General features: G+C 32.3%; 1 protein-coding gene across 1 annotated transcript; it reads right to left on the bottom strand.

The window, feature by feature from the left end:
- Positions 1–24,960: 24,960 nt before the first annotated feature.
- On the bottom strand, positions 24,961–55,615 carry LOC129004809 (band 7 protein AGAP004871-like). The gene is made up of 9 exons (XM_054433452.1): positions 55,525–55,615; positions 49,668–49,777; positions 45,088–45,160; positions 41,251–41,333; positions 39,445–39,648; positions 36,844–36,899; positions 36,031–36,109; positions 34,076–34,177; positions 24,961–29,831 (listed from the first exon to the last, which is right to left on the bottom strand). Exons 1-9 carry the CDS (start codon positions 55,550–55,552, stop codon positions 29,715–29,717), a joined length of 852 nt encoding a protein of 283 aa, XP_054289427.1. The 5' UTR covers positions 55,553–55,615; the 3' UTR covers positions 24,961–29,714.
- Positions 55,616–72,089: the final 16,474 nt, after the last annotated feature.

Below are 72,089 nucleotides of genomic sequence, written 5' to 3'. Positions count from 1 at the left end.
GTACTACCTCAACTTTTAATTTCTGGGTACACTTAGAGAAATAACTATGTAATAAGACAATAGTTAAATTACCTATGTCTAATGGTTGAGTAATCTTTTATAGGAATTTGATGAATTATATCTTCAGTACTTGAACTTATGAGCTGGTAAACATTATATTAACAAAACAAATAACTGTGTGGTACCTAGGTATAATTTAATAGAACACGTGTGTCGTGTATATTATGGGTTGGAATGTTCTGATGTAGCTGAAAATCTTGTTTATTGCACCATTATAACAAGCTTAGTATACTTTTGTGAAGTGTTTAACATAATAATATATATTTCTATAATGAGGGTGAGCATTGCATCTGTCTATGTTGTCACATCTCGACTCCTTGTGTAGAAGAAATTTTAGTCACTTTTCCAAAAATAATTATCCACCAGAAACAAATCTGTAAAACAATTCAGTTCTGATGGGGGCTGTGGAAAAATTAATGTCCACTTAAATGTAACTAAATGTAGCATTTGTATGTGGAGAAGTATATTGTCATCCTTGTGGTAATAAATAGCAACAACTATACATGTACTCAAAGTTACTGATGAAAATTTATGCAGGGATAAAATAGCTGTTAATTTACGTTAGGTTTTTATTCTCTATAAGAGACTATGTTAGACCTGAAGTGTTGACCCCAACTACTCATATCCTCTGCCAAGGTATGTATGTAATACCGTTAATATCTAGTTATTTATGATTATTCAGCTTTGTAGCGAGCGGGGACCAAGCACGCATGATAACACGATGTCTGCACCGGAAGCTTGATAACTGTTAAGATGCAAATATCCCCACTTCGTATTATTAAGCAACATGTTGAAAGATATGTTAGACATACTGCTATACAATAATATATCCAAACTATAGCACCTAAACAAGCAATGTTCTTATTGCTTTTTGTTATTGCTTAGTTTAAATTATTGTTGTAATAAATATAAAAAATAGTTATTTGTGAAGGTAAACCTTTTTAAACAACTGAACCTATAGAACCAACTTGTGTGGTTGAACTAGCTGGAAAAACTCTTTAATCTATAAAATATGAACTATGTTATTGACTCCAAAACAGAATGTATGAATCATTCAGGCATTATTTAAGGACGATTTGTGTAGATTTGTTAAGAGGGCTCTAATGTCGGATTTTAGTAACTACAAGGTTTATAAATAATTTAAAGCAGATGTTTACTTTCACTAGATGTTTTGTAGGTTTGAATAACTGCATCATTCTGTTATGATTTGAAATAGTGTTACAACGTTCCCACAGTATAAAACTACATATTTTACTTCTGGTTAAGTACAACCGCAGCACACTTGTGCACTCAACAAAGCTTAAATCCCCCACTATTAAAGTAAAAAAAGATGTAAAAACCTTTATCAAAGTGATAGAATTGCTTTAATATTTGTTCTATACCCACACAACTTAACGTAAATTATTAAGTGAATAATAATTGTGTTTGTGCTACCTCAGGTATTCAAATGCCTCTCAATTTGTCATTAACCCACCACATTACTACCATTAAAAGAAGGAACTTCAATAATGTGAAACTTAACCCCGCCGAAGCTGTGCAACGCTACCAGACTGACAATTTAAAAAATTTCACCAAAATTGATTGAAGCTAAAACTATCAGTGGTAAGTTTAAAGGAGAAAAAATCTTCAGTAAATAATATATTTTATTTTTTGAATCGTAGTTCCAAGTGACTGATACGTAAAAGGTGCTAGTCTGAAATAAGCTTGAAAAATCTGTTAATTCCATAGACAATCAAGTAAAATAAATATTCTATTTCTGTTTTTTGTATACATTTCTATTATTTAATGTAATTAACAAATTACCGATTAAAATAATAATTGTTGAGCGCAGCAACAGGGTAACTGCTAGTTTCTTTTAAACATGAATATTGATAGCCTAAGTCCAACATGGAGGCTATAGAACCGTTTGGGAAAGGATTTCTGTGGTAAGAATATTTTGATCAGGAATATGAGCTATTATCATACAAAAATTTAACCCAATTTAACCAGGGCGTGATTGAACTTCAAACATACAAACTTTTACATTTATTAATACAATGTCTAGAGTTTACCATGATTATGATATATTTAAACTAGTAGACACTTTAAAAGTGGTTTAAACAAGCGTCAGATATTAGTAAAATAAATCACATTACTCTTTTTGTGATTTTAAAATGTTAAAATGCCTGCTAGACAGGACCTGATTGAATATCGGATTATGTTTATCACCAAACCAACATATAACCCACCATACCAATAAACACAAATATGAATAGTTGTAAAAGCTCACACAGCAAACCAAAGGTAAACTGTTTGTCATACAAGTATTCTAGGAATTAAGGTTTCTATTACATCTGTAGGTTTGGAAAGTAGCCCTAACTCCCTACAACAATTGCTTTGAACAGGGCAGTTTGATAGTTTGTTGTAGATGATAATGAATAAACATATAAGCTCCTCCGATGTGAATAATATTATATGACACGAGCCCACAGTTAAAACTTTAGTGTGTATACCAACACACACCTTCACCTTCAATAACACCTTTTAATAGTGTGAAAGGTTTAAACAACTAAAAAATATTAACATAACTATACCATAGGTCCTTATAAGGAAAAAAACTAGACTCAATTCTACTTATATTCTAGAAGTTGACTAGGTTTATTTTATGACTTCAATGACATACAACTATGATGTAAGGTCAAAATTATCTTAGTAAATCTATTTTTTCTAACAACTCTGATTAAATAAATTACAGCAATTTTTAAATAGTTCTCATCTACGATAATGTAAAAAACAAAATTATTCTTTTTATATTAACACCTTAACCTCCTGTAGAGTAGGACCCATTGTTAATTGTGTAAAATTGATTCTTGATGCTATGAGAGGAATATGTATGCAAATTCTCTACTTCTAGGTACTATGGTTTTACATGTTTGTTGATTGGAATTTAGCATTTATATACCTAGTACTATGATATCGTAAATTATGTAGATCCCAAATATGTTTTTAGTTTCTTAATTAAAAAAGCCGTATAAAAGTTAGAAAATTCATGTTTTAATTGCTCAGGAATATTGTTTTACAGTGTTGTGAAAACTATGGAGATAACAACGCGCCCCACCCTTCTTATCAGGCGTGAGAAGCCTGTTGCGGTTGAGTTAGTTCAGTTTAGACGTTTTGGTATGCTCAGGCTGCATTCAGTGTAGGTTCTGTCTTCTTTCTTGGATATAGGTCTTGTTGCTTAAATTATATCTTGTCTTGGACAAATATTTTAACTTTGTTGTGGTTATCTGATATTTTTGTCATTTAACATTACTAGTGAGGATACATTGATAAATAGCTATTCTTGGTCAACGTTTAAGTTCAGCTTTCTCTTTGGTCCGGTTATTTGAAACACCGGCGAGGGAAATACATCTGGGATCAAATAGGTAAGTCATTAATTAAACCTACAAATTAGATTACACATTTACAAAGTTGGGCTATAGTAAAAAGTAAAAAAAAAACAATAATGTGAATAATAAATTAATAAGTTTAACTTCTTGGGTTTGATCTATTAGGCATACAGCTGATTGCTGTAAATATTCTAAGATTGTAGCATATGGTAGGCCTATTACAGATACTAACTGTTGTTAACATTGGGCTTTAAGTATACAGTAAAACAATCAAGTAATGACACCTGAGTTTATTAAGTTGAGTACAACTGAGGTATTTTTAACCTGTTCTACCTCCAAAGAAAGCCTGCCTCGGATCAAGTGGGAGATTATTCAAGATAGGCAGACTGTCCAGATATTTAAGCTGCAAATCTTTTTTTTGTTTACGAAATTCGCATTCCCACATCTCTACTAGTGCGTGTTCTGTAAACTTTGCATTTTTAGCCTTGGTTCGCTCATAGCGAAGATGTAGGCTATCAGAAGGGTCCTCTTTCAAAGGAGCGTGACGGTTGTAAGGAAAGCATTTAAAACACCCATGGAAATAACAGCCATGAAATTCGTAGATGTTTCTGCCATCAAACCCGTCTACTTTCATTCCATTGACTTTAACTTCTTTGCCTCGTCCGGCATGATCGATCCTAACCCCGTTGGTTTCCTCGACCCAAGAAAGCCACTGGAGCGCTATATTTGATTGATTGTCTACCAAGCGGTAGCCGTTCTTAGGGATAAGTCCGATAGTATTAGGTTTCAGGAAATTACGGCGAAAAGCTAGATTACAAGCACTCGCAATGGTAACAGCCTCGAGAAACGGATCAACATTACACTCTTTTAGGAAAATTGAGCGAAACTTTAGACAGGCTTGAGCCAAGATATCAACATCTGAAATACAGTAGGCTAGGATCTCGTTTTTGAAGTTGAACACATAGTTGTTTGCCACCTGATCACTGTACCATTTTTCAAAGTCATTATGGGATTTCTCAAACATAGATTCGGGGCAGTAGTACTTTTTGTCTGGCATAGGGCCTACATAGTTTTGATTTGCCAGAGTGTTGAACAGGTGGGGAAAATAGCCTTTCTTTTTCTCTGGAGGTAGGTCAAAAGCTTTAGGTAGAGCAGACAAAGCCATAGGGAAGTAGCTAAGTGAGTCAACAAACCTCACATTATCAATTTCCATTAAGATAATTTTAGTTCCCCGCATTACAAGTTCTGGTGTGAATTTTGTTTCTTCCAACAAGTACTTTAGCAGAAATTGAAAGTCAAATCCCTGCCCATTGTGTGCAATTACACAGATTTTTTTAAACTGTTTCCTCACTGACATGACATAGTTCATAAACTGATTGATAGGGTCAGAGTCAAACACTCGTGTACGGTTTTTGCATGCTATACAATATTTTGCCTCAATACACTGATAACAAAATTGCTGGGCCACACACAAGTTTACTTTATGCACTTTACTTTCAGGGTCAGAGGGCAAAGGCTCATCCTGACGGGTTTCCAAATCAAAGAAAATTAAAGCATAGTCTTTAGATTTAGGTTTACCCTCGTTGGGTTTCATGTAACATTTATGGTTGGGATCTTTATATTCTCCACAAGGTTTACAGAATACTTCCCCACACTTGTGAGGCTTGGACCTCTCTTTAAGCAAAACTAGTTTCCCGCAGTCAAGGCATTTTTTTACATGTTTACACCTATCAACTTGATGCGCGATAAAACAGCGTTGATTTTTATAAGTTAGATTGCATTTAGGACACAAGATTCCCCCATGCTCCTCTACACAAGGAGGTGAGATGGTTTGACACTGTGGGCAAATGTTTGAGCAGCGATGCTCACGTTTGTGATCATATGGGATATGACAGGCATCACAAAAAAACACACAAGCAAAGGCTGCTGTCAGGCTAGTAATTACATTATAATGTCTATTATAAAACAACAGGTTAATTTTAAACTTGGGGTTCTCTACACTACCCTCAAAATACACATCACGGCCTTTAGCGTTATAGTTGTACACAGTGATTTTATAGTCTTTAAGTAGATGTTGGAATTTTTCAAGTTCGGGAATGCCTGCACCACCCTCAGGCATCACAACTCTAGCTCTACGTACAAGTTCTCGAGCCCTAACAGTCTGTCTTTTCCCTTTATCCATTCTAACTAATTTATATTCAGGATCTTTAGTTACATTAGCTATAGCCACTACAATAGCGCGGGGAAGACACAAGTTATCTTTATTATTAACTAGCAGAGTACCCGTCCTTCGTACGGGGTTGGCATGTAAGTATAAAGTGACATTAGCGTATGGTTTGACAGTTCCATTTAAGTAATGTTAAATAATGTTTACATTCAGGATAGTGACATCATTATTTTAAATATGATCCTTACCCTCTCTGTTCTAATATTCATGCAGTATTTAAATGAATGTTTGAACCAGCTGTATGGAATTGTGAAATCAAAATTAATTTGACAGTTAGTACTGCTTGTTTACATTTTTAAACTTTGTAGGTTTGTTCTTTGTTGTCATGGATACCATCAATCAAAATTTACTTTGAAATCTCTCACCTCCGATTTTTGAAAGCCCACGGGGCAGAGCCCTAGGACAATATTGAAACGGGAATAGTTCTATATGTATCCTCGGAACTGTAGCTTCATGTGTGTGCAATTTGAGCCCAATAGGTTCAGTAGTTTTTGAGATTAGCTCATACAAACACACACACACACAGACACCACCTCTTCTTTATAATAGTATAGATTACAACAATCCCTTTCCTTGCTTTACATTCTTCATCAAAAGTATTATACAATCCAGGTCTTTTGCGTCCGCCTGAACCTACAGGGAGATTAACTCGGGTACATTCGACTTGGAACGTGTCCGTGGACTTGATTGATTCAGCGTTACTTTGGACAATTCCCCCAAATATTTGCCACAAGACATCCTCATTAACTTCATTTGCAGGGCGAAAAGCAACAAACCCCGGCTCCTTACTTTTTAGGTTAAGTGAACGCAGAGTGAATCCCAATTGATCGCCCTCCTGACAAACTTCTTTCATTTCATTTACAATTTGACCAAACCCTTGTCTTAGCCAATCAATCTCACTAGTTTCTGGTGGGGGGTTAGAAAACTTAAAAACTGTATTAATTCCATGAATGCGAAATCTCTTTACATAATTTTCATGTTTATCTAGAATATTTACAGGGACAATTACTTCAACAGAATCTTCTACAACATTTACAGGTTCATTACTATCAACAGATTCATTGGAATCTACTGGAGCAGAGTTACTTACATCCGTCATCTTGAAGCACTGGGAGCAAAGTGATGCAATAATGGCAGGGTTGCGATAAGGGTTTATATAGGAACAAGAATGACCACAAACGTTGTTATCAAAGGTGACGTGGTACACAAGAGGAAGTGATAGCTGTTATTTTAGATGATGCAATACCGCAAAAGTGGTTATCAAAGGTGGTTATCCGGTTGTGATATGGTACACAGGAAGTAAAAGTTGCTGTTTTGGATGATGCAATACCACACAAAATATAAACGTTGTATTTAATATTATATACTATATAATTATTATATACTAATTATGTTTATTGTTTGTTTCAGATGGCTACCCCTCTCCTCCTCTACTAGCTTTAAGTATCAGAAATCGGAAATCAGAAAATCTTTAAGTATTTAGTAATAAGTTTGTATGTAAATAGTATAAGTAGAAATATAATATAAGTTAGTTAAATTATAAATTCATTTTTAGCTTTCACAGCTGTTTTTATTATTTTCCTCAACTTAGATTACATCATAAAAACATTCCATTGACAGAGACAGCTGGCAAAAACAATTGATGGAAAAACGATTAGTAGAAACAATTGATAAAAAACAGATAACACAAAACAGAGGTTATATCATATACAATGTAATCAGTAGTTGGTAAAACACAGCTACTGCTACCTAATACCACAGTACATTAGTATAATTTATTATAGTAAATCAAACATATATTATACATTTATAATTATAAACTTGATAGAAAAACAGAGGTTATGTTACAAGAGCACCTAACCTATAGTTGACTAGCCACTAGTGCTGCAACCTAGTAGAGAATTTATAAACTATAACAAATCACAATAAAACATAAAATGAAGTTATTTTACTAAGCAGAAAAGCATATAACACAAAAGTGAGGTTATGTTACAAAATCATATAATCAGCTATCAGTAGTTAGCAGTACTAGTGCTACTACCTGGTGGATAATTTATAAACTAATACCTCAACTCAGAGTAATCTGTTATGATTAATCTTATATCAAGTTAATCATTATTATAATTATACCATCAACACTGGCGCTCCAGTGGTGAATTAACAAAGTGGTTTGAGTAAAAAGTGAGGTTATGTTACATATACAAGAGATCAAACCTTCAGAACTCATATACAAACAGTTAACTATACCAACAAAAAAACACCCCAACCGGAAATGATTGGTGATTGGTAAGGATTAAACCCGTGAACCTCCAGGACTCCCACTACAATACAACCTAACCCAAAGAACTCATTTAACATAGATTAGATGTAAATTTAACCTAATATATTTGGTGGCCTTTACAAAGACCATTTTTATACTCAATGGTAAAGTTAAGCCCTCTTTCAGCTGTTTTAACACCTGTTTGTTTCACATTTATTATACACTACAACATATATAATATAAAAAATAAAATAAAATGTTTTTTTTTTATACAAAGGCTTGAACCTCTAGCATAGGGTTAGGATTGAACCCATAAACCTCAAATACAAAAAACAACCCTAAGTAACTCAAACATATGATATTTAGTGGCCTTTAATGATAAAATTAAGCCTTCTTTTAGCTGTTTTATATTTAATATAGCATATATAATATAACATCCAACATTTACCAATTATGCTCAACAGTAAGGTTTAAACATTATACACTATATAAAATGTTTTTTTTACAAATCCTACTAGGATAGGATTGAACCCATAAACCTCTAAACCAGGTGACGTAATCAGCTAAAATAAACAGCTGTAATTAGATTACATCCAAGATTAAACCTATGAACCAGAAATGATATATTTTATGTTAGGTTAGATTCAAACCCATGAACCTCCAACCAAGACAGAATTAACCATGTTAAAATCAAACCTCCAATACACACCCTGTATATATACATACATATAGGTACAAGGTGTCATTTACCAATATAAAACCTATTCCCATAACACTGCTGTTGTAGCTCAACCAGCTAACGCGTACAACTACCAATACAAAGACCCGAGTTCCATCCTCGGTCAAACCAACACTTTTTATCCATAATAATTTATTTAATACAAACCCCTACTGACATCAGCTGAGATAAACAGTTGTGGTTAGATTACGGCCGCCATCTTGGTTCTACCTCCACGGTACGCCTACTAGTAACGAATGACGTTCACTCGGTGAAGATTCGAGATCTGAATCACCTCCGACAGAGAACAGTTCCATGTGTTGGTGTAATATCCCCAAAGTGGACAAAAACCTGGGAAGAGGTCGAATTTCGCTTAGATATATGCCGGGTCACTAATGGTGCTCATATCAAGTTATACTTAGTTTCTAATAGCACTTTTGAGAATTTTAGCTTTGATTACATATATAAAACATATCCGTAAATTATGTGTAGTCTATTTCTTTGGTGTAATCTATATATATAAAATCCAATGTATATTTGTATATTTGTATGTTTGTATATTTGTATGTTTGTATATTTGTATGTTTGTCCTTTATGGACTCCAAAACCGTTCGACAGATTGTAATGAAACTTTTAGGCATTATTAAGCATTATTTAAGGATGGTTTGTGTGAAGTTTGGTGAAGATCCGTCAATAGGGCTCCGCCCCAGTGGCTCTGGAGTTTCCCATGTTAACCTTATGAGTACTCATATTTAAATGGAATTAAAGAATCTTAACAGCTGGTGCAGCTAAACAATTTGATTCTGTGATGTTCAATAGCATTAAAAAGTTAATAGGTTTACCAACAGGGTGCAGCACTATATTTTTTTAATTTATGAGAATGCTAATTTGCAACCAAAAGGTGAGTGAGCGTACCGAACGAACTTCAACCTGGTGGCGAGTTAGCGTAGCGAACGAGCTAACCTGAAGGCAAGTGAGCGCAGCGAACGAACTCCAACCTAAAGGTGAGTGAGCGTAGCAAACGAACTTCAACCAGGACGTGATTGAGCAAGACCCCACTACACTACTTAGTAGTCCTAGTAGTGTAGTGGGGTCTTGGATTGAGCCATGCGAACGAGCTCATCTTGAAAATGAACGAGTATGTGACATAAAACCACAATAGGACAGGACGACGTCTGTCGGGCCAGCTAGTCTATTATAAAATGGTCTAAGATATGTATACTCTGATTTTTTATGGGCATATTTTCAATTTTTGTGTGTGAAATCTCGTTCAAAATTATCCTTTAGCTCGAAACTAGGGATCGTTGACATAGTGTCCTAAGCAAAGAGAGATAATAATCTAGCATCGTTGTTTTAGGCCCTACTGATTACATTGCTACAGACTGACTTATTTTAAATTAGCAATTAATCCTTCTTCTCATTTTTGGATAGTGAAATGTATCGTACCAAAAATACTAAACTTATCTTACACAAATTAATCCATCTTATAAAAAAATAATGGAACAAAATATTCATCAACATAAACTTCCGTGAAAATGAGGTAAATATTTTAAGGGCTAGTCTTTCAAGGCTTCACTATTTACTTTAATTGTATTTAACACTCTACAGTAGTTTTATAAGACTTATATAATGCCCAGATGTATGAAACATTTTTACTTTTAATATTGTAACTGGTGTTGTATAGAGGTGCTTTTATTAGATTTTTGTATACACTCTAGTTACGTACTTTATGTCTCTAAATCTTTGCTAAAATATATCACTAATAACGGATTCCAAAAAATGTGCTCCTAATTGTTAGGTACTTTTGAGTATATAAGTCAACCCTTTTTGTAGAGTAGTACCTTTGAGTCTAGCAAAAGGCATGAAATAGCAGCACAAAGGACAAAAAGAATACATATTGTGACGTCATGCTTCATCTGCTTGTGTAGCTGGCTCTCTTCGTAAAATTCGTCTTTGTTGAAATACTCATGTTCTGTGTGTATGTTACCAGCAAAACATTTTCTTTTTGGTGTTTTGTCAGTATTATGTGTTATCAATAACTAGAAGAACTGTTTCCTAATGTTAGCAATGAAATTGTACAATGCTCTGCGAGCTGCTATTACTAATATGAATCCCCGCAAGGTCAAACAAAGAATGGAGAAAAGGCAAAATAAAGCCCTTCTACTGCTTAAAGATTTTTTCTAACAACTAAAACCTCTATAGGTCATGTTACCAATATGTTGCTAATTAGTTTTTTCTTATGACCAGGGTTCTCCTAGTTCTACTTGTTATTTTAATTTTATTACAATCCATCCAACAATTGCTTGTCACAGATGAGGATAAGAAATAGGAAGTAAGTAGGATTGGTTGATCTCATGTTAGCCACCAATATATCAGTAGAGAGAGAATAGATTTACAATGACAACGTTTACTTTCTTTTGATTAGACGAAATGTGTACATTAAAGAACCACTTCATAGATTCTTGGCCGTTGTTTATTTTAAAGGTAAAAACCACACGTATTGGTTCTTAATTGGCGCTTCTGCTTAATTGAATACAATACTCCACATCATAGTGTTGGTCTTCAACCATGCTTACTATCATCTAAATCCAGATCCATTCAAAGAAATGCGTGTAAATCCATAAAAATAGATATTTTCTAAAGATAAGTCATTCCGGTTATTTTTTAAACTCTTCCACAGAAGAATAGACGCCACATCAAATAATGGTAAAAATCTTTATCCATGTAAGGTTCATTACAAGAAGTTATTCAGTTACACAATTTTACACAGTACAAGATTTAATTCCGTTACTTTCAGTGTAGACATATTACAATTTAAAAGACACATTCCTGTGAGCAAATGTTTTCTTTTTTATGCTACTCTTCAATTTTAATAAAATATTCAACTCGCATGTCGAAATTTTCGCCCTATATAGATGGGTTGTATGTGGTGAATCAATGTACAATAAGAATTAAATTCATACATAATATACGTGAGTATTTTACAAATTAACAAAAATAACAGGAAGATTAAACAAAGATTACTGTAGTATTTCTATTTTTTTAAATTACTTTACCTGTAATCTTAAACACTGAATATTATTCCTGAACTTGTTCGTTGAGAGTTGGATAAAAATAGTTTACTCAAATGTCATGTACATATTTTAAGCTATGGCACCGTAGATATGGCGAGAAACAGCTTGTTGTATAAGATATTCAAAAGTTTCGCCAACATTAAAGTCTCTTTACAGGTTGAAACTTTTCACTTTTCCTGACAAAATATAAAGCATGTAAAACATATACAGTAAAGTTTCATATACCTTTACTACAAATATATAAGTTATTACATTCCTATTTGTTGATTTTCTCTTAAACGCTTGAAAATATTGATACAAAGACTTCTCGTTTAGTGGTGTTGTGTTTTTATTCAAATTATAAGCGTGGGCATTTTGGCGATGAAATCAACCCGAATACCGAAGATTTTTTTTCGTTTGTGTTCGATCAAAGACTATCTTCAGACAATAGGATAATTTAGATTTCTATCATAATTAAAATACCCGTTTTCATCTTAATATTTTTCATACATTGTTCTTCTTCAGGATACCATTTTCTATCTTAAGTTTGAAAGTCAAGAACATTTGCACGTTAAATTAAGCCAACTTACTCGGAGAAAGTGAAATCGTTAAAGAAACTTTTAATGATCGAAACATTCCTGAATTCTCGAAACTTGCCAGGCGCCTTCACCGAAGACAAGTACAATATTCACGAAAAAGCTTAAATACTTTATACGATTACATTTTAGGCAAACGAATGTGTTAAGTTTATTTTGAAGTTTTATATCGTACAATTGTATGATCTATCAATTATCCAAACCCGCCATTTATTCCGACTTTTGTATTTATTATACAAAATGGCTTATGAATGGTGCTAATTCAAAGAAAACTTGTTATACTGGGTGGGGCAACGAAAGCACCCCAATTTATAAGCTGTACAAACTCAATAATATTCACCCTATAGATATAAATAGCACATCAAAACACAGCTTATCTTTTGCCATTTAAACTTAACAAAGTCATTTTTCCATTTCTTGAGAACAAAATCCTGCAAGTGACGTCCTTGTCCTACTTGACATTCCTTTTAAGGCACAACTCCATCAAATACTCCTCCAGCATTTCTTCAGGTTCACTTTAATTTTTGGACGATTCTTAGCTTCAGTTCAAGCAAATCTGCGGGGCAACTTTGAGAAACCTCGAACTTCAAGTAGCTTATTAGGACAACCCCCCCCCACCCAAAAAAAGGAGCCAACGTAAAGCTTTCAACAACAAAAGCTTCTTGGAAAATCCCTTTGGAGTTTGAGTTACTACGACTCGCACTCTTTCAACATTTGCTCGTATACAAAGACTTTTTGGCCCCCACCGACGATTTTTTAGGTTTAAGCGCTTATCCTAATTAATTTTACCCAGTTCAACATTGTTTTCCAATCGGAACAGCGCCATGTTGACCAAGGATGGAATGTGGTCCAAACAATCTCTGGGTTTTTGCACAAGAATCACTATTTTTAAAATACGTTTCCACATCAAAATCTCAGTATTAATAGCCTCATGCATTGTATTTACTAAAATGGCATAAATTAATGGATGTTATAAGCACAGCTGATCATTCGTTGTTTCAAAAATTAACATGTGACATCTAAAACAAATTGTGGCGTTCTCATTGCCTCACCCTTACGATTATAAAAAATACATGCAAAGTAGCTATTTCATGAACTCTTTTACGTTCCTGCTTCTTTCACACCCTAGTTTTAATTGCTTAGAAGCAAAAGATAATCGTTGTAAAATTTACTTAACCAAAACGGATGATAAAAACTGCATTTATGAATACAACTTATTATATATCTTAGGTTAGTCTAACGTATTATCAGCGAAAAATTATTTAATTTTACTCAAATACTGATACAACATCTGTGGTGATAAGAAAAAAATTGAAGAGGTTAATTATAATTTAACCCTGCCTGCAGGTATAAGTGTAATATTTTAGTTTTGTGCTTTTCCCCTAACTTGTAAAATTATAAATTTTTTCTCCGCATGTTTTACAGTTTCATTTTCTTATTTATTTTGCGACGAGCTTTGAAATTTCCTCGTCGTAGAATTCCGCCGCCTGAAATGTAGCGACTTGGTTTCACACAGTTGGAGCTCCCTGTCGTCATTAAATCATCAAGTATTTGTTTTGGGAAACACGAGAAGGTCAGACGAAACATTGACTATATACCATATAGTGAATGCTCGAAGCCAGGCCTGTACCAGTGACTATTGGTTACTGTAAGGTAAATGAGGGAACAATATCCCATTTGTATGAAAGAAGATCTTGCGTCGTATTCGATCAGGTCTCAAGCTGTTATGATGGTTTTTGTCACTGATTACTGTAACAAATATTAATTGTGGTGTTAACGTAGTAATATTGTGTTGGATTATTTTGAAAACGTTGTTAGAACCTACCGATATTTGATTCCACTTTCCTCTCCCATACAAGAAAATGCATAGCAAAGATTCATATTTGTTTTACAATTCATATCAGTCCTCGACAAAACTCGGCTGCCTTCCTTTGAATTTACGGTCTTTGAAGCTCTAAGCTATGTTTTGTTGTTTCCTATTAACACCTATTTTAATTTCTAACCCTTAAATTAGAATAAAAGAACATAGTAGCCTATTCAAAACAATAAAATAACTAATGTGTTTAGGTTTTATTTCTTTCGCATTGTTAACAAAATTTATTATTGTACCAGTATAATTCTCATAAGAATAAATTATATGTGCTCTAGGTGACGAGAAAATAATATACTTTGGCAATAATTTGTATATATATATGTATAAAGAGTGAAGTATTCAAATTTTAATTTACAGTAAAAAGAAAAAAATATTTTTGGCGAAGTATAGACACAGCACTTGGATAGAAGAATTACATGTGACAAGTATAGGAAGTATTCATTTGTAATTCGTCTTCTTTGTTCTTTGAGTCTGTTCCTAGTATTAGAAAAGTCGGTCTTTAACAACATAGTCACATACCTTAATCTATGCTGCCTAGTACAAAGAACATTACACGCTTATTATTTAATAGTAGTATTTAAATTATGCTCAATCCAGTATTCATAGTTATATTTATTAAAATACAGATGATCAAAATACAAATTTCGGTGACTCGAAGTCAGCTAAATTATAATCTAATTCAGGACTAATATGATCTCATAGCTGATAATGGAGACCGATCGGACTATTTTATTTATCTTTGAATCTAATTTTACGTTTATTTTAAAACATCGATACTATCTAGAATTTAATCAATGTTATTTAAGAGTTTTAACCTAAACATAAATAAGTTTTTTTCTAACAAAATTTACATATAATGTCTCGTCCATGTAAGATTTTTCTACTTAACTTTCTGTACGTCATGTAGTCTAATGAAGCAATCTAATTTCTGTACATGGGAAATTTCCTTTATAGTAAACGACCGAGGACCCCATTAACGATAATGTTAGGGAGTTATCTTCCTTTGCTTAGGATACTAAGGCTGAAACTCTGTGTTAATCCTGAGGATTAACTAACAAGGGTAAAGAACACCACAGCCCCGATTTTTACCACAACTAGAAATCGGTGTTTGTTTAACTTTTTAAGGTTTTTGGATTCATTTCAAAGATAATGCATATTAAACTGACAAAGATATTTTTAAAAGGTAATTAACAATGAATGTGAATGTGATTGAATAATAAATTAAGCAATATGAATTCATATGAAACGTAAAAAAATCGTTTGCGAAAGACAAATTCTAGGAATTGAGAATGAGTCACCCACAGAGAAAGTATGACACCTCGATCCATCTTTTGTGTTTTTGGTCTCTTTTATGACGTATGTTCTGGAAAGTTTAGTAATAAACAACTAAAGAGCTACATGTCTAAAAATACCTGTGACCTGTTATAATGCCTATATAATAAGTTAGTTTTGTTGTCGACAAACTACCATCGATTATTTATTAGATAACTAGTTTGGGGAAATTATTAATTTAGTTATTAATTTAGCAAAAATCCAAAAGACTTGGAAACCCAAGTCATCTTAAGAGAAATGTAAACACATTATTTAAGGAGCATAAAATTGCTTATTGATGTTGCCAACCTTGTATGCCTTCATTTTTATTGTTAAACTTATCATTTCATTTTGCACAACCATGAGATTAATGAACATTTCCACCTTTATTAATTTGTTGAATGTTTTTTGTTTATATGTATTCTGACAATTCTACGAGATTGGGAAAATAGTGTATTTCCGGTATGGAAAATTGGTTATAACTTGTAATAATGCTTCGAAATGTATTATTTATTAATGGATGGTGGACCAACAACGTCAATAGGATGTAGCTAAAAATTAAATTTAATTATAGTGCTTTACCACAGAATACGTACAAAGACACAGCATTACACAATTTCCCATAGGCGTGACCATGTAATGTACAGAGGTCCTGAGATGAAGCAATCAGATTGTTATCAGGGCTAATGTTATCTCTGTTTAAGGACCTCAAGGGGTTACCCTAAAGTTAGCTTCTCCGACAAATATGGTGTTGAGCCAATAGTTACTGATAATGTAGTGTTCTGCAATTTTGTATTTAAGTAATAGAATTATGTAAAGTCACTTAAATATCACTACAATAATCATAAATATAATTAATTATTAAAAGCAATAACAATACAAAGACTTTACATATTTTCTAATGGCCTTATTGGTTAAAAGAAAAGTTAAATCACAAAGAGTGTGGTAAAAGATGCTGTGATAAAAGATAAAGATAAAAGTTATTAAAAAGATCCGACTACCTACCATGGTTTGTGTGCTTCATAAAAATAATTATTTTATTAAATAAACTGTAAATATTCCATTAATATAATTATAATCTTTGTTAAAAGTTAGGCTTTTTGCTATTACTCTGCTCTACATACTTTACCTGAGTAAAGAGTAATTTTATAGAAGACCTTAGGTTACATAAAACTTTAGTTCCTAGTTTACTTACCTTATTTTGAACCTTAGAAACCATATAATCTTGTTGCAAAATCATTTTCCTCATTTTCGAGTGTAATATAGATAATACCTCTGCCTCAGCAAACCTGCCGACTAAGCGAATTTCCATTTTGTCCAAATTAATATTTAATTAAATATATTTAAAAAAAACATTAGGTTTAATGAGTACCTAGGTTTGCTGCTACAAGGAAACTAATTTTTTTTTATATATATTTATAGCTTAGCATATAATAAATAATTTGCCAAGTTTGATCAAAATATATCCATAAACAAGCAAGCTACAACATTTTACAATATTCTCCATATGAATGACATGGGTATTTTAAATTTACAATTTTTTGAACTTTCTCCGTTAACAATAACCGTACAAACAAACTTTAATATACTAAATTATTTGTGTTTTTAAGCTCTTTAAAAAGAGAGAAATTGGGAAATTTTGAGTTTATCATTGTTATTAAAACAAAAATATTTTAATACAATAGTACTCCTTTGTCTATATTTTTAGGATAATTAAATGCGATAGCAGTGTAGATTCATCAAATACGATAAATCTAAAAATTTAAAACAACTAAACTCGGCAGAACTATCTTCTACCGTTAATTCGGTTAAAAATTATTACTAACACATCACAATAGTGGATATGTTACAATCACAGATTAGTGGTTTCAACCACTGCTTTTGCATTGTTGTTGTTGCCTGGCAACCACAACCTCAAAGAGTAATAGCCTATTGGTTCCGATGTTTTGTTTATTACCAGATCAAGAGTATTATTCAGTCTATTTTGTACTTGAAACATGATCATTTGCTCATATATTTATACGAGCATATAAAAGGTTATAGGCCCAATCATACTAATATTATAAATGTGAAAGTTTGTGTGTTTGTTTGTTTGAAGTTCAATCACGCATTAACTACTGGTCGGATTGTGTTGAAATTTGGTATGATGATAGCTCACATTCCCGATTAACATATAGACATATTCTTACCTCAAAAATCCTTTCGGGCTCCGCCCCAGCGGCTCTAGAGTTTCCCATGTTAACCTTATGAGTATTCATATTTAAAAGGAATTGAATAATTTTGCCAGCTGTATTAAATAAATTAGAAAATGATCATTTTTCAAGTACAGAATAGACTGAATAATACTCTTGATCTGGTATTAAACAAAACATCGGAACCAATAGGAAATTAATCTTTGAGGTTGTGGTTGCCAGGCAACAACAACAATGCAAAAGCAGTGGTTGAAACCACTAATCTGTGGTTGTAACATATTCATTGTTGTGATGTGTTAGTAGTAATTCTTAACCGAATTAACGGTAGAAGATAGTTCTGCCGAGTTTAGTTGTTTGAAGTTTTTACATGCATCAAATACTACACTGCTATCACATTTAATTAGCGTAAATAAAGACTAAGGAGTACTATTGAAATAAAGTATTCCTTTTATGAAAACAACAATAAACGAAATTTGACCTAAAGTTAGAATAATGCTAAGTTGTTTTATGAATTACTCCTATTTCCATCAAGTTTTGGTTACTAAAGAGACACACACCATAATTTCATTTTCCATATACTGTAAACTTAAATAACTACTATAGCCCGCATCTCTAGTATTAAACACAGCCGTTTTACTGGAGTATGAATAAATACCTTAGTTCATGGAAGGTATTTGGTTTGAGAGAGTGAAGAGTATTATGCTGCCACAAACGGAGAAGGTTGGATAGGACAAACAATCCACCAATATCACTCTCATTGAAAAGACGGACTAAGATTGTCATCCGCTTATCCTGCTAAAGTCCTTACAGATCTCTAACTCTTCTCAAAGTGATCGATAGAAAATACAGATTACGTCTTTGACAGTGCCAGGAACCCACCTTACATTAATTTTCAAATAGTCCTTACAATCCTGTATAAATATGTCCTAAAAGACTACTCTTGTGTATTTCAATATTAGCTCGCGTTTTTTTTTTTCAGAGCCACGCATTTCAAAAAACCTACAATAATTTAGATTTTCCATGATAAAAAAAAGTTTCAGCATATCAAGGATGGTAAAAAATACAACCAAAGCTGGAAAACACGATTGAAAAACCATTCACAGAACACTATAGTAGTCAAACAAAACTGAAGCAAGATAAAAAACCTGTAAAATTAAATTAAACAGAGACGTCTCGCATACTCATATCTGTGAGAAGGATATTTTTGTCTACTGTCCACCGTTAATTTTTATGAGAACTCTGAAGCTGTTGATTAATGCTGGATACTCAGTTTTTACTTGGTTCAGTTAAATTGGTATTTACTAATTATTTTAATCAACCTGATTAAACTTAATAGTAGGTTTAGCATGATAATTAGCATAAATTTTAGACAATATATCGGCCTACAGTGATAATGTTTCCTATTAAGAGATACATTGATTCTTATTGAGCCACAAATGTAGGGCAGAACCATTAATGTAAACTATATTCATCCCTAGAAGCTTGGACGGCCTAACGTTACTTTGTATGGGAAACAATGTTATTTGCATTCATTCGCTTCGTGACTCTGCAATACTGCAATAAACAGACCATAGAAAAAAAAAACTATATGAAGGCATTAACGTATAGTTTATAAAGAGATAAACTTTGCTGTGTAATTTTCTTCCTTTGTTCATATAACTTTTCAAATTACAATATGAACCTTGGGTTGAAATCTACAATTACAAATACTAAAATTCAAAAACGTTGCTATCACGTTGTTTTGCCATAATTATACAATGAAAATGTTTTCGCATCTTCTTCCAATCTTCTTTTACGCAGAACACCCTGCTGTCCTTTGGTTTTAGTTTGATGAGTTGACACATATATAATGCCAGAGCGTTACATCAAAGAAACCAATTCTGTCTTGATAAATTTAGAACTTAGTTTGATAAGTCTTCCTAAAATAAACATATTCCTGAAATTATGCTGTTAGACATTTTGCTGATATTTTATCCTTAAACTGCCTTAACTTTCAAATATTTGATGATTAAAAAATCTTCTAATGTGAAACGTTTACAATACAAGTGTAAATCACGTATTACCACGATTTTACATTACCAGTTATCTTCCAAATCCTGGACATGATAAGACAAATAAAAACAATACTGGTAAATAACTACTTCCATGTCTACATAACAAATTATAGTTTAATGACTTTTTGTCATTAAAATGCATGTTTTTCATGACATTTTCATATTGCTAATGCAAAGTTTGTAAAAAAAATAAAGATTAACATTTCAAAGGCCGCTAGTTTCTTATTAAAATAAGGATAAAGATTGACTTTTTGTTAGCATCACCGTAACTGCACTTTCAATTAATTAAGTTTACAACAGTACAAAAGAAATATAAATGCCAAAATATTTGGTACCTATGTTTTGTTTTACCTGTATTGTTAACAATATTGCACTTGGAAGAGATATTATATCAAGGATCATCTTTGATGATCAAGAGATCACCCTTGAACATTGTACTATACACGTGTTCCAGGTAATATTAATCAGATAATGCAAATAGATTATCAGCGGCGACGTCACATATGAGATTGTAATACACAGGATCATAGAGAAGTGTGTCACATGCAATATGAAGGTAAAGTTACCAAGATAAAGCTAAGGATATCCAGGGTAAGATCACAAGTAATATCCGGATAAGGTTACTCAGATTAGATTATAGATTATCAAAGATAACAAAACTTGTTAACATTACCTTTTATACGATCGTTCAGAAGTAGGTCATAGATAGTGTATGATTTCTGGTATTGATACAAAGTTGACAGATTGACAACAATAAGAACATTTATACAAGTTTATCTTTCGCAAGATCATACAAATGTGTTTCGCAAGTAGTATCTAAACCTACTTAAATTAAATCAGAAGCTTATAAAAGAGAAGAACACTTATTCAAGATCATATTTTATACGGTAGCACAGAAGAATGACACAGGTAAGGTCTGTCAGATGAAATTTGCCCTAAATCTTAGAGTTAATATTTTAATTAAACAGATAGAAGATAATATATTGTGAACGAGCTCTTTCTCAGACCTAGGCTCTGCCTTGGCAGGTTAGTTTTAGATAGTTTTGAAAAAATACTTTAAGATATAGAGATTACATATTGTATAATAGAAATACATAGTAATGTAAAACATAACTATAATTGGGTAGCTATTTTGATGAACAGGACTTTTAAGTCAAAATATACCTTGTTTAAAATAAATGTTTATATCTCGATTTGCAATTCTAAATCAAATAAAATCAGTGAACACCCAGAAGATAATTAGTATCTACATCATTAGGAGTATGCCAAATTACTGAAATTTGCAGATTTAATAATCTTGCCCATTAATAATGTTAGATAGGTTAGTAACCACTGTTGCATTCTTAGTGACTGCAGTAAATCTATAAAAACTCAAACTTTACCCCACTGATTGAATTTTGACATCAGTTAAATTCTGAAACTTAAGTTAAATAATTGTTGTAAGTTTACTAAGAATTAAGACAAGTACTAGGGGCCTACTTAAGTATCATCATTAAATTAATTTGCAGTGTTAATTGCACTGCTTTGAAATGTAACATCAAGCTAGGAAATTAGAGAGCTATATATTATATTTAAAAGGGTTTTTGTAATTTTATAACAACAGTATATGACTGTGTTTTTTTTTCTATTATCATAAAACAAACTTCTTATAAATAAAAATTGCGAAATATACAGTACAGAAAACACTGGACATTTTGTGGAAAAAGTCCAAAGATCCAATAACATTATGCCTCAAGTGACGAGTTTTATAAAGTTTTTATAATCATGGATAAAATATAGTATATAACAAGTCACACTGCATAATATTTGTGATTTTTGCTAGAAAGCTACCGGTACTTATTAAGATAGCAGAAAAATCTACGAAGATTTATATTTATTTCCATGTAAGAAATTCTAAAGATGTCACAAACTTCTAATACATCAATACCTTAAAATAGCAACGAAGAGACATCGTGTTAATTGTATTTCAAATCCCCCTACCCTGTTTTGCCTGAACAGATTATGGAAATGCAAGATTAGTTCATTTGCAACATCAACATTGCAATCGGCGCTAAGCTCAATCGTCGTTGCTATTTTGGTCACCAGTCAGTAAATAATGCAGTTCTTGGAATGAATTATATTTAGACACTGATTCGTTGTCCACGCTTTGTCACAGAAAATATTATTGGGTTTCTATAAATCTGTATAAAACAGTTACCTGAGAATACAGTTAGTTGAATAATTGATTTAATAGAAACAATACTCAAAATATAAAACACACTTTTAACACACATGTGAAATGATAAATATCTGCTATGGTTTGTAATATGTAATATGCAAACACACACAATCGCAGAATTACTATGCAAATCTTTCACAAAGCGAGAGTAAGGAAGGCTCTTGGCCTGAAGGGTAAATTGAACAAAAGCTATGTAACAAAACGATGTGTAACTTTCCACACAATTCTAGAACGTAACATGAAAACAAATGAACTGAAAACACCGATTGTCCGTGTAAAATTGTTTTCTATTGTTTCTCAACCTGAACTGAAGGAACTTATCAATTGGAAACATGTGTGGCTACTCGTACGTTCAATATCAGTTTTGTTATTTTATTGATTGTTATCTAGTATAGCTTTCTGAATCACTGTAAATAGGGTTAGTCAGTTATTAAGTGATGAACTTAATAATATTCTTGTCAACGCCAATAATCAGCATAGTTGCGCTAGATTCTAGGGAAGATTTTAAACTAAAATTTTGATAAAATTATTTCAAAATATTAGAACTGCAAAAAATTGTACAATTTTACATTCAAAAAATTAATTTTTACATTCAAAAGGTCTATTGAAACTAACAGGTGGAATGCAAAACCATTAAAAAATATAAACTCCGTTCCTATTTTCTACAGAAATGAGAAAGGGTAAATTCAGAATGTGGTTAGAGAAATGTGCTTCAGACGATAGACCCGATAAACCTTCTGCAACCAACTGCCAACCCTACTACCCACACGGTCTGTTGTTTTATAGTTTGTTTAAAGTGGTTTGTTAAGTTAACTGTCAGTTCTGTTTTTAACCGACATCCCCACTACCAACAAAAGGAGGAAGTTCTCAATTTGTCTGGGGCGATGTTTTTTTTTTTTTATGTATGTTCACCAATTTCTCTGTGATTCTTTTACCGAACAGCGTGGTTCCACCACCAAAATAACCAAGAGAGTTTCTATTTTGTACCATATATAGCATTATGTTTAATAAAAATATTTGTTTGGTGAAAAATGCTGAAAACCTCAAATATTCAACATTTATTTTGTTTATATTTTTGCAGAGAAGGGATTAAATAATAATAACATTCCTACAGCTGTTAGTTAAAACCATTTAAATGAAGCTACAACCAGTTTCTTCATGAGACAGTTGCTTCATATTGATTAATAAACTATTTCTTGCCATGGAGCCTAAATAAATTACATTGAAAAATGCATTTCGTTTTGGTTACTATAAAAAAGGTATTTCAACGTTTGACCTGATTTGTGTATGATTCTGTTTTGAGTATTGAATATTCTGACTTATAAAAACATAGTGAATAGCTGTATGATATTGACAATTTAAGGTGTATTGTGAAAACCAAAGCATTCGTAAAAGAGGTCTAAACATAAATTAGATGCAATTATTCCATAAACGACATAAAGAGGTGTGAGATTGCATAATCGTCAATCGTCTTTAAAGTGTTAAATATTTTAATTACTAAACATGCATTTGAAGATGTGGAATTTTTATTAATATTCTTCACTGTCAATAATATTATGCCTGCTTCGGAAATGGGAAGCTGATTTGCAATTTCGACTACATCTGGAGCAAACAAAACCACCTACCCCTTACACCTTTACTTTTAGCTGAACCAATCTTTCATATACGCATTTTTCAAAGGTGTTACGTGATAACAACCAATTTTCTACTTTTAAGAGATTTTTTAGTGCTGGTGGCTGAGGAATAACTTTCTTATCGTTCCAAAGGGCTTGAGACCTTACTGTATTTCGTTTTATAATGTAGAAGTACACCAATTGCAGGAAACAATGATGTCTGGCATTTCAATGTCTCTAGGAAAGACATTTTTTTAAGGAAAATCCAAAAATTTTAATTTTTATACCCATTGATAATGTAAACTGAACAGGTGACTCAAGCAGTTTAAAAATAATGATTCTTCTGTGGCACTTTTGATTATTTCAAACAGTTTTGCATTTTAAAACACTTCAAGTAATTAATATATAACAAATTATACAGTCACTATAAATCATAAAATAATTTATTTTTGTTTAAAAATACAACCGACTTTGAATTCTCTAAAAAGAATGAAATAATTTCAATAAAGTAAACTTTTGTATTAGTCAAGCTCACGTATTTCAAGTCTCCCCCTATAAAAAAGTAATTTCTGGCCATATATGGCCATATCAAAATATATGTTTTTATAAAGCCATATATGGTCTTTATGGCCATATATGGAAGCAGATATGGCCAGATGTGGTTGTATCCATATATGGTTGCCCATATATGGTCATATATGTAGTCTATATATGGAATTATTGGCCATATATGGCCATACATGTTTTCTATATATGAAATGATTGTCCATATATGGCCATACGTGTTTTCTATATATGAAATTATTGCCCATATTTGGCCATAAATATCCTCCATGTATGGAATTATGGTCTATATATGGCCATATATGACTCCCAGGTATGGAATTAAATTACTCATATATGGAATAATAATTTTCCATTTATGCTCATGTAGGCTATAAATGAGTTTTTGACAATAACTGGAATTATTATAAGGAATTGTTGCCACATTTGGATTTTGTAACTGGACTCCCAAACACTTCTTATAATATATATAATATTATAAATCTTAAAGTTTGTGAGTTTGTGTATTTTCTTGTTGCTCTCGCAAGCACAAACTACTGAACTGGTTGAGTTGAAATGTGGTACAGTAAGGGGGGGCAGATAGTATAGGCATTTCTCCTTAAAGTAATTAGTAGTAAAGTAATAAAGTATCCAGAATTGAACCCAGATGACAAAATCCTGTACATACATCTATTGTACAAGTTTATTATCTGTTAGTTTATTTATCTGGTTAGTACTCCAATTTAGGCATCCAGAGTTAAAAAACTACTGTTGTTTTTAAACGGGGTTAGAATATCCATTAGTATTAGATATGTATTCTGGGAATGTTCAAATTAAACACTAATCAGTACATATGAAACATATAATCCTCGTCAGGTAACAAACATGTATACAACCATTAATCAGTGCTAATATACAATTATAACATGTTAACAGACATTATTGTGGTGCATAGGATTCATATCAAGTATTAAGTATACAAATAACTTAATTAAACTATAACAAATCAAAGAGAAACATAAAATGATTATCATGCTACACCCTAAGTGCAACAATAAACACTTTTTTGAGTAAAGTTTAATGCACTTTTTTACCATGTAAACTTAAGTAAAGTAGTTTTATGGTAAACCTATATACGATTAACATTGTAACCATTATTAGGTAAAGAATCAAGTAGTTAATTGATTCATACGGTAACCCAAAAACGATACATTTTAAGAAGAAATAACTCTTTTATGAGGTTTTGGTCAACATGTCTCCCACTGGTGTTATTGAAGATAAACTAAAACTGTATAAATTCGAATAAAATAATTAGAGGCAAAAAATCTATAACATTTCAAAAAACTTTATTTTGATATTTTAATTCTTTAAAAGGTGATAACTTAACATGGATTCATTATAAACTATGTAAAAAAAATTGATTATTTGCTATCTAAGTTATCATCAAATTAATATTATGTACAATAGTAACTGGATCCACCAAAACTCAGCTATTTAACATTCACGACAAATTACAACACCTTTTCGCATCAAAAGTGTTCAACTCTCTGGATATGTAATAAATATAATTTGATTTTCGATGCTATAAAACATTATTAAAGTAACTAGTAGTAAATGGTACGTATTTTAAAATAATGTGTTGAACAAAAATACAAACTCGACATTTACACGCATTTAGTCGTATGTAATCCGTAATATACGCATAGAGGATAAAAGAATCATTAAAAGTAGTCTGTATGGATCTAATAACGTCGACACTAAAACAAAAATGTAAAAATCGATGTAATTAACAATTATTTCGTGGTATGACTGTAGGGTTTTGGTGTCTTAATCATTTTGTATAAACTTACCCAAATAAATCGAACAGACGATGTCTGGAAACTTCTATACTATGACACAGACTCCGTAATACATTAAAATGATCACTAAACATAACAGTTAACACAGTAAATGATCGACACAGCAGAACAGCTAAGATATAATATAATGAATAAAGCTATTCAACCGCAGCCTTCTACAGACATGATAAGTTTAAACTTATTTTAAAGAAAGGTGAAAGAATTGGGGGACGATAACAACATACAGTTTGGTACACATGTAAAGTTCTCATTGGCTGTTAAACTCGTAGTTCTCAATAAAATTTTATTATTCAGAAAAGTTAAAAGTAATTAGGTACAGTTTACTTTCAGTTATATTAAGAAATGGCGTGTTTATGTATAGTATTTCATTAGTTCAATAAAAAAAAGAAGGATTAAAAACTTATCTCCGACTATGCGATATGTTTTCACGTATACAGTACTGTAAACTTCTATTAGACGGTAAATTTATGTAACATATGATGGAATCGCAATCAATTTTAACCATTGTCTTGAGCGCGAAATGAAAATTAAATGAAAAATTATTTATACTGGCAAAAGCTAGGGGCCACATGGCCCTTTCTTACACTTAACCAAGTCGGTGTATTTTTGTCTGGGTTTAACCCAAGAACGTCTATTTCGTCATATTTCATTTGTACCCTATTTAACAAAAGTAGGACTATATTCTCTGGCTGATAGTGTCAGATATTTTCCGGTGTTACTTGCCAATATTGATCGCTCTAGTGATATATTTTATATTAATAAACCGAAACTTTACTTACTCGTATAGTATCGAATCTCTATAATATCAGCAACATGCAAAGTGGTAATAATTAAAATATTAAATCGTTAAAGTAAGATCAAAATTAAATTTCGCTTTTTGTTGGGACACAAAATCACAATGAAAATTGTAAGTCGGATGATTACAGTTTTGAACCATTGCAAAATGATCACAGAATTTGGATTTTTTTATATGTGTTGTTTTAAATAATAACAAGACCTATTTTAATTTGTATATCACGTATATTATATAGTAATTTTAAACTATATTAGCACACTTTGTAAAATTAAGATATTTTACATTCCTGTAAAACTTAGATTATTTGGATCCATGTGTACAGTCGCCCTAAATGCAAAAGTGACAAAGAAACAATTATTGCATAAACATATATTTTTCTTTAGATTGAGTTTTACTTTTAAATTTGGTAGCTTTATGTCCCAGCCAGTCTTCCATAAGTATTTTAGTGATACTCCTAGTGCAGCTAATAGCTCCTAGTATAATAATTGAATCAAATATACATAAATATGCGTTTCAAACAGTTTCGAATGGCATATATCATTAAAAATGTCAGTGCAGAAATATAAAATAAATGTTATTAGTTTATTTTTCCACCTTTTGATAAAAGTTACTCAAATTTTGGGCCACAAAAAACACAGAAATTTGTGGCATTTTAAAATAATCAATCAGCCATACACCTTTTGACATAGCCTACTATAACAAAATATGAACAGCTATTGAGGACCAAAAGATTTTTTTTTTAATTTATTTTACATCTTATTTACTATTTTGTCAATGGTTATTACTTTATAGTAGTTCATTCCCTTTACTTGTAGCCACGTGTCCAAATACACATAGAGGACTACAAACTACAGCGCATAGCACAATTTGTATTGTTATGTGTTATGATTGTAATTGGTAAATTGTTTAAAAACAACGATTAACATAGAATAGATCTGTATATTACAGCCATATGCTAACACTACACTAAAGTTATGTATATATCACAGGCAAGCCCCGCTAGTACATTGTACAAATAATTCAAACTATCTTAGATCAGAACACCATAGAGTATAACCGTAAAATATATTCAGTAGAGTAATAATCCAACAGTACTTCTTCTTAGTATTTTTTGTACAGATACTTAAAAACTACTATTTTCGTCATACTGCAGCAAATACAGCTGTTTTAATGCATGCGTTGATGGACTAAAGTAGAATTTTCGCTCTCTAGGGAGTAAAAAGAGTTTTTAACCCCTAGGGAGTAAAAATCAGCTGTTGTCAACTGAGTTGTAAATTTCGATTGTAAACAATTGCATGTATCGAAAAAGAAAGCAAATTTATTGATTGTTTAATCGATTGTAGTTAATTGTGCCTTATCGCAAAATAGTTCAACATATCGACACACAATCGAAATAGACGAAATGGTTGAATCACTTACCAAACAGCTGCTTATTTTCATTAGCAAAGTAAATTGAAAACAAGCTAGAATTAGTTTTAAGAGGTTATCAAATGAAAACTGTTTTAGTTTTTTAACATAGTTTGTTTAAATTCTGGTGCAATATGACGAAAAATATAGTTTATCACAAGGGCATAAAGTGTCTTTCCAACTCCCGCTCATTCTGAGACCCCGGCTTCGCCCCGATCGTAAAACTTGAGCTCAGGGCGAAAAAAATCACTGTAGGCCCTAGTGATGAAATACACTATTACCGACGAATATTCGTAAAACTTAGAAAAGGTAACACTTTATTATGTCATGTCGTTTACAATTTTAAACTAAATATTTCCTTGCCTAGGTTAGTTATTCAATCTTTGAGCGTTATTTGTTAATTGATTTTCATTATTAATTTATATTTATGCAAATATACTTGACGGCTTGATTTGTAATGTAGATGCAGATTCGAAATCGATAGTTTTAAATTGCATATAGTTATATATACATATAGCAAGCTTTGTAAATTACCAAAGTAATCAACAGCATACACGTATATCCGAATGTGCTTTATAAAAATTACCAACACAGTAAAAGTTGACAAAACAACTGTGAGTGCTTGAGATAAAAACAGTTACTATGGCACACATAGAAATTGTCTGTAATATGTACAAACCCTAATTTATCAATTTGAGATCACACAAAACCATTTTAATTTATCGATGTACTTCCCACTAATACGTCTTTCTGTTGAACAAGTGTGTGTGAGGTTGTTTAACATACATTAAAGGATTTAAAACAGTGGAATTAATCATCATAGCAAGTTCAGCTGGTTCGTATTGATGGGATAATCATCCGAGTTATACAAAAAAATCTGCGAACTTTAAATTTTTAATTGAAAAACATACGTTTTTATAGTAACAGTGTTACTTACGGGCTGGGCTATTGATTATAACCCATGAAAATTAAAAATATCATACAATATTAATCTATTACTCAGTAAATAAATACTTGTTATTAAATTATTTACCACACTATTTATTTAAGGTGTCTTAGTTTCAACGTTTGCCAAATTATAAGAAACTCATCGAATAACAGAAAACGGAATTCACAACTCGCTTAGTATAAAATTACAATTTTATCTTTAATGAGTACTAAAATACTGTATATTTATTTATATCAACCTTTTTCATAAAAAAAAAACATGTATCACACAGTAAATTTGAAATTGTGATTAATTAAGTAAATTGGACCCTACATAAATTAGTGGTTACGGCCTGAAAACTATTTGACCGTTCATATTTCACACACTATATAAATGTTAAAATAAAATAAATGTTTCTCTATTTATTCCTCGTGTGAACGTCTTTTTACAATATTTAATAAACACAGCACAAAGTCCCGCTATTTCAATCAATCACTCAATACAGTCGTGAATTACGCATATTTTAAGATTGAAACTAAGACACTCCTCTTACAGCTAACCTTGCTCACTTGATTGTATTAAAGATGGCTTTGCAATATAATTGATTGTAAAGTAGACAAGAGTTTTAGTAGATGGCCTTAGGCCTGAGAGGCTTTCTCTCTATGTTCCTTGGCCCTCATGAAGTATGTAAGCAAGTCTATGGGCAAAGGGAACACAATAGTCGAGTTCTTCTCGGCGGAGATGGTATTGAGTGTCTGTAACAGAATAGTCTTGTTTTAGTCCAGTAAATCTGTCAAAAAAATAGGGGGTTGCTGTGCAAAAGGTCGGGTAGTTCTGATTTTTGGATATGTTGTTAGTATTGGGCCCATAACATAAAATCCAAGTTATCCACCTCGAGATACTGCCGCTCGCCGCGGGGCGTGCCACTTGTTATCGAAATATAAAAAATATGGCAATTCCTATTGTTTTTCACTCAATTTCGCGAACCGTTGATTTTACCGAAAATTTTATACTATTACATTAAAGAAGAATAAATTTGTGACAGTTTAAGCCCAACAGCAAGTATGTAGCGTAAATAATGGCCAAAATACAGACCATTAAAATAAATAAATTTTCCAAAGACGTATAAACATTGTGGTTTTTTTCAATATTTCCACAATATAGTTGTTTGAAGCAAACACCGTATTGATTTAGAGAGTATGCCAGTTTATTTGCTATTAATAGAAAATAAATGAAAGTATGAATAAAAATACCCCCACCTCAGCAAACCTGCACACTAAGCGAATTTCCATTTGCTTGATTTAATTTTTACAAACCTATTTAAATAACATTAGGTTTAACTGGTACCTAGGTTTGCTGCTACAGGGAGGGTAATATAGTATATAAATTAATTATAGTATGATAAGAAACAAATTTACCCAATTTTATAAAAATGTGTCTATAAATAAGGAAATTAACAATAATTAAAAATCTTTGCTATTGGAATAACTTGAGGTTTTTAAATTTACATTTTTAATTTTTTCCGTAACCAATAACTGTAAAAAACATTTTAATGTACTAAATTATTTGTTTTTAAGCTCTACAAAATTCTTTAATGATACAATTGTAAAATTGTATGTTTTGAGGGTTAAAAATGAAAAAAAAATATTCTTACCGGCAAAATACCTATAAAGCAACCGTTCCTACGGCCTTATCATGCCGATCATGTTTCGCGAACTCGTTTTAATAAATAAATGTACGTTTACATGATTCAATGATTTATTTAGGCCATTAAGCATAAGCAATAGGCTAAGTCACTCACAATACAAAGTAAATGATAAATAGTCCATCTCTTGATTCACAAATAAAAAAAAATGTTTGTACCAAATTCCACTAAATCGGATGATTTTTGGGAATCATCGTGCTAACGGACGATAATAACTTTTTTGGATACAGTTTAGTAAAATCTTTAGTTTTTTTTTTTTTTTTTTTTTTATACAGGGTCTCCAAAAAACTCACCTAGTTTAAAAATTTATTTGTTTATTTTACTAGATACAAACTACTGTTCAACGACTGATGCCATAGAGAAGGCTATGCTGATACATTAAATGAAAGGTAATAAAATACAAGTTATTTTAACACTATCACACCTCAATATGCGAACCATTTTTAGCCCTGCAGACATGCATTTTTATCATTAATATTTTATTATTTGTATTATAATTTATTACCAAAACTATGTTCAAGGTCAAATAGGTGTACGCAACTTATTGTCAACGTACGAAACTAAAACTTTGAAGTATACTCTACACAGCACGAAATGATTATTACTCATCCATTTGAACAATAGTATCGTGAGGTATGTTTAAAACTATGGAGTCTTTTCGGACACCCGGTATATATACATACATGTATATATATTTATATATGTTATACAAATTTTAACCAACAGTATTTTTGGCCTCTAGGAATACCAAAATGAAAAAGTAAATCGGTCCCGGGTCTAGGTCTTACCATGAGACCTACTGCAATAGCGTATTCCCTATAAGGGAAATTTGCTAATAATCAGCATATCATTTATTTTGAATGGTGTGTGTTGAGGAAACCACTATTTAATCTTTTCATCAATTTCGTTGTCTCGAGCAATGCGAGAATGGCGCATGTCAACATGTTGCTCACTGTTAATGTTCAACTGACGTAATTTTTTATAATATTTCTCAACTTCCTACAGATTTAATGAGGACGGATCATCCCAAGCGCCGATCAAGTTACAACATTTTGTCTGTTATCCCTCGTCCTCGAGTCAATCCACCAGAGCTTTTCATTGTCTTTATGAGGGCCTGTTCGATGGCCTAATCAGACCAAATTCCACACCAGAACTTGTCTGTACGTCTTGCAGTGAAATTTCCGATCTTTGTGAATTTTTGTGTTCTTCAATATAAATCCTGTATTTCAATTCATATTCAGCATGTCCTGTATAGATGGGCGCACTTGGCGTGGAAAAATTGCCCGCTGCATGGAAGATCTGTAGAGTGATTGTAATTGGAAGATCTTATTTGCCTGATCTTTCAGCCTAAATAAACTGTTAACTATGTTAAACTGTTTTATTTTGTTTTCATGTGAAAGTATTGGACCCAAAGCTTAGCTTAAATGTTTATGTACATTTGATAGCTTTGGGAAGAGTAGTTTTGCCGTTGAAGGTATATTTTGAAGGTCTGTTTTCGGCATGTAAACCTACATTTATTAAAACGAGTTAGCGAAGCATGATCAGGCCATGGGAACGGTTGCTTTATGGGTTTTTTTGTTAAGAACGAACGGTTTTTTCGAATTTTTGACCCTCAAAATATACAATTTTACAATGTATCTCTAAACCATTTTGTAGAGCTTAAAAACAAATAATTTAGTAGGGCCTACATTAAAATGTTTTTTACTGTTATTGGTTACGGAGAAAATTAAAAAATGTATATTAAAAATCATCAAGTTATTCCAATAGCAAAGATTTTTAATTATCGGTTTTTCCTTATTTATAGACACATTTTTATAAAATTGGGTAAATTTATTTGTTTCTTATCATACTATTATTATTTTATATACTACATTACCCTCCCTGTAGCAGCAAACCTAGGTACCAGTTAAACCTAATGTTATTTAAATAGGTTTGTGAAAATTAAATCAAGCAAATGGAAATTCGCTTAGTCTGCAGGTTTGCTGAGGTGGGGGTATTTTTATTTATACTTTCATTTATTTTCTATTAATAGCAAATAAACTGGCATACTCTCTAAATAAATACGGTGTTTGCTTCAAACAACTATATTGTGGAAATATTGAAAAAAACCCACAATTTTTATACGTCTTTGGAAATTCTTTTTATTTTGATGGTCTATATTTTGACCATTATTTACGCTACATACTTGCTGTTGGGCTTAAACTGTCACAAATTTATTCTTCTTTAATGTAATAGTATAAAATTTTCAGTAAAATCAACGGTTCGCGAAATTGAGTGAAAAACAATAGGAATTGCCATATTTTTTATATTTCGATAACAAGTGGCGCGCCCCGCGGCGAGCGGCAGTATCTCGAGGTGGATAACTTGGATTTTATGTTATGGGCCCAATACTAACAACATATCCAAAAATCAGAACTACCCGACCTTTTGCATACCAAAATGTCTTATTTTACTGGACTATTTAGGAAGAGTGAAGGCGAATTGTGGAAGTGGAAGTGGAGGTTGTGGGGTGTTTTGACTCCATTGCCTCCATGGCCTTGCCGAAGTAGGAAACGATATCTAACGGTAGAGGGAAGATAATGGTGGAGTTGTAGGCAGAAATTGACTTCAAGGTCTGCAACAAAAACCACTTCGCTTTACTAGAGTGCGAAAAGGGGTCTACAGGGTCTACTTAGGTCTTCTGAGCTAGATCTAAGAGGTAATGATTACGTTTGTCCTCCTATCATTTTTGACGATCTTTAGTTTTAAATTTGGATACTTTTAATTTGTTTATAGATAAATTATTGGGCTAAAGTAATTTTGGTTTTATAAACAAGTTTAAGTATAATTTGGCACCGGATGCAATGGAGTTTTTGATGGTTTATAGATTGGATTACCTATTCTTAAGTATTAAAAGGTCTCATCTGCGAGTTTCAAGTATGAGTGAGAATTTATACAGCCTACTAAATACGAGTGAACAGCCTGCGTGAAACACGTGCGTAAATATTTCTCTTCAAAACGAGTTGTTGTACAAGTGCAGCGAAATTTTCCTACGTTAGTTATTAGCTTAGGGTGAAAATATTTAGGTTTTACTGAACATGTTTACTGTGAAATACATTTATTTAATTCGCAAAACTTTAAACTTGTCAATCAGAAACAACCGGCAAGTTAACTGAAATTAGAAACCTGAAATTGTGACATTTTATTTTTATTTTAGTGCAAGAAATGTTATTGATAGGTTGTCTAATTAAATAGTGCGGTGCAGAAGAGAGTATGTGAGATTTCATGCAAACACAACGCTCCATGTCAATGTACCTGGAGATATCTCAGCTGAAGAGCTGCAGGCGAATCTCCTATTACTTCAGACGCTTCTCGGAGCGCTCTGGATGCCTTCTGCTCTCCTTCTGCAGCTATCACCTGAAACATAAGTGAAATGAAGGATTTTCATTCCTTGCATCCTGTCCATTACCGTAGAACTAGGAGAGTGCCATTACTGTATTGATCACATAGACAGACTGAGAGTGTATGTGGCAGGAACCTGAGACGATGGGGATCAATTTATCATTCCAAGATACCACTTAACTACAGAGTTCATTCAGTCGTACAGTATTAGGATTTTGACATTCAAAATCATATTATACCTCATTAATGAAGAGGGTTTTCTATTGTAAAACAGAGGGGGTGTAAAACAGGGGGGCTTCTATTGTATACGATATGGTAATTGTAATTTAATAAACGTTTAGGTTCTTTGTTAAACATTTATTGTAAGCTAACAATAAATTTGTTTATTCTTCTCGTGTGTACTCTCTTTCAAGGTGCAGTTGAGGCAAACAATAACCATGCTGGTTTCATAAAAGCAGCATTTCCTTAATGTAGGCCCTTTTTTACTTCCTTAATTTTTATCTTAAAAACCAATCTAAAAATAAATTAAATATATATTAAATATTGAAGTTAAAACGTATAACAAATATTAGGAATTTCAAATTAACTGACACTATGACCACTTAAATAATAACCCTGCCCCAGTAAACCTGCAGGCGAAACCAATTTGAATTTGTATGATTATACTTTAACCAAAATATTCCCATAAACAAGTCTAATTTATTTCCAATTTAAATAAAATTAGATTTGAGTACTTAAATTTGCTGCTGCGGGGTTAGGAAAATGTGTGCTTTGGTCAATTGTTAATAGTATTTAATGAAATCAATAAATTTTGCAACATTTTTTTCAAAATATACTGATAAATAGGCAAACTACAAAAGTTTTCTTTTCTTTCATAAGAATAACATTTAAAATGTATACATTTTACAATATACAATTTTACATTTTATAATTTTAACATTTTAAATGGGAATTTTAAATGTACAATTTTCTGTGAAATTTTCTCCGTAATATTTAATAAAATTATTTGTTAAGATCTACATGATGGCTTTAATGAAAATAAGTAATTTCCATGTTTTAAGGAAAACAATATGAAAAAAAAACTAATTGAGAAAACAAATGAAAAACTTCAATACCCCACAACACCCCATTCACATGAACCGATCTTACTGGTTCGCGAACTTATTCAAGTTTATCCAGATCCTTACATCAAATCAATCTCCTCAAATTCATAAAACTGTGACCAATATGACTCTAGTTATCATGTTAACGGACGCATATTATGCACATATATGTAAACATTTAAAAAAGGATTGTGTTTCTGACCTTTGGGAACGCCAACGGTTATAACTTATTCCCTATATGAAATCCGCTTACGAGGCAGCAGGAGTCAATAATTTTGCATTGTTGTTGACCGTCAGATGCCAGCCTAAACAATGGTTGTCCTAGCGCTGATCAGCAAAAGCATGCGTTCACGTTCAAGCATATTAATCATGCACCGTAAGCTTGATTATCGAGCAGAAAGTCTTATGTGATTCTATATTTTCCGTGTGAATTGTTTTTCGGATTGATAAAACTTTTGTTTTAGAGGTTGAACAAATCATATTTTAAGTCAATATATTTATATAGTTTGGCAAAATAATAACAATTAAAATTAAAGTAGATAACAAATCGCATCTGCAGGTTCAATGCTGTATCTTTAAAATTATATATTTTTCTACTATTTATCTTAATAAACAATGCCGTTATATGCTTCAACCATTGCCATTATGGGCAGAAAATCCAAGATGACAATCAAATTCAATTGCAATAAGAGATTTTATAATTCTGAATCTTTATTTAGCTAAAATTGACTTGTTTATGTTTTCAGTGGCCGAGATTTACACTACCTTTGCTCTAGCCTCCCTAGCAGCCTCAGCTTCCGCCGCCATCGCCCTCTGCAGCTGAACTGGTAGCCTCACGTCCTTTCTGAAACATTCAATCAATGTCTGAGTCCTTGGAGGCTAGCGGCCATTTTGGATGAATGCAAACAGCTGCTGAATAGTTATTTACCATATCAAAATATTTGTTCAAACATCAGAGTGATTGTAATTTAAATATCTAGTAAACTGTGAAATTAGAAATTTGTTTGTAGTTTTTTTTTATTATTTTACAAGTTAGGACGTCTAGGTTCCAAGGACTCTTAACTTGACTAATGCTAAAACATATTGTTTATACAGGGAACATTTTTTTCATGTTCATCTACTATTGCTGGAAAATTTTCTGTTCGATTCATAACTGTTAAATTATGCTTGTTTATTAGAGGAAAAAATCAGCAACGGGGTTGAAAAAGTGTTTAACTGTATCCAAACAAATCACTGTAACGAATAATTATTTAAAAAAAATTGAGATTATTACATTAGCTTATCTAGGTAACTTTCAATATTGAAGTGACCCAAAAAGTATCAACCTATCATCTTTTCTTTTGCTTACTTTCCCAAATATTTAACTATTCGAATGACCTAACTTGATTTTATACATTAGAAACTCACTTGCGTTTTAATACGAGAACTTTGAAAACTACAGAGCTATCAACAGGATAGATTTGCTCAATAAAAAAGTTGCATAAGGTGAACTAACTTTTAATAAAGAACTCTTAGTTTCTATAAAAAATTTCCAATTCATATTAGTCTATTTTTACAACATAATTATAACAAACTTACATTTCTACTCGCTCGACTTTGATGCCCCAGGCTTCTGTAGCATCATCCAAAGATGTCTGAAATTAGAATATCAATTTAAAGCGCTATGCCAAATCTAATTAATAAATAAATTGTTCCATTATGAATTGCTTGGATTACGCGATACTGTTATTTCCGTTTGTTCTACTAGATGACAAAATCTTAAACACATAAGAACATTATGTACATTTGAAATAATTGAAATCCAAATTTGTATGATTTGTTTCCCTGGATACTGCACCAGCATCCAAAAATAAATCACTTTTTTAGATTTATTTATTAATCATAAAGTAAGATTTTTTCCGTCATTGTGACTATAATCAAAGTATATATTTTTTTATTTCAATATAGCAGAAACATTGATTATTTTCTTGTATACACAAATATTTGATGTTTAATGATTTTCTGTTACACATAGTGAATGTATAATTCATAGTTTAATTATGACTTATTTCAAAAATCATACTATCACTTTTTAAAGACATAATTTAGTTTTTCATGTATAAATGTGTTTTTTAACAAGGTCTTTATATCGAAGTGTTTTTAGAATAGTTTTATAAAACAATTCCATTTCCAATACACCTATTCTAATAAAGCAGAGTTTTTCAAGCCAGTAAATCTTCGACTTTCATGAAGTCAAACTCCAGTTAGCGGCTTCATTCACCTCTGTTTTTATTGTTTCGGTTAGTTGAAAACTTAAAGGTCCGTGTGCCTCATTTTTCAAGGGACCATTTTTAAGTTAAGGCAGTTTTATTATAATTTAGTTTTTAACCTTTTCAAATCACTCTATCCTGCTTAATCGAGAACTATCTTGATCATCACTATCATTATTGTAAGAAGGTTTCTAAACTAGAGTCTATTTGAGTCAGAATTGTTTTAATAAGATAAATTATTAAATTGTTATTGTATGTTATGTACTCAATATGACAAAACAAACTTTAAGCCCCCCTCTACATATTACAGACGTGTCAATGTTTCAAACCAATATAAATCCTTTTATGCCCAAATAACTTACATTTTGTTTTACCAACTATCATAAAAATAAAGGAGGACGAAGTTTTCTTTCATACACGTAGTCGCGTAACTTAATCATTACACCTTTACTACTCTGCAAACAGAGTTGTCTTTTAACGCAGGAAATAAACAGCTTTGAAAACGTCCCATTTGCAGATAAAGTACATTGTAGAAAGCTTCCTCGCAGTGAAATAGTCACTTTGTTCGGTAAACATGGACCACTTGTTTTCAGCATTATATGCCTCGTATCTCACTTTTCATTGCTTTTATATGTTTTATTATTTGTTTTGCTTTTATAAGCATGAAATATGTTATGAGTAAAAAGGTTTGAAATATATATATTCAAAAAGTGGTTCAATATATCTAGAAATTAAATTAAAAATTTTCGTATGGGTAAACTTGAAATGTAGGTTTTGAAACAATGAGAAGCAGTTGAAGTAAACTGAAGCTCAAAATTACTTAGATATATCGAAAGTCATTGATTTTGTTATTCCCAGATGATAAATAAAACTATCAGAACAAACCCTTTAAGACAGAAATTAAAGAAAACTTTACTTAGTAGTTTGAGTTTAATTGGTTTTTTCAAGATGCACCCTTTGAATATACGAAAAATTGTACAGCGAAAAAAGCGTAGGCTACACCTCAAATCTTGCAAAATAAGCGTACAGGATCAAGATTTGACGGATGACGAGGGTAAGCTATGACGTCAAGAAATTTAGACAGGTGAAAAATGCGTATAACCTTTTTCCACCATGATCTTTAGGGTAAATTCTACATCTTTTTAAACCATTGAACAACATGAGTGTAACTCTAAACTAAATATAAATGTCACTTAGTTTTTCAATGTTGGAGATTCTCTAACAGTTTATATATTTAACCTGATTTCCATCACACTTTTCCCAGGGTGTGAACTGTGGCAAAATGATAGAGGTATGCTGCACTATTATTTAGGCGTGTTTCGCAGCGTGGAGCTTTGGCATTTTTTTGTTTATTTTTAACTTTTAGAGTTTTTTTTTTTTTAATACCATATATTGCCAATTGACCATATTTGATTATTACGTCTAATCTAGGCTAATACATTTATTGGATGTAGGCAAGAGCCTACAAATGTTATTGTTATGTTAGGGGTGGATGGCTGGGGTGGTGCTAATTTGTACTCATTTTTCGTTTATAATGTTTACCACTTACCCTTTGTTAAATACCACTGTTTCCCCTTGACCGCATATTTCACTGCACGTTTGATTCGTGCGGAATATGATTAAAATGCATTAAAACGTGGTTATATCACACCACTACTAATGTGTTTACATTTTGACATGACATCGGTTCCATCAATTTAGTCACGACACATTTTAAGAATATCGATGATCAACATCTCTAATCAACAGTCTATTGTACGGGTGGTTGAGGTTTATTCGGAATACACTATGAACAAAAGAAAGTGTTCATGAGACAGAGTCGAAGACCTTTTCCACTATGTGATGAGGACCTTTACATACTGTCATCGCTACCTCAACTTCTTACGTACGAGTGCTTTGTCCATGAATAGTTGGCAAAGTTTCCACTAACCTGCATGGTGTTGGAAATGGCCTCTCGGTCACTCAGTATCTCATGGAGTGGCCTGGTACCCAGCACATTCCTCAGTGTGGTCTGTGCTAGCAGTCTCGTGGAGTGATGGGCATTGGCCACGTTGGCCACTGAGATAGTAGCATTTGATACTCTGTAGTAGACCACAGCGTCCACTGAGACGGTCACACTGTCTTTGGTCAGCACCTGGGTAACAACAGTGAAAATATAAGCTACCCTGTTTAGTGGCCTATTACAAGTTCCACCCCGCCTCTTGAGTACCTTACTTGTTTACTGTTTTCAAACTTATTTTACAATTTTCGGTACCCCTTATGAATGTAAAGGGCCTCTTTTCAACAAGAGTTTGCCCATCCACATGCCTCAGATCTCTTGAAATGTTTCAAAGCAATTGTTAACACTGGTATGTAAACCTGTAATATTACCTGCTTTAGGTGAATTGTTTGTTACTTAACTGCTGATTCATCGACTCACCATTATACATTTGGTTCTGACGCTATTGGCAATTGTCGTTTTTGGAAAGGTACACAACTAAACCCTGATATCTTCACAATTCAACTGATCTAATGGATATATTTTGTTAGTTAGCATCTTGAGCAATAGGTCTATGAAAAATGACATCTGACTCTGGAATTGACCATTGTTGGAATTGAGCTAGCAACCCTCAGATATGAATCCTAGCACCACAAATTAAATTGTTGTCTATCAATTTGTGGGAGTTCTAATACTAAATAGAGAATAGGGTTCAGGTACTGATTCTTGCTTTTTAAATCACACATCCATTGATGGTGTTCAGCATCTGTAAATACTGTAATACTTTGGTTAAGTAATCTTCCTCAATATTAAAGTAAAATTACAGAGCGTCTGAAAATTATATAGTAAATTGTCCTTAAACTGTTTAAAACAAATCAATATAAAAGCCTCAATAAGGAAGAATGTCAGCGTTTTCAGTTACAACATCACCAATCTGGTATAAAGATATGCATTTTCTGGGAATTAAAGTGCAGCTGAAACTGCATGTTACAACGAAGATTGTAAAATAGAGTACGGCAATTCATGCATTTTAAGCCAAAGAACGGAATTGAAGCATTGAAATATTGAAGGTTAAAATACAAATGGTCATATGTATTTACTATTTGTTGGGATGTATTGATGAAAAAATACAACTAACGATGTTCAACAAAACTGAAATTGTTATAGAAGGGTTCATGTGTGAATGCTTTCAATCTGGCTAACTGAAGATCCATTTGCCAATATAACTGTAGTTAGTTCATGAATTTTTCAAGGTTTTCCAAGAAAAATATTATCCTTTACCGAATAAATATCCTCTTTACCTGCATAAATTCTTTTTATCAATATCAGAAACAATAGTCCACTACTTGCATGAATAAAATATGAGAACAGAAAAATTTAAATTAAAAGAAAAGCTATACCATTTTGGAAGAGAGAATTACTCAAGATGACGTCTAGTTACGTGCAAAAGAACGTCTAGTTAGAGCATTTACTCTAGTGTTAAGTCAATAGTATTGTTAAATGAGTTTATTGGCACTTCCCAAAGGTTGTCCCTCAAACATGCTGCATGCTCATCACAAAATCATGCACAGGATCGAATACGCATGGGTAATAACTGAATACAAACATAAAAATCTTCATTTCATTCATAATTTTAAATTATATTTTTATCGGCATTCATTTTTATCCTTTCTATCTAAATAATTTTGGTTGGTAAATCGAAATTTCAACCGAATGGAGTACTAATGTCTTAACACGTAAATAGTGCAAAATCCTTACCTCCTGCGGTGGCACGTCATAGGTGCGCGTGCGTAAATCGACTCTGGCGTAGTTGTCGATGCACGGCAAGATAAAGAATATTCCTGCACACACAAACAGTGCCTACTTAATCATTTTTATTTAATTTATAGATGGATTATTGAATAAAATATGTGTTACTATGCAGGGTTTCCCCCGGACCCCTTTGGATTTGTCGATTGTCTCCACGAAAACATATTTGACAATATATCGGTCGATAACGCGTTGTCGTCTACCTGAGTTTTTTAAGTGGTGTATTCCTAACTGTAAAAGATAAAAATCTGAAACTCACTACGACTGCTAATTGTGTTATAGGTCCTGATGTATCGAATGTCACGTTTTTAGGTTCCACAGTTTCAAAATTCTTGAACTTTTATACTTTCAAACTTAAATATCCAAAAATCGGTCATACAAAATGAAAATAAGTAGAATAAATTGCAGGGGTTTCATATTAAATATTAATATAACGGGACATCATTTAAACAACTACAAAGTTCCCTAATCCCTACCATACTTAGATTTCATAATATGTTTATCTCGATATAAGTAACAAACCCACCAAAGGGACTAAGTAAGTAGTTCCGAAAAACCCTACATAGAAATTTAATACATTTTTGTTGGATTTTGGTATGTATTAGGGTTTAGTATATTTAAAATGTTGTGTTTTATCAGTTTATATGATTTACTTATGTAATCTTATTTTTAACAGTGACGAAATTGATACTCTTTTGTTGTTTTTGTTACATTTCTATGTCTGTATTCAATTATCTAGGTCTACTCCAGGCAGGACTGAGTAAATAGGACGCCCTACTGGCTAGGGGTCTACTACTTGCCTCTTGGGGAGGAATGTCAAACACAGCTGTTCGAATGTCGATCTTGGCGTATTGGTCTACACATGGTAGCACGAACATTATACCTGTAGAAATTGTACGTTCACTCGCTTGAACTTGAGTGAAAACCAAGATACCTTTTTGAATTTATTGGACAGTAAGTTAATGGTTAAAGTATATGCAGACTTTCACTGCCTACTTTCATGCTGAGGTGAATACTCGTTGTCTTAAGAATTAGACCATAAGTTGTAAATCTGTATTTGAATGTCGACGCTTCGGAGTGTCTTGATGATGGAGGACTGGTTTGTCTCCGAAAGGTCGTCATTCTATTAAATGTTTAACGAAACTGTCCAAACCTTATGACAACGAATATACATCTAGCAAGTGAATTGTTTATAAGGTATCTGTAGTATAATTGGAGTGCAATGTAGTATTTACGACTCTAATTTTAAAAGGTTCACTTCTCATTGTAACTTGTGTTTGTGTATACAAATTATCAGGCCTCACTCATTTAAATGATGAAAACGGAAATACAGAGGTATACGAAAAATTCGTTGGTCTATAACATACAATTTTCCGTCCAACACTTTGGTCAACTAATAGTATATTTCGTACCAAGGGCCGAAAATGAGGTTTTGCCGGCTCGAGATAGTTTTTAAGTTCGAGACGAAGTCGAGAACTTAAATCGATCGAGAGCTGCAAAACCATTTCGGTCCGTGGTACGAACGCTATTTTTCACCACACTATACCCTATTACCACTATTCACCACTATAATAATGCACACTGATAGTCAACACAACTACAACTTTAAGGTTATGTGAAGAAATAATTTTTGAGGAATCAGCAAAAATAAAAATAAATAGTTGCTAGGCAACGGTGACAATAACACAATTCTATTGCAATGCTATAGATTTTGATTGTGTATTTAAAATGCATTCATGTTTTAAGTAAGTAAGCGGACAGCTGATTTTGCGGCCCCGGCCTGTAAAAACCTGCTCGGTCCCCAAATTACGATGACAGCTGGCATGGCCAGCAAAACGTAACTTTCAGCCAAAAATTAACGTATGTAATACAGCCAAAAACATCATAGTGTGGTGAAAAATGCATTTCATTTGAGGATGCCAAAAACAAAGACAAACAAAATCTACTTTGTTTAAGATTTAACGACTTATCTTAGAAACTGCGCCAAATGGATCGAAAACTACAAAAGTCTTTTATCAAATTAGGTTTCTTGGAAGCAATTACTGACTGTCTGCCAAAGAGAGACCCATTATTGGATCTTGCACTAGTTTAACTTGTGTTGATTGCTTTTCTAACGCTTGTAAACATGTGTTTGAGACGGCTCCAAAGTTGACAAGATTCCTAACTTTATTTGATCTCTTAACTGCCTAAAGGTAAATTAGTCTAACATAACTTAAAGCGACTATGTGTGATTTATGCGATTTATATGGCCATAGTGTGTATTTTACTGTATGTGTGCACAGTGCTTTTATTCATATCTTGAAATAAATGCATTTCTCAAACTGAAAACTCGCTTTTACCTATGTTATATATCATCGCACCACTTTCTTTCAATTTACTAATTTACTTGGTACTTTCTGGTTTCAGCTTTAAAAACCAGTTATTTGATCAATTTCAAAACAAAGCATTTGAAGTATTAATTTAGTCCTTTAACATGACATGTTTCCCTTGTTTATTGGAAACTTCTATACAGAATATTATTACTTGGTTATACAAATATAAACATAGTAAGAGCAAAATAAGTTAAACAAAAAATAAACTTTACTGTTGTTGTTTTGTTCAATTGTTTTGAAACCTGAGTTTCTTGAGCTTAACTACAGGTGGCACACAAAAACCAAGTAAACTGTTTGGTAAGTTGTTGACATACACTACACTATGGTGGTCTAAGCTAATTCATTGTTGTTTGCTCTCTTTGATGTTCAATCTACCTTCTCATCTTGTGTCATCAAATGTCTATACTGCGCTGCAAAACTAACTCTTAGATAAGGACAAAGACATGCTTGCTTAATACCGTAAACAGATATATTTGACACAATAATTTTACTTAAACCTTGAAAAGAAAGAAGAGTTTGCAAGTTTGAAGAAGATATACAATACATTTTATGGAAAATATTAACATTATTTTTTTACTGAACCGGCATCATATTTGATTAATTTGTATGGTCAATTTCTACATAAATGTTAACTAATAAATTAGGAGAAGAACTGAGTAGGAGACGAAATGCTCTGAAACTGTACGTATTATGAGGATAAAACTATAAAAGACCATTTTGTTTTCGTGTGGAGACCTCGACTAACCAATTGCGAACCACAGATGTTCAATAGACCCATTGGCTTATGCAAAGATTTATGTAATTAGCAAGACAAATAATTAATGGCTTCTTTGCTTGAGATAATTTATGATACGCAACTAGTGTTTTATAGACAAACAAAAAGTATAGTTTCATTTACTTATCAAGACCGTGACGTACCTTGTGCACTTATTTTAAACTCAATTAAAATACACGGTGATTTACCTACTAAGAAATACTAATGCTAGCCATTTCTTTGGTAGCTAGGGGCAATTATTTTAAGTCCAATTATTAAAGACAACTGGGTTAACTTTTAAACCATTAAAAATCTACTGTATCCCTTTGGGGGTACGAAAAAAGTAAAAAATATATGACCTACTGACAGTTACGCAAAACCTATAACCAATCAGCCACCAATATATGTATATTTATGATTGGTTGTGACAAAAAAATTCTGGTTAAATCTATATTACTATCTTTAATAAGTGTTACACCAACCATACTAACACGCTTTCGAAGAGTAAAGAAAACGTTAAAATCTTAGCATGACCTAAATCGTTAACTTGTTTCATGATGCCAAGCCCTAATAAAGTTAAAAGTAATATTCTTCATATATTCCTTACTTAACTATTCAATAGGTATTAAGTATTTAAAGGAAAAAAAATAAAAATGTTACCTGGGCCTTTGGCACCTCCGGAGACGAGTCTGCCCAGCCTGAATATCACCGCCCTCTCGTACTCTTGTACCACCTAGAAAAGATCCAACCATTTAATGAATTTTAATATCTTGAATCGTTGGCAATAAGATTAAATAAGGCTTATTGTAAACTGTAGAACGATCTGTAAAAACTAACAGTATCAAAATCATTAGAAAAATAATTTGAGTTTAATGTTTAGTCTCTACTGAGAGGCTTCTTATAAAAATAATCAGCTGGCCCAAACAGATGGATTGTTGTCTACCCAGGTATCAAATGCTCACTGTACAAGTCAATCAACTAACCATGCCTTTCAACTGATTATGTGCTTCTAATTCATTAGTTTTAGAATAGCCTTCTTCTCATCCTATTATTATATCTGAAGGTGATATCTGTAAGTGCGTGTGATCTTCGGATCGTTTAGGTGAGCCAAATACAGAAATGCTTCTCTGTATTTTTTCATACATATTATGATTACTACTTAACTGATTTATTTAATATCTATATAGTAACTATATAGCATTGCTCGTGGTGTTAAATTCGTAGGGGACTTAAAAAAGTAAACATAGGCCTACTGAATGTACAATTGTCCATGATATTATAAAGTACAGTCTAAAATATGTAATAAAACAAATTATACAGGTGGACTGCTTTCCTTCTAAGGCTTCATTCATTACTGTATTTTATTTCCGACTTAGAGTCAATATATAACACGATTAATTTGTTTTCTAAATTCATATGTTATTTTGCGGTGCATTGAGCCGCACGGGTTCACTAGTAAATGTATAATACAATTTTATCATGCTCACGTATTGGTTCTATTTCCAATGTTTCGTCTCTGAAAAACATTGTTGGCCTAAATAAAATCGCATTACTGATACAGGAAAAGATTACCAAAATGAAAATTCAGCATTAAAAAATAGTATTATTACAGTATGTCATTTTTTAAAGCTGAGCCATTGTATAAGACTTGATGTTATAGTAGTTAAACACATATTTTATAATGTAGTTTATTGGCCTATATTTGACATCGGTTTTTCTATACCAAATAGAATTAATGGACTTCAATAAATTAATTAATTAATTGCCGTTAGATGCATCGAACAGTTTTGTGATAGGTCTAAGAAAAATTTTATTTGTATTCAAAACTAATGAATTCTACTTATGAATCAACTACTATAATGCATACTTGTTATAATGTAGTTACGTAGGCTGAATTTAAGGGGTTTGAGAGACAAAAAATGGCATAGCCTCTTTATACTCTTGAGTCTAATCCATACGAGTGTGAAGATGTTAGTTTGTATAGGTACTAAATTATATTTAAAATATGTTAAAATCAAACTATTAATTTGGAACTCTAGTTAACCTATAAAAACGCACCTTAGTTGTTTTACGTGTAAATCATCTCCATTTTCAATTTTGCCACGTTTAATTAAGTTGTAAAACCAATTTTTCTTCTGTAAACGTTTCCTCTTCATTCTCAATTTCATTAACAATCATTTCCATGAAGACGAACAATCAATATTGAAACTATCTACAATAAAGTTCACTAACAAACTCGTGATATATTTAACATCTCAGCTGTTGACCAGCATTGTTGCGAGTTGCGAATATTGTGTGTTCTTTGGTTGCGACATGTTAGTAATTTGATCGCGGAACGTCACAACAATGGGATCGTCCACGGATATTAGAACAGAAACGATATGCATAAAACAGAATGACGTCACTGGATAGAATCTAATACTAACAATCTATATAATTTTTGACATTTTTCTACAATTGCATTGAAATAATAATAAAACATGTTTATTTTTGGGGCATTTGTTTGTTTATGGTCCATAAGCTTCTCTATTTTATAATCCGTGGGATCGTCAAACAAAGCGTCCATTGCGGTGGCGCATCGTCAAAAACTACAGAAACTTCTTGGGTTTTCCTCAATACTCTTAGTTCAGCATTATCGTTTAATCTTTTATGGTAAAACATTCTAAGATTTTTGAACAGTCGTATTTATCCCTTTGCTCAATAAAACACCCCGAGAGTAGGTTCTATTAAATAACCAATGCTAAATCGTATTCGTGGTGGTGGGAATGTCCTTTTCTTTTGTACTGTATTTAGTAAATGTTATAAGCATTTGTTATCTATGCTAACTATATTATATTGCATCTGTTATAAGCATGTTATAAGCATATGTTATAAGCATCTAGTAAATGTTACAATAATAACATTTTCGTAAAGCTGTCATGGCTACCTAGCCGAATTTTCCCAGAACAGAGGCTTGCATGGATATTGTTTTTAGCCTGAAACAAAGATATTCCTTACAATTTAGAAGAAATTGTAGGAGCCGTTTTTGAAATCATTGTGCGCAAACGTAACTCATATTATAGTATAGATAAAACTAATGAGGTACACGAACCATTGAGAAAACGTACACAACGTCCCTATCAACCACATTCTTAAATAGAAAGAAAGGCCCTTGTGTGAAAATTCCCCGCAAAATATAACTTTTTCTATAAACGCTTTCCTCAGGGCAAGACCCTCAATTAAAGGGCTATCTATTTAATTACATTTAAAATATTGAAGATACATCATCGGTTAGGTTTGTTTTTATTTATACTCGTAGTTTGTTAACTTATTCTCTGAGTTATTCTTTTGAGCTTCATTATAGATGTTTACATTACGATAGATTTATTAGCTTTGATTAGGCCACACAGTTTAATGCAAAAACAAAAGATATTTTCACTAAAATAAGCAATATGTAAGATTTGACTGCATGATTTGCTTGGTAAGTGTGTGTAACCGTGTACAGTAGATTTAGTTACTCACATTATTTTCTTAAGTATTCTTGTCCCGAACACATAACTTGTGCGAAGCACGCACAGAACAACTAGTTCTAGATAAATAGAATTAGTTCAAAAATAAACTGTTATACTTATATAAATTAATGTTAAGGTTTATTAACAACCTAACACCAAATACTGTAACAAAACCCCTGACACGTAACACGATGGAACCAACCCTAAATATGTTCTGATAATCGATCAAGATGATAAACTTACAAAAAGGATAAATTCACAGTATGTTGAACTCCAGATTACGTTTGTCTCTTTTGCGCAAATCGTTAAATTTGACAAAAGGACAGATGAATTAGTAATGACTTCGCGCATTTGACAAAGCCGTTGCCGTGTCAGTAACAGTTTATTGACATCAATAGATTGACACGCGAAAGCTTTAGTATTGATATGAGTTGTATCCTCCACAAAGATACAAAATGCTTTTGAATTACCCGTGCAGTTATAACAGTCTTTTTTCCTTTGCTGGAAATAAAATGAGACCGGATTAGTGTGATTTTTCCTTACCATCGAAATCTTTTTGCAATTGTTCTTTGTCACTGTAAATTTATATAATGTAAAGAGTACTCAGCATTAGGATGGTTATTGAACCCAGAGACATTTGAGAAACAATCAAATATAACTGGAATATTGAGATTGACAAAATATGAAATTCATACGACTCGAAGACATTTTGAGGAACAATCTAATACAACTGGAAATTTGAGCTTGACAAAATACGAAATTCATACTTCTATTCCTGAACGATAGCGGATGTACTCTCTTCTGCATTGAAAAGTTAGTAGGCGAATTCCTCATACATATAAAGTTGTAATGTTATAAAGAAATTGTGTTATTTATGCCCACATTAAAATCTAAATGGTTGATTATCTTCTTGGCCTAATCTCTCTAATAAATCAATCATTTACAATTTATAGTGGTATTATATTCTCGTGAATAAACTAACTCGTGAATGTTAAACCATTGTATTTGTGTCAATCGGCACTATCTTAGAGCGACTACGACTGTATTGTTTTTACGAGTATATTCTTGGTTCAGAAGACGACAGACAGTGTAGTTAAGGTTGTTATTAAGGTTTAGAAACAACAAATATATAAAACAATGAAACAAAACGAAAAAATGTCGCACCACACCCTATTTTTAGTCAAGGTAACAACAACAACTAAATCCCAATTAACTTTTGCACGGATTAAAAAAATGCAAAATTTTAATTTTCTTATTTAAAGCAGCGCTATTTAGAACGAACTTTAATCACTAGCATTTCACATTAGATGTTCAACTATATGTTGGTGTCTTGAGATTATGCAGTTGGAAACCAATATATATTTATATTTTTTTTGGGGGGGAAAAGAGCTTTAGCGATCAAATTTAGGTAACTTGAGCCAACAATCCGAACTCTTCAGATAGCCATTTTCAGATCAGCAACTAAGTAGGCTTCTGCTACTAACTGGTGTACTACTAATAAGTAGTGGTCCAGTACTTAATATGTGCAAGGCCAAAACTACAGCCGAAGTTGCCTGTATCATGTTACGGGTTTTTTACCTACGAGACCAAGTTATTGAACAAAGACATTGTTTAATTTAGTTTAGTTTTGATTATGCATTATTAAGAAGAAAATTATATTTTGCAATCACTGCGCTTTAGGTGGAGGACGATTTTTGAGCCAAATGTAATAACTTTACTTTAAAATCATTTATGGTTTTTGTACATTACCTTAAAGCAGACGAAGAGGGAGAAGGGTAGCGTGCAGACGACGACTACCCACGACAAGGCGGTCAAAATGGCGCCACATATCCCTGAATCTCCCGGCTCAGCGTCCTCCGCTGGAACAACCCCAACATAAATGTCAACAAGAATGGTGTTTATGATAATAAGCACATAAAAACATATCGTCTAGCTACTTGTTAGGATATCAGATCTGAATAGGAAAGAGTCCGATTTGACAAAAGAAACTCAAAGACTTTACAATATGCATACAAATCAGAATATCTCACTGTCATTGATAAGCATTTTCCAAACCAAGGGCAGTTTTAATTTGGTAGGGTTCAGGTCCTAAACTTTACAGTGACAAACCTTTCAACACCTTTTCAGGTTCCAGAGTGGACCTTTCTCCATTAAAGTAAGTCTGCTATACAAACCTGATTTCCTTAATATAGGATATTGTACTCGATGATAAATCCTTAATCATACGATTTTATTAATGATTTTTTTTAAATATTACTTCCTAAGGTGGAAAACTTGTATATTCAACGGACGAATTTAGAATATTGTAAAACACCATGTGGAACGATATTTTCCAGATTCAACTTGTGTAGATGATAGATTTTGTTGCAATAAGTATTTTTTGTTGTGTTTATATCGGTGGAATCTGATATGAATCCATCTATAATCACTTTTAAGGAAAATGGTCCAAATTTCTCATATACTTGTATATTTTTCGGGAATCGGACTCGTTCTTCTCTCGACGAAGGGTGGGACAATGGCCACTATTCCAATGAAAAATCCTACATTAACAATGTTACCACTTTATCTAAATGGTAATTTTTAAAGTACTAAAATTGTTCTCAATACTTATAATTTCGAACTTGAGTATAACAATTCATGATAACAGTATACATGTTTCTAAATTGTATTACCTTTAATTATTAATTGACTATTACTAGATTAAACAAGAATGAAAAAAAACTTTCATCAAGAACTCATGTATTAAACAAATAATAAGTCTAGAGAGATTATTTATAAATAGCTCCACTGCTCAAGTTCTATTTCTGAACAAATTATATTCCTTGACCTTTTATTTTCCACTAGGATGCGCCAGTGAATGGAAAATTCACTCACTTATAACTTTCCAACATCGTAAGAATATAAATAACAGTTTTTATACATATTTCTGTCATTTAATTTTAATTTGTTATTTATCGCTCTTTCCCCTCTTATAAATTTATCCAAAGAATGTTTCGTGATGAAAAGTTACAATAATGGAGTGTAAACTTAAGCTCACAGTATACACATTTTGAATTTAAATGCCACGTAAAATAAAAAACGTAAATCAAATGTAGTATTTGTAATGCGTTACGGTGTAATTCCAATGCATTAAACTGTAACCTAGCCATTTCAACAATTACAACATTGTGTAGAATAAGTAACGTTTAACACAAACCACCTGTGTGTGTTAAGCTCCCTGGTAGATTTTATACTACATGGATTATCGTTTTTGTTTTGTTTCAAAATATTTTCAAACTCCTTCAACTATATAATAAACTATTGGAAGGCCATTGCTTGATTATTACTATATAACAACAAAAAGGATAGGCACAAATTACAAATTTTATAAAAAAAGGACTTTAAAAATCTGCAAGAAGAATAAAAAAATGTATTTCAAATTACCACTCAAGCATTGCAAACATGAAACAAAAAGTCATACACGCTTCAAATTTCCTGTGGGACGATAGGTCTAATTTCACTGTTTAAAGTCAATGCAATGTGGATAGGATATCCACACCAAAATACATGTATTATGTATAAAATTCTCAAATACTTGAAATATTCCTGTGTACTTAAATTACTCTCAACACCAGATTTTTTCTAACTGAGACTCTAACGTTTGCCTAGTTCTGTTAGGAACCCTGTGTAATAATTTTATTTTATTAATGAATCCCACAACAATGGCATGCGAGCCGTCAGACAACAAACAAAGACTACATTGCCACAGGTGGTTGCGTCAATACGGTAACTATAGCAACCGAGGACTCCGATCCGCTTGTAAGTGTAATAAGAGAGTCAAGTGTTGTCTTTACTTTTGCGGGATGAAATCATCAAAGCGTTGCGTGGAGCTTTCATAACGAGCGCTTTAAAAATGACATTATATTTCTCCAAGGTTTCACATTGGATACATTCGAAGTCATTGAATTACCACCTTGGTACTATATTTTGAATAAAGCATAGAAGTAGTAGTAGTAATTGAATAGGAGCTTTGATTATTGATGGGACTAGACATTCAATCCCCGTGTTAAAGTTGTCGCAAATCTTGTAATAAAAATTGACTCAGTCGAAGTGAGCCACCGACAGATAGTTCTGATATAAATATATTTCTGTGTCATATGCCAATTTGGTTTACCAAAAAAAATCATAGACAATTTATTATAAGCCATGGTATCTTTTATGCTCTTTTAGCTATCTCAGTAACAAAAGAAGGTAGAAAATATAATTTTAGACAAAAGCCTACTCTGAGACAGGTTTACTCAACCAGCCTATGTTATTTTTTAATGAAACCTTTGAGACAGCTGATCCATATAGATGTGATGTCATCTTAGGATACCATAAAATTTATCAATTTATTCCAATCTTGACAGCAACACAACCTGTAAGAGGCTTATTGACCATTAACTTCTACCATTGACTTTTAGATTAAAAAATTAATATTTAATAGTTTAATTAGTTCTTATACCTTTTACAGGTTGTGTTGCTGTAAAATCTCTATATACTTCTATGGTTTATGTGACATAAGAGATTCTATAGTTTTAATAAATTATCCTTTTAATTGTGCTTTGCTAAATAGTTAAAATATTCAACAATAATAATTTATTAACCTACCAATTGTAAGTAAAGGTGTTCATTTCAATGATAGGGACACTTCTGGCTGACTATAAAGTTCTTAATATCATTGAATAATTAAGTATTGTCAAATCGTTATATTACCTAATTATTTGGCCTAAACCAGCAAAACAACTAAAAGCCGAGCTCCAAGAGCTTTCTAGTGCCAAAACCTGTAATTAACAAAAAATATGTTTATGGTTCCTAGTAAGTTAAAAAATATGAACCTATCAATGAGTTATATCATGAAGGGCAAATTTATGAGTTTTAGCATAACCTAAAAGTTTGATTATTTTGCAAGATCTTAGTTGTTTCGTTTGGCACGTTCGTGTACTCCTTTACTACTCGATTTTTAGTCGGCCGATTCTAAAATTATGTTTCATGCTGGTATGCTTGTCAATAACTTAGGAAAAATTCATTCTGGAATTTTCAGTTTGTCCTCATTATTTGTGTGTCAATATACAGATTCTATTACAGCATTTTTAGTCTCTGTTTACAGACGTTGCCGAAAGTAAACCACTCCACGGCTGGTCTAATATTGAATTTTGAGAGAGACAAAATATTGACATAATTTTCAAGAAAAACTTTTCGCTTTTGCACGTGTCAATGTTTGTTTTGCTAGAAAATAAGACAAAATGAACTACGTAAGCTACGCATATTTCATGATATTTGTAATAAGATTGTCATAAAATAAAATGGATCGGTAGTAGATTATTCATACAATAATTAAAAGAATGTTTTTATAGTTGAAGATTTTGAAGATTTTATTTTATACATTTATAGTTGATGATACGTTTAAGATTTTATTTTATACATTGTGATAGGCCTATGAAAATATATATTGATAGAATGACTTGTCATTAGATATACTGAAAACTAAAAGATCTGTTCATTATTTGTCATTGTATTTAATGTATCGGATATTGAAAAAAATAGAGGGAGTCCCACAATACACATTTTAAAAAGCAGACAGTGTTTCTTCACTTGTCGATGTAGGAAAATGAGCGAGGGTCGATGAGATCCTTTTGACCTACTTGATCAAATATTCTTCGACATACTCCACCATTCTTTATGCTAAGCTACAAACGAATTTGTTGTATAGTTTTAATATGTTGATGTTGAATGTTTTGACTGTAAATTGTATATGCAAGGACAGATAGTTTTATTGGATAAAAATAAAAACGGCTGTTGAACTATTTGTCAGGTTTTAGAAATTTCAAAAATACATGCATCCGAAATTATTAACTAATAAAGGGATTACATTAACTAAGCTTCTGTCAAAACACCCCGTTGCAGTGCAAATCGACTGCGCTGAGATAACCGGAGTACATCGTCAGGTCGGGTTTAATTTAAAACCTCTGACGAACTCAAGTACGAGGGGTTGTAATTAGCTGACATTCCGCTGTTATGATTTGCTCAAATTATCGCAGAACAAATCAGCTGTAGTTGATTTGAACTAAAACGGATAAATTTTACAGAAAATCTGGTACATTTACTAAACATTTATTATAGTTAATTTAAACAAAAGAGGGAATACTCCACCATGGATAGTAGATTTGTTGGTAGTAAATGCATGTGACTCAATTATTTACACAAATACCAATAATCATAATATATATATATACCTATATTTAATTAACTATGATTTTTGCAATCAGGGGATGGAGTTGACATATCGTAGGGACACAGATAATACAAATTCACTAGCTGAACTTATTTTGCTCTAATCATTACAATAATAACTTGAGCCCTGCTACGTGTGTATTTGAAAAGTCTTTTTGCAGCAGTATAACGGTATAGATGTTGAAAACTACATATGGATGGAAGGAGAAGAGAATACGGGTGTTTTACACCATCGATCCTCAGCACGGAAGGGTTTAGCCCCTCCTAAACTGCTGATTGCGACTAAACATCTCTAGACCTTCAGATGGCTGATTAGACCTCCCACCCACAGCTGCACTTTCTTGTAAATTACTTTTCTACCTTTTCGTGCCATCAATTCCACCTCAATTGTGGTAAAGTTGCGTTGACCCAACGTTTGTAAATATTAAAAACTAAACTGTACGGATAAAATACGATCTTTCAACATTATACGACCAAGTGACACGAATACTGTTAAGTGTTAACATTTGGTGTGATGTATGTTATAGTCTCATTGTTTTTACCAGTCCCATTGGTAATCATCAGTCCTGATTAGAGGCTGGATAATTAACCCTTGATTAGATACAAATACTATTGTCCCTGGAAGTGTTAGCTTTCCCACAGTAAACTAATAAATATATTGTTTGGATTGCCAAGATTTATTCATATCTTGATCACCATGGAGTTTTTCATAAGTCAACAATTAAATAATTAATATCCCACTGAAAACCGTGTACGTTTTGTAAACAACTTATCGTAAATTTTTCAAAGTGCACGAGTGAAGTATTTGGTTTACTGTTAATATTAGAAAGTCTAGTTGTTTTAGTTTCTCATAAGTATCTACACTGGTCGAAACAGTTAACATCAGCCGGAAAAATATTTACAAAGTTTCTTATTCATTAGTAACAACAACAACAAAAAATTTATAACAAAGATCTTGAATAATATTTATGTTTATTAAGAGTATATGTTAATGGTTCTAAACCTGAAATGTTATCTTGATTGAAACTGTTGTTTTGTGTGCATATGTTAGCTTTATAATTAATTTGTTTAAATGTCGGTTCTTCAGGTAAAGTACGTTATCTTTTGAAAAGCACTGTAATTTTCGTACTTAAAACCCCCGGATTGATTAAGCTATGTTTACCACAGTTGCATCCTAAACAACTATAAAGAGCATTGCAACATATAATTTGTACAATTAATTACTTGTCAACATGCAGTATTGATAGTATATTTATCATGCTGAAATTTACACAAAGATATGAAAACATTAATTAGTTTAAGCACAATACAGAATATACAAGAGTTGTTTGGCATTCTACATGCGTTCTCTTACATCTTCGATGGGCTTGGTTTTGGACCATCTTGAGTTTATCGGGGACCGTCTTCTAGCCTCCTCCGACACGTAATTCCTTTATCCTCGCCTGCAAGTCATAAAATGTGTACTATCTAGGAAACTGGACTATAAGTCTTTATAAAGTTATTAAAACTAATGTTACTTTAATAGTTTATCAAATTAATTATTTTTCTTGCGTTTTTGTATATGGTTTAGTTTATTTAATTTGTAAAGATTGTTTTGAATTTTGAGCCTTTATCTAAGTTTGTATTCACTCGATTCCTTAACTCGTAATATAAGTAAATGTATTACCATTTTAAGTTTTTTATCTGCTGTTTTATCAATTTAGAATGTTTTATATATTCAAATGAGATATTTTTAGTATGTTGATTAGGATGGAAATCGGGCATATTATAGGGTCTAGTAAAGGCGGCCGTCTAACTTTTAATGAAGGAAACAAATCATGCTAAGCGGACTTCTGAAGTCTGTATTTATAAAGATCCCCTCCATCTAAACGAAAATCGAATTACGTGTTTCGTAATCGGCAATTTACTGTACAACACTTTTGAAATGCATTTAAATTAAACTGCTGCATAGTTATGTAGATCCATGGTATATTTTCTTTCTCAAAAATATTTTTTTGTTAAGTATGAATCAAACGTATTACCTCATCTCTCTAGGCCAAGAACTATTTTTATTACGTATCCATTCATGAATGTAATTTTACGGTTTATCTAACTTAAGAATCTAACTTGAGATAAAACTGGTTTATTTAAACGTATCAATTAATACAACTCTTATTTAATGTTTATTAATAGGTAATTTATTTATAAAAAAACTTCGTTTATTAATCTAGTGTGTTAATCTCATTCTAAGTATTGATCCTCTTTTGCTCTAAATACATGAAGTTAAAAAATCATATATTACGTTGGCAGTTTTATAAGAAACCCCTTTAATTACAAAGCTTAATATTTAAACTCCTGTGTGATAAACATATTTAACTGTCGAATTTTCTCATAAACCACTTTAAATATTCGTTGATGAACCTAGTTTTTAAACTATACACTATAATTCGTATACGCTTTGTTTCCTTGGCATTGAAATTTAATTTAATTCGGTGAACTCTATGGATTATTTAGTAATTAATTGTCATACCTATTTCTGTTACTTTTTAAGATAAGCTTCTCCCACAAAGCCTATAGAGGCAAATAAAACCAAAATCCCAAGCGTATTTATTCTAAAATGGTCTCCCAGGCTGCAGAAGTCATAGATTTTATCAGTTTCATTTATTTATTATTGTAAAACTAGTTGTTAGTGGAAGTTACTCGTACGCTAAATAAAGTTACTCTTGCGTCCGATGTATCAGTCTTAGAGGGTAGAGTTAAACATGTAACACAGAAAAACCCTGAATACCAAACTTCTTATCTATTTTACAAAAAACTTAGTAAAATAAATTGTGTAGGCCTAGCTTATTTATTTAAACTAGTGGCTTATATGGGCATAAGTCCCTAAAACGCTCAAATATAAAACAAATTATTGCAATTCCGGCATTTAAACAAACTCAGAATAACATTATCTATGTGTCAGGATATGTATACATATGTACACCATATCTTTTGTGTAAAAAACAGTTTGTTGTCCGTTTTTGCTAGCTTTATTTGTTGATGGTATTTTCAATAAATAATTTGAATCACTCCAGAGCTTAAACATGAAAAGGCAGCAAAGATACCATTGTTTGTGAATAAATACTGGTTTACTAAGGCAGCTTTGGTCTTGTGGTTAATGATGATAAATAAAAGCTTCCCTGATTGGAATTTTAGAAATTGTCTTCGTCAACGGAAACTACCTCTAGGTTTTACTATTGTATATGGACGCTCCCTTTACTACCGTGCATGCTAGGCTATATTATTTGAACCATTTTTGCTTGGAGCAACAGGCAGTACCTGGTTAAAATATTCTCCAAACAATATTGTTTTTCCGCCTTTTGGAACTTGTCATAGTACATGCTTAATGAACAAATATTACTATTTCCTGTACTATTTCATATTTATTCCCAGGTTGTTTTCTAAGAGTGGCCGTTGAGGTTAGTCCACTTCATACATTTTGTTTGAATGAACGATAAATCTAAAATTAAAAATGCTAGTAGTCTAAATATACAAAAAAGTGTAGAATAAATCTTTAACATATGCTTTGAAATGATAAAAAAATCATGATTATTTTTTCATTTAATCTTGAATTTTGGTTAGCTATTACAGTATCATACGATGCATTTGACTGGAAATTTAGTTTGTCGTTTAGTAGATCATAACTTTGGCTTTTTGTTGCTTTGTATATCTCGTACTCTTCTATAGCGTTCATGAAGCTTTGTGCAAAAATGTAGGGGTGTCATATTTGTTTCAAAATTTGTATAGTTATGATTTTCATTAATGAGATGGGCTGTATAATTGGATTTTAAATGATTTTTTTGCTTTTGGAAGGTGTTCTTTGAATCTGGTTTTGAAGGCTCGGCCGGTTTGTCCTATATAAAAACTATTGCAATCATCACAAGATAATCTGTAAACTCCAGTTTTTTCCCCCTGTTTCTAGATTATAACTGGACGAAGGATTTAGTAATTGTTGTAGTTTGTTCGAAGTTCTAATCGCTACCCCGATGTTTTTCTTTTTTAATTCGTTTTCAGTATATTCGGAAGCCTTAGGAAAAACTGGAGTTTACAGATTATCTTGTGATGACCTTTAATTTGAGCCCTCTCCCGTCATTCTATGACTTCTCAGTCGCCCACAATTTTGACGCAAAGAATCGGCTTACGTAATTAATATATAGATGAATGATTTTTTCTAAACACCCCATCGACAACTAGAAGTTAGATGACTGACGACCAGTTGAAGTAGTTGACTTGCAACTCACGTTTCAGGCAAAGGTTCGTTCCTCTACTCATCACTGGTGCTATGTTCTGGGATTACAGATGGATTGACAGCAGGAAATTCCGTTACAACATGAAACCGCACTCAACTGGGTTTATAAAACTGTTATTATACTTATCAAAACGGAGTCAACAGTGAAGTCGAGTTTTGTTTTAAATTGTTAGTGGTTTTTTTATTCAGTCAAAGCTCAATGATTTTTAGATCAATATTTTTTTATGCTCATCGTAAATATTTACCATCAAATTAATTTAAGAAGTATCAAAGTAATAATTAAATTCACTCTTCATCATGGTTGTCATGTTGCTCATAAAAATTGTTAATGTAACAATTGTGTATTGCCAATGACTTAAACAGGGCTTTTATTGGTTTAGCCTAAACACTAGTTCACCCATATCGTACGTATAAGTACCAATTTAAGTTGGTCAAACGTTATAAATGTAATGGAATTAACTGAATTTTCTATGTATTTAATACCATTTTAAAATCATAACCAAAATACATGAATGGATCAAAGGTTTTCAAGGCCCTTTGACATTACATAGTATGAAAATTTTGTTGCAGGCTACCTCAGAAGTTATGAATGTTAAAGTGATTCATGGACCACAATCCAACTTTGTTCATCATTCACTGTCAAACTACCACAACTGGTATTATTTAACTTATAATGATCATAAATAATGGAAACACCTGGGAAAACTATAGATCTTACAGAATCCATGTAAACCTTATCTTTAACATTAGCGTAAAATCTGAACTTGCAGTTTTATTTCTATTTGCATGTATTATATGAGTGAAGGATAAGTGTAGAATGGAGTGAGATGTCTGCTGTTTCATTTGACAGGAAAATCCATATATAAAGCACAAAGTACCCATGAACTTTTGTGAAAACTACAAGTCACACCCCCATAAACCAAATACTTAAAATGTTCGTCATGACGAGAAACCTTGCGCAGAACTATCTATTATTTCATATTAATTGCCCTTTAAGGTCATAATTCCTTTTTTAAGGGATCTTTCCATATTTTTAATGTTTAAAAATACCTTTGTCTGTTATTCTTTCAATTTATTACCTTATTAAAATCAGGTGTGATTATTTTACTGTATTCTGTTTTGTTTATTTTAACTAACCAATCAAAAGTTTTATTAATACTTATGAAGTCAAACGGGGTGAAGCCCGTGGGTAAGAGCTAGTTAATTTAAAGCTTAATTATCAGGGACAGCTGGAGCTGGGCCCAGTCGAACTATCAAAAAATGTCTGACTTTTATCAGAATCTATACTGCAACATTTTGATTGTTATGTGAGCACTATAAGCGTATGTTATAAAAAGCCATGTATTTATGCTCAATCACACCTCCAGTCAGAAATAAAAAAGACATGTATGGTAAAAAATATTGGTCCGCAAAAATCCTATCCCTTTTACATGTTTCTCGAGACCCTTCTAATTGTAGATATAATAACACATACATCGTTCCAACTAGAGATGACGATCTAGCAAATTAGTTAATAAAAAATCACATACTTAATTTCATTAAACCTTTTGTGACCATATTTTCACTAAATATCATAGGGTATTTAACAACTTACTTTTTGCATATTCTAAAACTGTGTTTATAGTTAGAATAACATCCTTGTTTATTCTAAAACTACAAGTACGTAAAACGAGATAACGACTCAACCTACCAATAAAAGAGTAGTTTTATGTTTTCTGTTTATTTTTACGACTGCACCGGGGTCGTATGGCTTGGAATAATCCTTTCTGCAACGACAGAACCAGCTGAGCTTTGAAAACGGCAAACGTGTTGTATACCAGCTACTGTATTGGATATGCAATGAATTATTTATATTTTAATTTTTTTTTTAATTCCTCCCCCTCCGATTTTACAAAAAATATATTAGGGCCTACATTAAAACCAATGTAACAGTAGTTGTATGAAATCTCCAGATTTCTTTAGTGGCAAACATTTAAGACTGTAGTGAGATAAATTAGTTTCCCTGGATTTATATGTTTCATTTATAAGTAAGCAATTAGTAGCAATTGACTTGTTCTCCGTAAGAATGACAAAGAGGACAATGCATTTTTTCACTTTCCATGTCTCAATAGGAAATTTGAGTAAAATAACGCACACATGTTTCCTTATTAATCCTTTATTTTGAGGTGGATTATAAGTAACATAAATACAGATTTTTTGTTTAAACTCTACTCTCCCCAAACACCCTTCTTAGACCCGGCTTGGTTTAAATAGACTATTGATAATTTGATGTAAGTTAAAACTGAGAACTTAAACGAAAATTGCGTGTGTTTAGTCATAAAACAGTTGATTTGAGCGAAATTTGATTCGGTATGTGTTCAGAAAATACTTGCAAGAGTTTAAACAATGGTAACTCCAATAATAGCTACATCAGTGGAATATACCGTAAAATATATCCTACATTACTGTAATATAATAGAAATTTGCTTAAGTTTTTTTGTAATTGGTATATAAATTGATATGTGGGTTAAAGCAGACGACATAAATATTCATTACCATTATGTTTCCCCGTTTTGCATTCCAATTGTGTTAAAAGCATAATATCAAAGTTTCAATGTCTCTTTGATAACCAATTTCACCGGATGATTTTCCAATATTAATTGCATAACTAATGTATTACCTTCTCTGCTAAATAACAGAATAAAATGTTATTACTTCACGAAACTAATGTCAATTGAAATGATAAAGTTCAATATTATATATAATTTATTTTCTTATACAAGCAATTTATGTATCCTGGCCCCGTTGTTTTTTACGTTGCGTTGTCAGGAATTAAAAATCCACGATGTTCTTGAAATATTCTTCACGAACCAGGTAGGTATAAATACAATTTTGGAAAAAAACTTAACTAACCCAAATATTTTTATAAAATTGCCTTTCGTTGAATTTAATTAACAAGGAGTCGAAATGAATGAATTTACTTTTGATATGTAAGTAACGAAAATATTAATTTAACAATAGGTAATACAAAAATATAAATGAAGACATATTTTAGTGAATGATAAGATTATACCTGTATAGCCCTTCACAGCAAATTCGTTGATGACCTCTACGAGAAAAGGAAATAGAGTAGTCCCATTTACAGCTAGTATAAACCGTATTTACTACTCTACCCTACTGTAAAAGCAGAACTTTTACGTTTTAGAGCATTATTTTGATAGCCTCTCATACCAGTCTGCAGATAACGATGGCTTTACTTGAGGTGTTACAAATGTGAATACACTTATTCCTATAAAGTTTAATAAAGTAGTCAAATTTAACTGTATTTGTCAGTTACAGATGGGTGACCTTCTCTTGAGCTGCACGCAAGATCTGACCAAGATAAGATTATAGTCTGTATGATGGAACATTTAAAGTTCGTTCAAATCCTCTATCTGCTTAGCTTTCTCCAGGTTAGGGATAATACCACATGTTTAATTCATTATATCTAACAGACTATATTTCATTAAATCTATTGTTAATGAGCTTAGGAATTTAGTTATTATAATTTAGCTCTCATACAAACCGTACACCTTACAATAATACTGGCTCATGTGTACATGGAATGTTACGTATAAAAGTGCTTTAAGAAGAATAATTAATATTAAATATTTATTGATCATTGTGAATATATTTACAAAACCTATACAGAGACCAGTTTTTAAAGACTGATTATTACCGCCTACAATAAAGAATTAAGCTTCAAAATCGTAATAAAAGGACGAGAGAGGGATTAAGCGAACAGTTTTAAAAGCCACTGGTTGAAATATCGAGGCGAATTGAATAGCTTTTACGTTACAAAGGTTTTGTTTAATTTGGATAGGAATATTTTTAGCATACGAATTTAACTCTATACAGACCGACTCATTCATAAACCAGTTGATAGAAACCGTTACAGGCGTGTTTAGACTATTCGTGTACCGTGTAAGTTGATAAACTATTGAACGAGAGATTACGTAGAACAAGTGGTTGATGAAAGATTGATGACTTGTAAACCGGGAGCCGACATCGATCTATCGTAATAGGGAGGTTCTAACTGGAATATTTATCATCACTTTGTAGCAGTTGTAACTGATATATTATTCAACTGAAAATTGTATTTCCTTGTAAACTGTATATTATTTAAGCAGGGTAAAATGTCAGATACCCTTAAGACATTAGGTGATGTCAAAAGTCTTAAAATCTGACCTTTTTTATGATGATAAAAAATGTTAAAATGGTTCGCATGCTAAGATGTTTGAAATAGGCCTACTGTTTATTCAATAGTTACGTTGTATATTAGTTTGTGTTATAATTACTCTATTAATCATCGGTTAACTTTTCTGGTTTGTAAAATCAATGTACATAGTAATTAATTTTGGCTAAATAATGTCCATAAAATACAAATGTACGTATGTACGTTATGTATAAATAAAATATTATGTTGGAAATTCATACGCGGTAAATCTTCATAAATTGTTATTACTTAGTAATAACATTAAATTATATTTTTAGGACGCCCGAAACTTAAATTATAACTTATGCTTAAAAATTATAGTTTCATATCATCAATATAGAAAATTTATATCAATAAGTGAACAAGTTTAAACATACTTTAGTTGAGCGTTTACCTTTTTTCGGGGTAATAATAGCCAATGAATGTGATAGAACGATCAAATGCCACAGAACGGTTGGTATAACTAGGCCTAATATTTATGTTCTGACTCAGTATGAAAACAATACACTACCACGTTTAGTATTAACATACAGTATATCATAAATGAATATGGAAACAATCACTTGCTAATAAAACTTGTTTAATGGGATCTGTTTCGTTATACCAAAAAGCTTTAAACACTGTGCAAAATTCGGCAATCTTAAATCTTTCATACAATGGTATTTAATTACATACAGTAGCATTCGTTTTTCGGAACGGTTTTAGATTCATTTGTCAAAATATTTGTTTAAATTAATGATTAATAAATGTTTAATAACAATTTAACATGTATTAGTTACAGTCTCAGAAATACAGTAGCGAACAAATTTTACAATATTATTCACCTTATTTAATTATGCAATGTTGTTACTAAAAGTTTTTTTTTTTATAAAGGGTTATGGTTAGTGATTTTTTACGAGTATCAAAGAACGATATAACAACTACATAAATCGCACAGTTTTTCTGGACATGAAAAATACCCACCTTATTATGTGAGTCGTATGAAGAGCAAACATTAAACTTAGAACTTACATGAATGAACACATGCTTGTTTTACGTCCCAATCGTGCTAAAAGCATAACATCGAACATGCAATCGCTCTTTGATGGCAAATCTCATAAATCAATCTTTCCCAATACTGTTAATGTAGCGCTTAAAACATTTTACTTATTTTAGTGTGTATCTTTTTATGTGCATTCTTACGTCTATTTTACAAGGGAATGGTTCATAAACTGTCTTTTTTATCTTCTAACTACCTTCTTTCAGATGATTTTGTCACAATAGAACGTCCCTATTTGGTGTCGTACCAGCAACTACGGAGAAGGGAAAGCATTTGTGATGTTTTTTTAGCACAAACATGTAAAGATGATCGTGTTATGACTAAAATACCTCGATTTTTTTAACTGGTTCAGATAAGCCGTTTCTAAGCCATGGCTAGTCATTAAAACCCACATGTTCGAGGACACCTGGTTTTATGTTTTGAGCCATAAAAAAGGTATTAACCTTTTCAGGATCAAGCAGCACTTATGCTACCCCTTTTATTCATATTTTTCTAAAGAGAATAACATTTATAATATTTACGCATAATTTGGAAACTAATACTAGTCAAGTAAATGATAAAAATCAATAGTTGTATGAAATTAAAAGTTGTATTGAAAACAATGTAAAAAACTTAACTGTTTACAAAACAAAAAATAAACAATAATAATTCAACATATGTAAAATTATTAAGTTATCAAAACAAAACAGACTTGATGCGAAAGACCAGAAGGAAGAGTAGTCTATACACTCCCCCCCTAGAATGAGTCCCTCACTTTAAGTGAGGAATTATTCACCACACGAACAAATCTTGATTTTTGAACCTTGTGTGGTTTGTCTGCTGTGGGAACGGACTTATTTACATTGTCGGATTGTCTTGTGACATCTCTTTTTCCTTTTCCTTTTTCGGGGATGTAGTCTTCAAGAAGGAAAGCTGGTTTTAAACGATCAATTGAAACTTTTGTTTTTTTCCGTTCACTTCAATTTCAAAACATTTTTCATATCTTGTCAAGACCTTGTGGGGTCCTGAAAAATTAGGGTTAAGCGAACCAAACGACATATCTTGCCGGAGAAACACATGAGAAACAGTAAATAGTTCTTGTGGAACAAAAGTCTTAGGTGAACCATGAGTAGAAGTTTGTCTTGGCCGTAGTTTACTAATCACACTTTTAAGGTTAAGCATAAACTCTTGCTGACTAATGCATTTGCTTGTATCTTCATTAAAGAAAACGCCAGGGAGTGTTAGAGGTGATCCATAAACCAGTTCAGCAGCAGAACATTGTAGGTCATCTTTTAATGCAGTACGCATACCCAAAAGAACTAAAGGTAAGGCTTCCACCCATGATTTGTGTTGTAGAAGATGACATTTTAGTGCTGTTTTCATAGTCCTGTGTTGTCTTTCAATTAATCCATTTGATTGAGGATGATAAGCTGAGGTACTAGCATGTTTAAATCCAAAATACTTTCCTAGGGATTGAAAAAGTTGACTTTCAAACTGTCTTCCTTAGTCAGTAGTTATCTGAGAAGGTATGCCAAAACGAGAAAACCAAGTGTTTACCAACGCTTTAGCCACAGTATCAGCAGATTGATCTTCAATAGGAACAGCCTCTAACCAACGAGAGAACCTATCAATTGCTGTCAACACATAACGAAATCCTTTGCACAAAGGCAATGGACCCACGATGTCGATGTTGATCGACTTAAACCGTTGATCTGGAACAAGGAAGTTTGTAAGAGGTGATTTAGTATGCCGTTGGATTTTTGTTTTTTGACAGTCTACACAAGTTTGAGTCCACAGCTTACAATCTCTCTTTACATTTGGCCATATAAACCTTTGAGTCACCAACTTAGTTGTGCTTCTTACTCCCGGGTGGGACAGAGAATGTATAGCGGAGAATATTGATTTTCTATAAGGAAAAGGGATATAAGGGCGAGTAAATTTTGTAGATACATAGTAGATACATTTTGTAGATATAGCTCTGTAGATGAATTTGGAAGTTGAACTTTAACTATTTTCAAACTAGAACTTTGCTTTAGATCTAACAACTCAGGATCGTCTTTTTGACTGTCCGCCAGAGTTTTATAGTCTACAGGGCAAGGAAATGTAATGGACTCTATTCGGGACAAGGTATCTGCAACGATATTGTCATTACCCAAAATGTATCGAATATCTGTTGTGAATTCACTAATAAAGGTCAGTTGTCTAGTTTGACGAGGTGAAGTTTTGTTTAAGTCCTGTTTAAATGCAAATATTAAAGGTTTGTGATCTGTAAAAACCGTAAAGTTTCGTCCTTCGAGAATATATCTAAAGTGTTTTATTGCACTGTAAATTGCTAGCAGTTCTCGGTCATAAGCACTGTATTTAGTCTGACAGTTAGTGAGAGATCTTGAGAAGAAACATAATGGAGTCTTAACACTATCGATCTCTTGATGAAGGACTGCGCCGATTGAAGTATCAGAGGCATCTGTTGTTAATGTCAAATTGGCATTTGGATCAGGATGAGCCAACATTGTTGCTTTGCATAAGGCGTCTTTTAAATTATAAAAACTTTTTGAAGCCTCCTCACACCAAGCTAAGGGTTTAGAACTGTTCTTCTTGTGACCATTTAATATCTGATTCAATGTTTTTTGGAGTTGTGCACAGTGAGGAATGAAACGGTTGTAAAAGTTGACCATGCCTAAAAATCTCCTTAATGCAGATGCTGAAGTAGGGACAGGAAAATCTACTATTGACTTAACCTTTGCTTGGAGTGGTTTTAGACCGCTAACACTGACTTCATGGCCTAGAAATTCCAAAGACTTGACGCCAAAAATACATTTTTCAACATTGATGCATAGACTATAGTGATCGAGTCTTTTGAAAAGTGTCATAAGGTGAATTTTGTGCTCTGATTCATCCTTTGATGCAATTAAAACGTCATCAAGATAACAAAATACAAAATCTAAACCTAATAGTACCTGATTCATGAACCTTTGGAATGTTTGAGCGGCATTTCGTAAGCCAAATGTCATATATGGGAACTCAAATAATCCAAATGGAGTGGTGATAGCTGTTTTTTCAATGTCTTCTTGACGGACAGGTATCTGTTGGTATGCTCGGACTAAATCAATTCTGGAAAATATGTTTGTGCCATGTAAAAAATTAGTGCAATCAGTTAGAAATGGCAAAGGATACTTATCAGGAATTGTAGCTTGATTTAATTCTCTGTAATCACCACATGGTCTCCAGTCTCCATTTTTCTTTTGAACGAGATGAAGAGGACTTGCCCAGCAACTGCTAGAAGGCCGACATAGTCCTTCTTGCAACATGAACTGGAATTCATGTTTTGCAGCTTGGAGTTTATCTGGAGGTAAGCGACGGGGTCGGGCTGTGACTGTAGGACCTGTAGTTTCAATAAAATGTTCGACTTTATGTTCAACAATCTTTTTGTTTATAGGACTAGGTCTTAATAAATCAGGAAATTGTGCCAATAAGGAATTTAATGGATTACTTGTATTCAAAGAGAAGACTGAAGGGTTACGGTTTGAAGACATTTTCTGGGGAATGTTTCGAAGTGCACCATCAATGAGCCTGTTTTTCTTGGCATCAATAATAAGATTAAAATGTGATAAAAAATCCATACCTAATATAGGTTTGTTAACATCAGCTACTATAAAGTTCCATTTGAAAAGCTTGTTCAGTCCTAAATCAATCATAAGTTGTTTTTGGCCATAAGTTTTAATTTTTGTACTATTAGCAGCAACAAGTTCAAGTTTCTGTGGGTGATTTTTATCCTTAACGGTAGCTGGAATCACAGAAAAATCAGCTCCAGTGTCCACGAGAAATTTGGACAATGATTGTCTATCATGAACAAATAGGCGACTCACTTCTGCCCCCTTCGGTCGTGTCGCCGAAGAACCTGGGGGCTGGAGTTTTCCTGTTCCAAAGGTAACTGAGATAACAAACAGGGAGGTGTGCATTTGCGAGCATGTCCACCAAAATTAAAGTGATAGTAACACAAAGACTGTTGTGGAGAAGATTTCCTTGTGTCTGTGTTGTGAGAAACACATTTGGATTGACTTAAATTGTTTTTGTAGATGGATTGAATTTAATTAGACAATTCTAATACTTGATTTTGAAGATTAGTTATACGTGAATCCTGTGTTTCTATGGAAGAAACAGAGGTAGTGGAATTTAGATGATTAGTTGTGATGTCAATAATTTTGTCAGCCATCTCCGATAGTTTAGATGAGTTTTCATCACAAATTGAAAGAGTAGTTTGAACATTGATTGGTAGTTGTTTCAACCAAAGCGCTTTTAGAAAATCGTCACTCACCTTATTCAGAGCCAGTGACCTCATTCTACTCAGAAGTTGCGAGGGTTTTTGGTCCCCAAGTTCCATACCTGTCAGAAGGGTTTCTATTTTCTTTGTATCACTTTCTTCATACAAGGATATTAATTTAGTTTTTATAGCTATGTATTTGTTCCTCTGCTGGTGGATCTGTGACAATCTCAGAGACTTGAGATAGAATATCAGCGTCAATAGAACTTACCACCGTGTCGAACTTGGCTTGATCTGAGACGATTCTTGATCTTCGAAATTGAGCTTCAATTTGAACGAACCATATTTTTGGGTCAGGTTTCCAAAATTGAGGAACTTTTATAGACAAGTTGGCTATTTCTTGGGTATCCAAATCTTCATTAATGTTCATGTTGTCTTATAAGGGGTCACCAATAAAGTAAATGATAAAAATCAATAGTTGTATGAAATTAAAAGTTGTATTGAAAACAATGTAAAAAACTGAACTGTTTACAAAACAAAAAATAAACAATAATAATTCAACATATGTAAAATTATTAAGTTATCAAAACAAAATATTGATGCGAAAGACCAGAAGGAAGAGTAGTCTACACTAGCATACTCGACAAATGTGCTAATACACACACAGTCTCTGTTATACAACAAACACAAATATGTAAATTACTATGCTATATTATTTCTATTTTTCCAATCGTGAAATGTATAGGGTTTGAAAGGATGTTTAGCTTGAGAAAAACATGACTTATTAAATAAACTGTCAAAAACATTTCAAAATATTACTTCTATCTTTGCATTATGATGCATTCAACGCTTGTTTCATTTCCTCGAGGCGCTTCTCGTTATCTGCGTTGCGTGTTAAACACCGAATGTAAAGAGCAGGAAACTATGAATGGTGGTATACTTAAAAAAAATAATATTGAAACCACAACGTAATGTAAAAAACTAAGTCACAAAAAATCCCTCAAAGCTAATATTGGACCTCTCAATATCTCATATACAGGGTGTCTCAGACCACCCGGCCGGCTTGTATAGCTCCAATATGAAAGCAAATGGAAACCTAATTGCAACTGGAACCCCCTATTTTGACCCCAAGGAATTCAGCTAAATTATTTTCAACCCCAAAAAAGCACCCCAAAGGGCAGATTTTGGGGGGTGGGGGTGGTTTTTGGGAAATTTTCAAATGTAAAGGGGGGTCGTGTTATACCTCTTTTTAAAGGTCCTTTAGTCCTGAGTATTTTAGTGGAAAAAGATTTAAATTATCTTCAAATCTATTTACAGGGTGTTCAAAAACGTACAAAAAATAGCCCTTTGAACTACTTTTCACTGTAAAGAAGTGGAATTTTGTGGGGGGTTCAAATTTTGATAACACTTTAATTGCTAAATGAGCTTTCAAAAAACTCTGGTTTCAACCCTTTTGCTATATTTTTACTTATGTTACGCATTTTCAAACTTTTTGAAGTTTCAAAAGCTGTTATCTCAAAAATTTCAAATGGCAACATGGGTTTAATTACAAACCACATTGTAGCCCTTAAAATTTGCTATAATTTTTGTATTTAATGTTTTTTGGTATCTTCATTGGTTAAAGAGATATAACGAAATTAGTGTATTTTAATGGTTTATTAAATGGTATTCAAAGTGTTTACTGTGGCAAATGTACACCTCTAGGTCTCAATTAAAACAAATCTTGTCTAAAAAAAATAAAATAGTACTCAGATTGTTGATCTTGGAAGATTGATAAAGGAAAGAACACAACTGCAAATGTTCTTAGTTATTTTACAATTCCATGGCTCTAATAGTTCTTTGAATGAATAATTTGTTTGAATCAGCATTAATAGCCTACATACTGATGGACTTCTACAAATGCTTAAATTGCCTTCCATTTTGTTCCATGCAAACCCCAACTTTGTTATGCATGTAGTACTTCTTCTCCACTATTATGGTACTGTATTGCTGTTTTACTACCGCAGGTGCATTCACCTTCCGTACAAATCCAGTAAGTTCCTTATAATTTGATTTATCTAATCAAACGTGACCAGTTTCATGCACACGCTCATTGATTTCATGATGATTTTTTTTACTTACCAGTAGCATTTATAGACAGTATTCATTCAAAGCACTATTAGAACTTTGTAATTGTAAAATAACTAAGAATATTTGCAGTTGTGTTTTTTCCTTTATTAATCCTCCAAGTTTAACAATCTGGGTAGTATTTTAATTTTTTAACATAATTAGTTTTAATTGAGACCTATAAGTGTACATTTACATCAGCAAACACTTTGAATACCATTTAATAAAACATTAAAATACACTAATTTCGTTATATCTCTTTAACCAATGAAGATACCAAAAAACATTAAATACAAAAATTATAGCAAATTTCAAGGGCTACAATGGGGTTTGTAATGAAACCCATGTTGCCATTTGAAATTTTTGAGATAACAGCTTTTGAAACTTCAAAAAGTTTGAAAATGCGTAACATAAGTAAAAAGATAGAAAAAGGGTTGAAACCAGAGTTTTTGAAAGCTCATTTATTAATTAAAGTGTTATCAAAATTTTAACCCCCCACAAAATTCCACCTCTTTACAGTGAAAAGTAGTTCAAAGGTCTATTTTTTGTATGTTTTTGAACACCCTGTAAATAGGGATGAAGATAATTTAAATCTTTTTCCACTAAAATACTCAGGACTAAAGGACCTTTAAAAAGAGGTATAACACGACCCCCCTTTACATTTGAAAATTTCCCAAAAACCACCCCCACCCCACAAAATCTGCCCTTTGGGGTGCTTTTTTGGGGTTGAAAATAATTTAGCTGAATTCCTTGGGGTCAAAATAGGGGGTTCCAGTTGCAATTAGGTTTCCATTTGCTTTCATATTGGAGCTATACAAGCCGGCCGGGTGGTCTGAGACACCCTGTATATTGTTTACAAAAATATTGGGGCAAGTCCTTACATTAGGTAAAACTTATTTCTTCAGTATTAAATTGTTCATCTTAAAATTTTCATAAACAGTATTTTATTTTTAAAAGGTCAATACTACCAAGAGCCACTGCTAATTCTCAGTCGTTGAACCCTATGACATCCGTGCTCGTAGTCCGGATTTTAATACCACACAAATCAGTAGTATTTTCCAGTAATTCCGCGACCAGATAATTTAAAGTTTACTATAATGTTTAAAAGCTATCAAGTAAGAACTATAAGGTCCACATAGCTAAGAGGACCATTGTTTTACTGATGACATCCATACAAATGCAGCCATAAGCTATTTCAATGAAACTTTTTAAAGAAATAAAGTATACATGTTTTTCATAATAACTAAAAAGTTTTGTCATAAGTACATATAGAATTTCTGCTCATATTTTTATCTTTTCGACAGTAATTTAGAAAATCTTAGAGATTAGAGATTAGATAAACCTATTCTTTTTTTTATTTTGATAGCATATAAGCACATAAATATAAATACAATTATCTTTTTTCGATCAGATCACTACAATGCAGGTAATAAACTATGAGATGTGTAGGTTGCATGAGCAATGAAGTAATCTAACTTGAAAATACTAATACAATGCATAACAAAGATCACACTGCAGATAATAAACTATGAGTTGTGTAGGCTACATGAGCAATGAAGTAATCTATAGTTATAAAAGAGGAAGTTTTTATGTATATATATATATTTGAACGTTATAGACTCCGACACCACTAGACAGATTGTAATGAAACTTTCAGGCACTATTAAGCATTATTCAAGGATGGTTTGTGTGAAGTTTGGTGCAGATACGTCAAAAGGACTCCGCCACAGTGGCTCTGGAGGTTCCCATGTTAACCTTATGAGTGCTTATATTTAAATGGAATTAAAGAATCTTAACAGCTGGTTCAACTAAGCAATTTGATTCTGTGATGTTCAATAGCATTAAAAAGTTAATCGGTTTACCAACAGGATGCAGCACTATTTTTTATTTTTTTTATTTACGATAACAGGTTATTTGCAACCAAAAGGTGAGAGAGCGTAGCGAACGAACTTCAACCTGGAGGCGAGTTAGCGTAGCAAACGAGCTAAACCTGAAGGCATGTGAGCGCAGCGAACGAGCTCCAACCTAAAGGT

The sequence above is a fragment of the Macrosteles quadrilineatus genome, unplaced genomic scaffold (genome assembly GCF_028750875.1).
Source record: "Macrosteles quadrilineatus isolate MER2022 unplaced genomic scaffold, UCM_ALF_1.0 Scaffold_11__1_contigs__length_5352618, whole genome shotgun sequence".
NCBI classification, from domain to species: Eukaryota; Metazoa; Arthropoda; class Insecta; order Hemiptera; family Cicadellidae; genus Macrosteles; species Macrosteles quadrilineatus.
This window is presented reverse-complemented; position numbering and strand designations above follow the sequence as displayed.

Excerpts from the sequence above, each read along its gene's own strand:
- LOC129004809 (XM_054433452.1), bottom strand. The coding sequence starts at position 55,552 with ATGGTCCAAAACCAAGCCCATCGAAGAT. Across the intron at positions 45,161-49,667 it reads CCCTCTTCGTCTGCTTTAAG|GTGGTACAAGAGTACGAGAG; the intron begins GTAATGTACAAA and ends GATCTTTTCTAG. Across the intron at positions 34,178-36,030 it reads CTAGGGAGGCTAGAGCAAAG|GTGATAGCTGCAGAAGGAGA; the intron begins GTAGTGTAAATC and ends CTTATGTTTCAG.